The following is a 72089-nucleotide window of genomic DNA, read 5'->3' as shown; positions in this document are numbered from 1 at the left end:
AAAGTTCTTGTTCATGCGCTGCGTTCAGTGAATGAGTTTTTTGACTTTGAAAAGAGCTTCTGAGAGATTGGTGCATATAGATGAGTTTTTAGCCGTGTTTTGTCAATTTGGCCCTATTTTTTATTGTAACTTGGTTTTTTGTAGAAGTAAATCTTGATCGATGCTGCATGAATATGCAACCATCTGTAATTAATACCACAATGGTTTTTAGAGCACAATAATGCGTTTTTTGACTTTTTTCCATTAATTTCTTCATTTTTGGCTCTTTGAGTGGACTTTTCAAACCAGAATAGTAAATATGTCAGCGTCCTTTTGATAATTCCTGAATTGGATGCCTCTTTTTGACGTGGAGTGTTACTATTTTATAAATTTCTTAACCTACTAATCCGATTTTGGTGGTTTTGTCAGAGTTTTCTGTTTGTACTTTGAGGTTATTTACCATACAAAGTCTTTTTTGCACCATCGGTGAGGTTAAAATTTTTTTTTAAAATGGTTTTGCTGTTTCGCAATTGAGCTGTTTTCACTTCTTACTGAGACAAGACAATGGCTATCTAATGTTCTTAAACCTCTTTTGATTAATAGCAAAAAATCCATGTTTTTAACCTCATTTTTGTATTTTTAATTAGAGTATCTAATTAAGTTTTTTGATTTTTCAGAAATTGCGAATTATTTTTAATCTTTTTCATATTGTATGTGTTCTCCGCATTCTAGCATTTTTCTTTCTAACATTCTGCTGAGACCTATAAAATTTATTAGTGCTGATTATATTAAATTGAAAATCATCGATTTAAACTAATAATTTTTGTCTTTTTCCTTTGAATTTTTCAAATGTTTTTTTCTTGTTTACAATTGATTTTATTTAACATAATATGGCACTTTTAATAGCTTCACTTTTTCAAATTTTGAACAAATCTTTTTGAACAACCATTTTTATGCCTTGTTTTTGGTAACATACGAGTTTTTGCGTTTAAATATTGTTCTGTCTCGTTAGTCTTTTTCACAATCAATTTCGATTCGATTTGATTAGTTTTTTGTCATTGTTTAGTTGTATTGCGTGCATTGTTATTTAATGCGACTACTAATTTTTGTAAATAAAGCGACCAAGTTTATTCGGTTACCAATTGATTACTGTTTTTATTTTGTAAAATAGTGTTTCGATTGAGAGAACTTGATGTGCAACACTTTTTGGCAATTTCTTGCACTGTCCAAGTTTTTCTTTCAAAATAGTTTTTAAGTTCAGTTAATTTTTAAGTTCAGTTGGTTTTATGGGCGATCTTCATGTTTTGACTGATGTTTTTTTTAGTTCAGTGGGAACCGGTTACTAAAGTTGATTGAAGAAGTAAATTTTCCACGAAGACGACTCTTCGAGTCGTTTCCAGACTTCAACGTCTATTTTTTTTGTAGGAAGTAGTTTTATTCATGCGGCCTTTTGACCTAAAAGCGAAAGTGAGAAAGGCTGTCATGTTGAGCTGTTTTTTGCTAAGCTAGAAAGAAAATTCTGACCATGCGCTGCGTTCAGTGAATGACTTTTTGAATTTCAACAAATGTTTTTGATAGAACGGCGTATATAGATGACCGTTTTGAGACGTTTTCGTCCATTTGGCCCAATTGTCGTAGAAATGGTTTTGGATCGACGCTGCTTTAGTATGTAGTTTTTTGAAATTGATTCCAGAAAATTTTGCAGAGCCTTTAATTCTTTTTAAGCAAAAAAAAAATTGGCACAAATTTCTCAATTTTACAGTTGGTTTTTGGATTTTTTTTTCATTATTTTCATTTTTGGATCTTTGAGTGACTTTTTTCTGAAAAATCAAAATATATGGCAATGTTCGTTTGGCAGTGAGTGCTTTGAACAGGTCTTTTGAACGTGAGGTTTTTTGTTTCGCAAAATTGTAGACATACTAATCCGTTGTTTACAATTTTTGTCCAACTTTTCTTTGTTTTGATTTGTTTTTGGTTGCGATTAGTAGGAAAAGTCCTTCTCTGCACCGCAAGTGGTTTATTTTTATGTTGTTATGAGCTCATTTGTTTTTTGACTTTAATTTATTTATTAAATAGAATTCTAATAAATTTTTGGAATAATTTTTTTTGTTTTGAAGTTTTTTTGCAAAGTGTTTTATTTCCTCGGATCTATGTAGACTTTTTCGTTTTTAATTTAGAAAATAGGATGACTCTTTTAAGTTTTTCAGCCATGATTACTATTATATGCACTTATTTTTTTGATCGATAGTTTTTTGGAGTGTATTTAAATCAGGATGTTGAAAGTCAACGCCGCATGTGAAAAATAAAATAAGTCTAAGAATTTAACTATATTAAATTGAAAATCATCGATTTGAACTAATAATTTTTGTCTTTTTCCTTTGAATTTTTCAAATGTTTTTTTGTTTACAATTGATTTTATTTAACATAATATGGCACTTTTAATAGCTTCACTTTCAAATTTTGAACAACTCTTTTTGAGCAAACATTTTTATGGCTTGTTTTTGGTAACATACGAGTTTTTGCGTTTAAATTTTGGTTCTGTCTCGTTAGTCTTTTTCACAATCAATTTCGATTCGATTTGATTAGTTTTTGTCATTGTTTAGTTGTATTGCGTGCATTGTTATTTAATGCGACTACTGTTTTTTATAAGTAAAGCGACAAAGTTTATTCGGTTACCAATTGATTTCTGTTTTTATTTTGTAAAATAGTGTTTCGATTGAGAGAACTTATGGGAATTGGTGTTGCAACACTTTTTGGCAATTTCTTGCACTGTCCAAGTTTTTCTTCCCAAAATAGTTTTTTAGTTCAGTTAATTTTTAAGTTCAGTTGGTTTTATGGGCGATCTTCATAATTTGACTGATGTTTTTTTTAGTTCAGTGAGAACCGGTTACTAAAGTTGATTTAAAAAGTAAGTTTTCCACGAAGACGACTCTTCGAGTCGTTTCCGGAATTCAACGTCTATTTTTTTGTTTTTGTAGGAAGTAGTTTTATTCATGCGGCCTTTTGACCTAAAAGTGAAAGTGAGAGAAAGGCTGTCATGTTGAGCAGATTTTTGCTAAGCGAGAAAAAAAATTCTGACCATGCGCTGCGTTCAGTGAATGACCTTTTGAATTTCAACAAATGTTTTTGATAGAACGGCGTATATAGATGACCGTTTTGAGACGTTTTCGTCCATTTGGCCCAATTGTCGCAGAAATGGTTTTGGATCGACGCTGCTTTAGTATGTAATTTTTTGAAAATGATTCCAGAAATTTTTGCAGAGCCTATTATTCTTTTTAAGCAAAAAAAATTGGCACAAATTTCTCAATTTTACAGTTGGTTTTAGGATTTTTTTCATTATTTTTTTCATTTTTGGTTCTTTGGGTGACTTTTTCTGAAAAATCAAAATATATGGCAATGTTCGTTTGGCAGTGCGTGCTTTGAACAAGTCTTTTGAATGTGAGGTTTTTTTGTTTCGCAAAATTGTAGACATACTAATCCGTTGTTTACAATTTTTGTCCAACTTTCCTTTGTTTTGATTGGTTTTTGGTTGCAATTAGTAGGAAAAGTCTTTCTCTTCACCGCAAGTGGTTTATTTTTATGTTGTTATGAGCTCATTTGTTTTTTGACTTTAATTGTTTGAAATTCAATGAAAATTTATTTCTTAAATAGAATTCTAATACGTTTTTGGAATTATTTTTATTGTTTTGAAATTTTTTTTGCAAAGTATTTTATTTTCTCGGATCTATGTAAACTTTTTCTTTTTTAATTTAGAAAATAGGATGACTGTGTAAAATTTTTCAGCCATGATTACTATTATATGCACTTATTTTTTTGATCGATAGTTTTTTGGAGTGTATTTAAATCAGGATGTTGAAAGTCATTGCCGCATGTGAAAAATAAAATAAGTCTAAGAATTTAACTATATTAAATTGAAAATCATCGATTTGAACTAATAATTTTTGTCTTTTTCCTTTGAATTTTTCAAATGTTTTTTTGTTTACAATTGATTTTATTTAACATAATATGGCACTTTTAATAGCTTAACTTTTTCAAATTTTGAACAAATTTTTTGAGCAAACATTTTTATGGCTTGTTTTTGGTAACATACGAGTTTTCGCGTTTAAATATTGTTCTGTCTCGTTAGTCTTTTTCACAATCAATTTGGATTCGATTTGATTAGTTTTTTGTCATTGTTTAGTTGTATTGCGTGCATTGTTATTTAATGCGACTACTAATTTTTGTAAATAAAGCGACCAAGTTTATTCGGTTACCAATTGATTACTGTTTTTATTTTGTAAAATAGTGTTTCGATTGAGAGAACTTGATGTGCAACACTTTTTGGCAATTTCTTGCACTGTCCAAGTTTTTCTTTCAAAATAGTTTTTGTTCAGTTAATTTTTAAGTTCAGTTGGTTTTATGGGCGATCTTCATATTTTGACTGATGTTTTTTTAGTTCAGTGGGAACCGGTTACTAAAGTTGATTAAAAAAGTAAATTTTCCACGAAGACGACCATTCGAGTCTTTTCCAGAGTTCAACGTCTATTTTTTTGTTTTTTGTAGGAAGTAGTTTTATTCATGCGGCCTTTTGACCTGAAAGCGAAAGTGAGAAAGGCTGTCATGTTGAGCAGATTTTTGCTAAGCGAGGAATAAAATTTTTGACCATGCGCTGCGTTCAGTGAATACTTTTTGAATTTCAACAATTGTTTTTGATAGAACGGCGTATATAGATGACCGTTTTGAGACGTTTTCGTCCATTTGGCCCAATTGTCGTAGAAATGGTTTTGGATCGACGCTGCTTTAGTATGTAATTTTTTGAAATTGATTGCAGAAATTTTTGCAGAGCCTATTATTCTTAAGCGAAAAAAATTGGCACAAATTTCTCAATTTTACAGTTGGTTTTTGGATTTTTTTTCATTATTTTTTTCATTTTTGGATCTTTGAGTGACTTTTTTCTGAAAAATCAAAATATATGGCGATGTTCGTTTGGCAGTGCGTGCTTTGAACAAGTCTTTTGAACGTGAGTTTTTTTTTGTTTCGCAAAAATGTAGACATACTAATCCGTTAATTACAATTTTTGTCCAACTTTTCTTTGTTTTGATTTGTTTTTGGTTGCAATTAGTAGGAAAAGTCCTTCTCTGCACCGCAAGTGGTTTATTTTTATGTTGTTATGGGCTCATTTGTTTTTTGACTTTAAGTTTTTGAAATTCAATGAAAATTTATTTCTTGAATAGAATTCTAATAAATTTTGAATAAATTTTTTTATTGTTTTGAAATTTTTTTGCTAAGTATTTTATTTTCTCGGATCTATGTGAACTTTTTCTTTTTTAATTTAGAAAATAGGATGACTGTGTAAAATTTTCAGCCATGATTACTATTATATGCACTTATTTTTTTGATCGATAGTTTTTTGGAGTGTTTTTAAATCAGGATGTTGAAAGTCAACGCCGCATGTGAAAAATAAAATAAGTCTAAGAATTTAACTATATTAAATTGAAAATCATCGATTTGAACTAATAAATTTTGTCTTTTTCCTTGGAATTTTTCAAATGTTTTTTTGTTTACAATTGATTTTATTTAACATACTATGGCACTTTTAATAGCTTAACTTTTTCAAATTTTGAACAAGTTTTTTGAGCAAACATTTTTATGGTTTGTTTTTGGTAACATACGAGTTTTTGCGTTTAAATATTGTTCTGTCTCGTTAGTCTTTTTCACAATCAATTTGGATTCGATTTGATTAGTTTTTTGTCATTGTTTAGTTGTATTGCGTGCATTGTTATTTAATGCGACTACTAATTTTTATAAGTAAAGCGACAAAGTTTATTCGATTACCAATTGATTACTGTTTTTATTTTGTAAAATAGTGTTTCGATTGAGAGAACTTATGGGAATTTGTGTTGCAACACTTTTTGGCAATTTCTTGCACTGTCCAAGTTTTTCTTCCCAAGATAGTTTTTTAGTTCAGTTAATTTTTAAGTTCAATTGGTTTTATGGGCGATCTTTATATTTTGATTGATGTTTTTTTTAGTTCAGTGAGAACCGGTTACTAAAGTTGAATAAAAAAGTAAATTTTCCACGAAGACGACCTTTCGAGTCTTTTCCAGAATTCAACGTCTATTTTTTTGTTTTTTGTTGGAAGTAGTTTTATTCATGCGGCCTTTTGACCTGAAAGCGAAAGTGAGAAAGGTTGTTATGTTGAGCAGATTTTTGCTAATCGAGAAAAAAAATTGACCATGCGCTGCGTTCACTGAATACTTTTTGAATTTCAACAATTGTTTTTGATAGAACGGCGTATATAGATGACCGTTTTGAGACGTTTTCGTCCATTTGGCCCAATTGTCGTAGAAATGGTTTTGGATCGACGCTGCTTTAGTATGTAATTTTTTGAAATTGATTCCAGAAATTTTTGCAGAGCCTATTATTCTTTTTAAGCGAAAAAAATTGGCACAAATTTCTCAATTTTACAGTTGGTTTTTGGATTTTTTTTCATTATTTTTTTCATTTTTGGATCTTTGAGTGACTTTTTTCTGAAAAATCAAAATATATGGCGATGTTCGTTTGGCAGTGCGTGCTTTGAACAAGTCTTTTGAACGTGAGTTTTTTCTGTTTCGCAAAAATGTAGACATACTAATCCGTTGTTTACAATTTTTGTCCAACTTTTCTTTGTTTTGATTTGTTTTTGGTTGCAATTAGTAGGAAAAGTCCTTCTCTGCACCGCAAGTGGTTTATTTTTATGTTGTTATGAGCTCCTTTGTTTTTTGACTTTAATTTTTTGAAATTCAATGAAAATTTATTTCTTAAATAGAATTCTAATAATTTTTTGGAATAAATTTTTTTATTGTTTTGAATTTTTTTTGCTAAGTATTTTATTTTCTCGGATCTATGTAAACTTTTTCTTTTTTAATTTAGAAAATAGGATGACTGTGTAAAGTTTTTCAGTTATGATTACTATTATATGCACTTATTTTTTTGATCGATAGTTTTTTGGAGTGTTTAAATCAGGATGTTGAAAGTCAACGCCGCAGGTGAAAAATTAGATAAGTCTAAGAATTTAACTATATTAAATTGAAAATCATCGATTTGAACTAATAATTTTTGTCTTTTTGCTTTGAGTTTTTCAAATGTTTTTTTTGTTTACAATTGATTTTATTTAACATAATATGGCACTTTTAATAGCTTAACTTTTTCAAATTTTGAACAAATTTTTTGAGCAAACATTTTTATGGCTTGTTTTTGGTAACATACGAGTTTTTGCGTTTAAATATTGTTCTGTCTCGTTAGTCTTTTTCACAATCAATTTGGATTCGATTTGATTAGTTTTTTTTGTCATTGTTTAGTTATATTGCGTGCATTGTTATTTAATGCGACTACTAATTTTAAGTAAAGCGACAAAGTTTATTCGGTTACCAATTGATTACTGTTTTTATTTTGTAAAATAGTGTTTCGATTGAGAGAACTTGATGTGCAACACTTTTTGGCAATTTCTTGCACTGTCCAAGTTTTTCTTCCCAAAATAGTTTTTTTAGTTCAGTTAATTTTTAAATTCAGTTGGTTTTATGGGCGATCTTCATATTTTGACTGATGTTTTTTTTAGTTCAGTGAGAACCGGTTACTAAAGTTGATTAAAAAAATTAAATTTTCCACGAAGACGACCTTTCGAGTATTTTCCAGAATTCAACGTCTATTTTTTTGTTTTTTGTAGGAAGTAGTTTTATTCATGCGGCCTTTTGACCTGAAAGCGAAAGTGAGAAAGGCTGTCATGTTGAGCAGATTTTTGCTAAGCGAGAAAAAAATTTCACCGTGCGCTGCGTTCAGTGAATACTTTTTGAATTTCAACAATTGTTTTTGATAGAACGGCGTATATAGATGACGGTTTTGAGACGTTTTCGTCCATTTGGCCCAATTGTCGTAGAAATGGTTTTGGATCGACGCTGCTTTAGTATGTAATTTTTTGAAATTGATTCCAGAAATTTTTGCAGAGCCTATTATTCTTTTTAAGCGAAAAAAATTGGCACAAATTTCTCAATTTTACAGTTGGTTTTTGGATTTTTTTCATTTTTTTTTCTGAAAAATCAAAATATATGGCGATGTTCGTTTGGCAGTGCGTGCTTTGAACAAGTCTTTTGAACGTGAGTTTTTTTTGTTTCGCAAAAATGTAGACATACTAATCCGTTGTTTACAATTTTTGTCCAACTTTTCTTTGTTTTGATTTGTTTTTGGTTGCAATTAGTAGGAAAAGTCCTTCTCTGCACCGCAAGTGGTTTATTTTTGTGTTGTTATGAGCTCCTTTGTTTTTTGACTTTAATTTTTTGAAATTCAATGAAAATTTATTTCTTAAATAGAATTCTAATAAATTTTTGGAATAAATTTTTTTATTGTTTTGAAATTTTTTTGCTAAGTTTTTTTTTTCTCGGATCTATGTAAACTTTTTCTTTTTTAATTTAGAAAATAGGATGACTGTGTAAAGTTTTTCAGTTATGATTACTATTATATGCACTTATTTTTTTGATCGATAGTTTTTTGGAGTGTTTAAATCAGGATGTTGAAAGTCAACGCCGCATGTGAAAAATAAAATAAGTCTAAGAATTTAACTATATTAAATTGAAAATCATCGATTTGAACTAATAATTTTTGTCTTTTTGCTTTGAGTTTTTCAAATGTTTTTTGTTTACAATTGATTTTATTTAACATAATATGGCACTTTTAATAGCTTAACTTTTTCAAATTTTGAACAAATTTTTTGAACAAACATTTTTATGGCTTGTTTTTGGTAACATACGAGTTTTTGCGTTTAAATATTGTTCTGTCTCGTTAGTCTTTTTCACAATCAATTTGGATTCGATTTGATTAGTTTTTTTGTCATTGTTTAGTTGTATTGCGTGCATTGTTATTTAATGCGACTACTAATTTTTATAAGTAAAGCGACAAAGTTTATTCGGTTACCAATTGATTACTGTTTTTATTTTGTAAAATAGTGTTTCGATTGAGAGAACTTGATGTGCAACACTTTTTGGCAATTTCTTGCACTGTCCAAGTTTTTCTTCCCAAAATAGTTTTTTAGTTCAGTTAATTTTTAAATTCAGTTGGTTTTATGGGCGATCTTCATATTTTGACTGATCTTTTTTTTAGTTCAGTGAGAACCGGTTACTAAAGTTGATTAAAAAAGTAAATTTTCCACGAAGACGACCTTTCGAGTCTTTTCCAGAATTCAACGTCTATTTTTTTGTTTTTTGTAGGAAGTAGTTTTATTCATGCGGCCTTTTGACCTGAAAGCGAAAGTGAGAAAGGCTGTCATGTTGAGCAGATTTTTGCTAAGCGAGAAAAAAAAATTCACCATGCGTTGCGTTCAGTGAATACTTTTTGAATTTCAACAATTGTTTTTGATAGAACGGCGTATATAGATGACCGTTTTGAGACGTTTTCGTCCATTTGGCCCAATTGTCGTAGAAATGGTTTTGGATCGACGCTGCTTTAGTATGTAATTTTTTGAAATTGATTCCAGAAATTTTTGCAGAGCCTATTATTCTTTTTAAGCGAAAAAAATTGGCACAAATTTCTCAATTTTACAGTTGGTTTTTGGATTTTTTTTCATTTTTTTTTTCATTTTTGGATCTTTGAGTGACTTTTTTCTGAAAAATCAAAATATATGGCGATGTTCGTTTGGCATTGCGTGCTTTGAACAAGTCTTTTGAACGTGAGTTTTTTTTGTTTCGCAAAAATGTAGACATACTAATCCGTTGTTTACAATTTTTGTCCAACTTTTCTTTTTGATTTGTTTTTGGTTGCAATTAGTAGGAAAAGTCCTTCTCTGCACCGCAAGTGGTTTATTTTTATGTTGTTATGAGCTCCTTTTTTTAACTTTAATTTATTTCTTAAATAGATTTCTAATAAATTTTTGGAATAATTTTTTTTGTTTTGAAGTTTTTTTGCAAAGTATTTTTTTTCTCGGATCTATGTAGACTTTTTCTTTTTTAATTTAGAAAAAAGGATGACTGTGTAATGTTTTTCAGTTATGATTACTATTATATGCACTTATTTTTTTGATCGATAGTTTTTTGGAGTGTATTTAAATCAGGATGTTGAAAGTCAACGCCGCATGTGAAAAATAAAATAAGTTTTTACGTCAAACGGTGAATGAATCGAAGAGCACAAAGTGAGAGGATTTTATTATTATCATTTTTTTGAGAGAAAGCAGAAAAATAGGTGTAAAAAAACTTTCTCGAAGCGAGCTTATTTTTTGATCAAGTGCGGTCTTTTCCAAGCAGTTTCTTTCATTTTAGCAGACTTTAATTTTTTAATCAATAGTCTTTCTCATAATTATCTAAGCAAGCAGTAGTGTGATAGGAAGTCTTTTTGAACATATGAAGCAAATATTACACTTATAGATTAAATTTCCAGCTATTTTAACCATTTCGCCGTTTTAAGCTTTTCGTGTAAATTTTGTATTGTTCATTTTTACAGCATTTGGGAATTTGCTTGATATAAGTTGTTTTGGCATTTTCGATTTTGATTGATTTTTTCAAATATTTTCGGTGGTTAAAATTTGCTAATTGGTTAAAATCGAGAACCTTTTTGCCGATTTTTGTAGGATGTTTATGGGTTTTACCTATTTCTTCTGATCTTACGCTTCTCGCTGTCATTTTTCTCCATCAGTTCCTATTTAAGAGTTGTTTTTTTTATAGGTTTTGCTATTATGAGGTGGCTCCTCAAGTCTAGACGTGGCTTTACTAAATTAAATTATACAAATTTGTACTTTCAGGTTTTGTTCTTGGCAGTATCCAATAGTCTTCGAAGTTTCTTTCCTGCGTTTTGAATGAGTGACTGATTTAACAAACAAAGTTTGCGCCGACTAATTGTTTTCTCTGATTCGTTATTGCAGGTTGTTTAACAATCGTTCTTATTTTGAAGTCGCGTCTGAAATCAGATTTTATCAGAGTGTGTATCAGTTTTTGCCGGTTAGTTTTCTCATGATATTTTTCCTGTTGTTTTTTTAAAGTCCTTAGTTTAATTACGTAGAATGTGCTTAAGGTAAGTGAGGAGGGTAACTTTTCTTCTTCGAGTTGTTTCTGGAATTCTTCCGGCTATGTTTTTTTAATTAGTCGTCTCCATCGATGATTCTTACGACCTGACGTCTTAGAATTGACTTTTTCTATGACTTCATTGACTTCTACTGCTTTGCAGTTAAATTTTGTGTAAAATTCTTGAGTATTAGTCTTGACTGTTTGATTTCAAATATCAATTTTGAGAAAGCCTTTTTAGGGCCTTTTCCTTATAGCCTGTATGTGGCATAAAATTGACAGATTGAATCCAACCCCAAAAAATCTACTGGTTTATTAAAGGACTTGTGGTCGATCTGTCGATCTTATTTCTGTAGTTGTTGCAATTCATGGAAGGCCACAATTTGTATGGAGGCTATTTTCTGGCAATCAGCCGGCTATGTTTTTCTTGCTCATGTTTGAAGTGTTTTTGTCTGAATGCTTGTGCGTGTGCAAGTGTTTGAGTGCTTGTGGGTTTTTGTCTGGATGCTATATAATAATTAAGTAAATCCTGATTTTCATTTGCGTTGAAAACATTTTTTGAGATTTACAAAATGCACTTTTATAAAATGTTATTGCAAAAATGTACTTTTAAAAAATAATATTACTTTTCATCGGAAGTTTGTTCTGCTTTCTTGATGTATTGTTTTTTTATCATATGGTAGTCATTTGGTGAATTTAAACAAACTATATCGGAAAGTATGATAAACAATGGTTCGGAGACGCAGAATGTTGAAAATTTCCAAGAATTTAAAATCATAGTTCCGAAGCTGTAAGCTGACCGTAGCTATATTGCTGGGATCTTGATTATTGTTAATGTTTCGTCGTCCGACGCCCTTTTTTGTTTTACTTTTTTGGCACCCATCAAACTTCAAAAGCAATTTTGTTGATCGTTTCAGATCGATATATCACTGCTTGTTTGCTCCTCCTTCTATGTGCGTGAGGTCATTTCTTAAGCTAACTGGTGGTGAGTTTGAAGCTGTGTAACAAGTATTTTGCTCATAACTTTTGCACTATAAAAATTTTCTCTGAAATAGTTTGAGTTCAAAGGAACTCCTATGTGTAATAAAAGTACCTAATGAAAAACTTATTTTAAAAACCATAAATTTAATTATTGCTAAATGTTTTTCGTTTATTTTTTGAACGGCGTAAATAGTTTTTTTTTCAACTTGTATCTGATCTCTGTTTTATATCTGAACTCTTTTCTCTGTTTTATTAGGCATTCAAATCTGTTTTGCAGCTATTCCGGCAAACAGCTGGCTATTTGCTAAGACTTTTTCCTACTTTTTTGTCAATTGGAGGTCAAATTAGAGTTGTAACTGCAGTCTTGCTGGAGTAGTAAAAGAAGCGAGAAAACGATTAAATCTGAAACTCTGTTTTTTTTCAACTACCTTTAAAGCGGAGAGAAACAGGTAACTGAACAAATTTTCAGTTTTTGGGAGGGCGTTTTTTTCAAGTCGTCAATTTGACTTTTGTTTGTTGTAAACCGTATATGCGATACTAATTTGATTCACAATTGTTATGAATACGTCCATTTGCAACTGATTGATTTTATTTCTTTGCGGCTAATGCTCTTTCTGACTTTGACCTTTTTATGTCATGAAATATTTGTGATTTTTTTGTTTTTGCGGGTTTTTTATACTGGTTTTGTCTTTTCACTTAAAATTGTCAATGACAGGACTCATTATTTGCCAATGAGGCGTAAAGTAATATCATTAACCTTTCTAGTTCGTAGCTAGTAGTTTTCTTGACTTTGACATTTTCCGTTTTCAAAACCTATTGGTGAATTTTCAAATTTTCCGAGTGTTTATTTTACTTTGTCTGTTTATCAATTAATCTGATGACGGGTCCCAAAAGTTGTCAATGATGATTAATTTAACTGTTTTAATAGTTCCTGTTCATAGCTAGTGCTTTCTATGAAAGATATTAGATAAATTCATCGCAAGTATGGTTTGTATTTTTTTTGTCTTATCAGTTTGTCTCCTTAATGACGTTTTATTGTATGCTTTTAAGGTACAGGTGTATCCAGGTAGATGATTGAGTTGATAACAATTGATAGAGTCTTGCCTTTTTTAGCTTGCGACTCAGTTTCAAAAATAACTGTTCTTAATTGCCTTGTATTGTTTTTTTATGCTATTTTTTCGGATTTTTCCTCTTTTTTTTTGTCTACCAATGATTTGCCCAAAGCTTTACAGAAGCTTGTTGTAAGTTTCGTAATTTCAATACTTTCATGTTATTATTGATGAATTTTGAAACACTAATTTTTGGAAAAAAAATTCCTAATTGTTTTTATTTGTTGGGTCATTTGCGTTGTTGACTGTCTTACTTTGATGCTGCTATAATATTGTTAATTGTCAAGTTTTTAGTCAATTCAGTTCTTGGGATAGTTTTTCAGCACTTGTAACGGTGCAAAATTTGGCAAAATAACTGAAATTTTGTGTCGAAAGTTAAATGATATGGTTTTCAAATTGGCCCAACTCAGTAACGAACAAACTTGTCTATATGTAAGGCTCTTATTCCACTCAGTTTTTTCGCCAAAGTTGGCAATTGTTTGAATTTGCTCGTTACCTTATGTACAGAGCTGCTTTTTTAGTGCACAGGACTGCCCTTTCAAGCATAACTTTGGATCTGTTTTGAAACAAAAATTAGTGATAACTTAGACAGACGGCTGAAATCGATTATTTTGTAATACTTGTCTTAAAAAGTTCTGTTTAGCGTTTATTTCAGCTGTGAACACACTTTTTGTTTTGTTTTCAAGCCATTTGTATTTAAATAAATCATAAAAACATGATAATGATGGAAAATTTGAAATATTTTCTCTGAACAGATGCGTTTAATTTTCTTCAGAAGCGGGTACTCCTATTCAAGTTGTAAATTCTTGTGCTCATGAGAAGAATTTTTAAGCATCTAGGCGTCATTAAAAATACGGTTTTCCAACACCAGATTGACATTGGCATATGGTGTTCGGTTTATAATAGAAAGTTAAGTAGAGCAGGTGAAGCCAGATATGCATGACAAGTTAAGAAAGAGGTGAAAGAATTTTGTGACCTCCGTCTTTAGTTCATCTCGAATAAGTTTTGATTTAGTCATTGATAAAGAATGCCATGTAAACATTCAATTGATCTAATTAATTTTGACAGTGGAGTAAAAAGTACCTCAAGACTAGAACCGAAGCTTTGGCTTTCAAACTTTTTCATATTTCGCCATTTTCCGAAAAAAATATGGGAATATATACCAGCAAACAGCTCTGTACGACATCAAGATGTATATTTTCTTGTTTCAGAGGATGTCTTAAAAGCAGTAAGATGATAAAATTTAAGCGTAAGTACCCAAAATGTTAAATTACTAAAAAAAAAAAAACAGTTTTGAAAGTGGTTCAAAATTTTTTAATGGAAAAGATTATAACAGCAGTTCAAAACAGAAGTTTACCAACTGCTGATTGATGCAGATATCAACAAAATTTTGAGAATTGATATGAGTGGGAAAAGTGGGTTTATAATTGGTCTCCCAAACTTTGGAATGATTGAGTTCTTCTTTTTTTTTTCAAAAAAATTGGGTTTTTAAGGCATAGTTAGTTATGACAAAACATGCCTGTAATGTCGACTGCTAATTGGTGGGTTGAAATAATAGAGCGGTTAAATGACAGAGCTGAATTGAAAAGGGGTTAAGATTAGTGGGCTTAAAAGAAGTAGAGACATGTAAAATGGTGCCCTATATGTTAGTCTCGGATGCTGCAAACAGAGCCCGTACCGAACTCGAAGTCTATATCAGTACTAGGCAAGTCTAAATTGAAGTCTTATTTCGTTTTTCAGTTCTAGGCAAATCTTAAGACAAGTCTGAACAAAAAAAGGAGCTGAAAAAGGAATTTCGAACAAATATTCTCATTTGTTAATTTTTATCGCTCAATCCTCCACATAAGGCTGCTTACATAACTTGAGTTTATGTTTTTTTATCGTAGTTCGTTGTATTTTTGCATTCCACGTCCCAAAATAACTAATATTGTTTTGTTTGAAAGCATATGTTGCTGTTCGAGGATTTTACATCAGAGCTATATACGATCTTGTCGACATAAATGTCGACATTTTAAAGCACGTTAACCATTGTATCGGTTGAACCGCATTAAACAGTGGTACCGTTTGCTTGCTTTTTATTTAGTTCGAATTTTATGTGGTACATTTGCTTGCTCTTAGGTATGGCGACAGAGTGAATGGTATTATATAGAAGCTGTGAGCTATAATAATTGTTTGCAAAACGTGCACAAATACGTATACAGAATCTTACCCCTGTTATGTAATGGACTACCAATCAGGCGAGTTCGCGTTCCAAACAGCAGTCTCCTGGCTGTAATTTTTTTGACAACAATTTACTAGCTCACTTGTGAAAACTTTACTAGCTTACTGTTTTTACCGAAGATATCAAACTTGACAGAATTCTTGAATGCTTTAGTATGTTCAGTTTATGTAATATTTTGCCTATTATGTTTATTGCTGTTAAATTTATATAGTATTATTATTGGATTTTACGGGAATTGTTGCCGTTTGTTAATTGTTAAGGACTTTTGGATGCTTTTAGGAGCAGCCAGTTTTTTTTAACTTGATTATATTTATGTTTGTTTTTTAACGCTCTTCAGATCAGTGAATTACTGTTTATCGACACCGAATTTTGAGCTGCACACTTATTGCGCCTAATTTTGTAACCTTGAAATTGTTTATTTCGATTACTTAGTCTCTTCTGTTTGTTCTGATTGAATCACGGTTATTCTTTGGATCTCTTTTTAATGCTTTACTGATCAGTCTTTTTGTGGATATTGTAATTGAAAGTTAGTCCTTCGTTACCGTTGACGTTGTTTTGGTTTCATAGGAAAAAACTACTGCATATGAAGTGATTCAGACGAAATTGATGTCTGGTCGGTCTTCCAGACTTTTCGAAGGCTGTACGTATTTAGCTTGAGATGACATTCTTGCCTTGAATTGGAAAGACCAGACCTTTTTATTTTTGCCAATTAAAACAACAAGGAGGTTCGGTAACGTACGCTTGCATATTAAGTTCCGACCGTGCTCATCCACGTTCTTGACTTAATTGTCAACCAGATGAAGAAGAGATGAGAAAATTTCACATAGTTTTCGAAAATAAATGAGTAAAAGAATTGTTATAAACTCAAACAACTAATTAAGTATTGAGGCGTTGTAGGACCGATGAGACCTGGGATAAACGTGGGTCCTTTTTTAAATAAATACATTTAAGTAGCAAAGTCAAAATAGCTTCTGATAACACCTAAAACAATCAAATTAACTTGCACTTCACTGGAAAGCAGATGGGATATGTCTTTAACAAGACTAGGTAATAAGTCGACAAAAAGATGAGTTCAAAATTGCGTCGATAGATGAGTTATTGACACCATAATTTTTAAAAGTCGTGGATGTCATTAGCTTTCAACTGAAAATTTACTAGATAGACTAACCTATAGCTCTTTTTAAAAGCCAATAAAACTCGAAAATTTTCGGATCATTTACGAATAACTGTGTTATACCCTATTAAAACCATAAACCCACAACTGCAAGGTTTTGCATGTTTACTTGAGCCTCATTTGAGTATCAGTGCAACCTTTTAAGGCTACTTCGCGGAAACAGAACTATAAGAATCACAAATATTGACCAGTTTCAAAAAATTCTAATCAAAAACGGTTTTGAAATCATAAATTCTCCAGCTAAAACGAATGGAAGTCAATGGTACTTCTCATTCTTCAGAATAGATTATACGACTACAACAAGAAACTTAAAAATGGGCAAAAATTTACCTAAAATGTGTCAGTAATCATTGTTTGAAGCCATTAATTTCAAAAGGTTTTACTGAACATTTGGTGTTTATTCTGGCTTCCTTGCAACGCCACTAGGGATTGTTCGTATTGTGATAATATGACAGGACACCAAAAAATTGTTAATAGGTTAACTATCCAAAAATCACCAAGTTTTTGTAAAATTGGAGTTTCAAGTCATTGAAACATTAAAAACATAAAATTGCTCAGCAGACTTTTTTGTTTAGCTAGAAAGAGGATGGGACCTGTCATGTATACAGAGCAAAGTTTACAATTTCACTTCTATTTTTCAAAACAAATATATTCAAGAGCCATTTGATATCAACTGAAAGTTTTAGATAGGTTCACTTGTACCCTTTTATGAAGCCAATTGGACTTGTGATTATTAGGACTAAATCATAAGACTTCAAAAAGAATGCATGCTAGACTCAAGAGATCACATTGTTGAGCTTCAAAAAACGATGACTTATTCTCTGAAAACTTATTTTAATTGAGCCACATTTGAACGTAAGTGAGATCTGTGTTGAATGAAACGTTCACTTGAAAACTGCTGTCTGTCTGTAATAGACATTAAAAAAGACCACAAAAGTGTGAAAAAAACAATCTGAATCTCAAAGAGACAGCACAATCCGATTCCTTTTAAAACTTCACGATGGGACGAAAATTGCCGTGCTATCTTGGTACGTCTATAAAGTTCCAACTCTTTGTACAATACATACTTTGGCAAAAAAAATCTTTGTTTCCACGAAATTGATTTTAAAAGTGAAAAAAAATTACAAATGTAAAATGTTAAAATTCTTTGAAACCTCCATAACTCCGTGGAAGAAACTCAAAAGGTTTTTAATTAAATATGTTAAGCTTAACGGGTTTTTGATGACAGCATTCACAACTCTCTGCGATGATTAAATCGATCGGCCAAAATTGACTGAGCAGAAAACCAGAAGGTCATATAGTTCCACTCTTCGTCCACTTAGTTGGGATCAAAACAATTAATACCTGGCGAGGGCATATTTTCTCAGAACACCGCTACTTTTTTGACTTCAAGACGCTTTTGTTCCTTGACCCATCGCAATGTGGTTTCCACCTTCTTTAGGCATTTCAAAATTAGTTACACGTTGTCTTTACGTTTGCGGTTGTTGATGATTGGATTCAGTAGAATTAAAAGCCTCCATTCGACAATATTTTGCCAGTTTGCTGAAGACTAAGTGGCCGCCGAGATGATCCCTTCAGTAGCGTTTTGGTAGCCCTTTCAAAAATCGATTTAAAAATTATGTTCATTCTTGGTGTTTTTTGTGTCCGTTTATCTTTTTATTTCTAACCTAATGCTGTGGCATTGGTTGGAGTTGGAGAGAAAACTGATTCGGTTAAATATGAACGGTTTTTAACCTCTTTGATATTTCAGGTAACCATGGTCGAGTTGGTTTGCCCTACGCTGTTCTATTCAGTCAACTGTTTGCAGCTTTATGCCTGTCTTACGACTGCTCAGCAATTTTGCAGCAACTGTTCCAACTGTGAAAAAATTATCGGCAACATTTTGAGCCCTAAAACTTACAGTTAAGTACAATTGAACGCATTTTCGGAATTAAATACACTATTGTAGTAAAAGGCTACGTACAGCTTAAGGTTTTTTAATAAGCATTATGAAGATTTAAAAAATTGAGTTTTAAATAAAGACGAGCTAGCTGGCATTTTACAGGATGACAAACAAGCAAGCTGCTAGGCGTGAAATAAAGCAATGTTATGTAATGGTGTCAGGACAATTTACCCAATTCCATTTTAACCAATACCAAATTACCCAATTTAACCCTATTGCTAAATTTACCAGAACGACTATTTAGCCGATTATATAATTAAATGGCCTGTGGGACTTAATATGAAACTGTCACAACCGAACATGGGATTATATTGTCCACATAAATATTTTAAATCAGCCTTGTAATAGCGACTGCTAATTTGCAATCGGTTATGTGCACGAAAAGATCAAAGAGTATTGGGTAAGTTCGCATTGGGTAAAATGGCATTGAGTAAAGTGGCATTGGGTAAAATGGCAGGTTGGGTAAAATGGAATTGGATAAAATGTCATGTAATCTTATGAGATAATGATTTAATCGTTGCAGATTATACGGTGAAATATAGTAATATAGTCACGACAGTGGATAGTAGTGACAATTTAAATCGTATGAAATTGGATCACAGAAACAAAATGGGCTCAAAAAACGGGCACCATTGGCAACTTCTCATAGTCATGATTCTGATGCACGGTTATTATCATTACAAGGTGACCTTTATAATAATTCTATCTGGAAATTTTATCATTTTTTGGCGCGTTCATGTGCTCGTTCGAAAGTTCATATGAAGAAGAAGAATTAGTTTATCCTTCATATAAAAAATCCTGCTTCAAGCAAAAATAAATTGATACTCGGAAAGGACAGGAAACGGGGCCTTGCGACCCTCATCAGGCCTGAGTTATTTACTCTTGAACTCCTTGAAAACTTTAACAGGATTTTCAACTTACTCGTTTAGATTAAAGTTTTTCAAGGATTTCAGGAGTAAATTACTCAGGCCTAAGGAGGATCGCAGGGCCCCGTTCCCTGTCTTTTCCGAGTATCAATTTCTTTTTTGCCTAAAGCAGGATTTTTTTGTTATATGAAGGATAAACTAATTCGTCTTCTTCATATGAACTTTTGAACGAGCACATGATTGCACCAAAAATATGATAGAAATTCCAGATAGAATTATTATAAAATTCTAATCAAGCAGAATGCAGAATTCAAGCAGAAATGCAGTAATGAGTTATAACTCTTGGACTGAGCAACAAAATGCTATTGAAAACGATGAGTAGTAGCGCCAAAATTTAGCAGCAGATAATGGTAGTTTTCTAGAGGTTCAGGAAGCTGGCATTGACATGATAAGAGTAAAGGGGGTTTACAATTTTAAGCAGAAAAATCGAAATATTAATACTTTTTTCACGTGTTAATTGATATAATTGTAGCGTCATCTGCGGCAACTGTGCGGCAGCATGCATCTCATAAGCCCCACCAGAACCATAAGTAAGCGTTTGAGACTCAAAACGTTTGGAGATCAACCGAGTATAAGTCTTTCTACACATTAGCAGAATCGCAAATAGCTACCTTTGAAATAAGGTGCAAAATTTCGTACCTGCTTCGACCCGCTGCACAAAAAAGTCGAAGTTAGGAATAAAATTAAGAGCCAAATATGTGATAAACTAAAGTGTTAGTTAAAATATTTAAAACGGATACGACCTCTTGAATTTGCCTATGTTAAAAGTTTTTTGTTTTCGGTTATGATACTATTTTTGCTCAATGTTATGAAGCTTAGCTGCACGATCTTTTTTGAAATTACATTTATTTTGCATCTTACAAATGGCTTCACAGAACAAACTTTGTTTCTAGCAGACGTATTTCCTTTGTGTGAAAAAAAAAACCAACTTATTTACATAATCTTGCTTATTGGTTCTTGTAACTTGAGCAATTCGTAATTGTCGTAACTCATATTGATTATCATTGAATATGACAAAACCAGTATCCTGCTTTTTACTGCATTCATTTTTAGATTTTTCCTCCAAAATGTGTAATATGTATATCTAAACAAACCGTTTTCAAGCAGCACAGTAGTTAGAAATGGGGTGGTCTACCGCACAGAAAAAGGATCCCTTCACTTATTGGTCCCAAACCCAAGCTATATCTGTGCGGTAGACCACCCCATTTTTCACTACTCAGCACATAGTTGATAATCGTTTTAATATTACCTAAGTAATACGTAAGAGGCTGTTTTTCTGGACATAGTGTCGTAATTTCGATTCTAAACTGAGTTGTTTTCCGGGTCTGATTTTGAGAGAATCATTTTGATCCTGATCAGAAAATTTTTTGTCTGTCAGGTTACTAATATGCTTTCACAATGTTTAAATTTAAACGTCGCTATCGTTTTACTTAAAGTGGAAGTTAGAATTGCTTTTTCCTATATTCATGCTAGTTGTTTTTCTTCATGTTAGGAACAAGTTTTTTTGGCATGAAGCCAATTTTTGCTGATATTTTGGACGTCGTTGACTCTAAATTTTTTAAATTTTTTTTATCAGCTGAAAGAAAACCGTCCAAGGTTCTGCAGACACGAGGCAAGTCATATTAGGTATAGCTATAAAAAAATTAGTATAGAGTTTTGAGGGACACCAAAATAAATATCTTTTCTGTGAAAAGGAAAACCAAAACGCTGCAGTCTTTTAAATATTTGATAACCACTTATAACAATTTCTATAACGCCAATCCATATTTCTGATTTTCAAAATAAAATTTTAATGTTTCCAATAATTTTTATTGCATCAAGGAAAAATTGGTCGTTATCTCGCTGAAACTCCTTACCTTTTCTGTCGATCAAAGCGACCGTTGTTATGTTTTTAGAACTGAAAACGAACTGTTTTTTGTATAACAATTAGAACATCAAGATATTTGTAGATCCTATTGTAAGTCACTCGTTCAAATTTTGTACTCTTTGCTTTTAGGAGCGAGATAGTTCTCTAATTCCTGACATCAACCTTTGTTCCCTCTTTATAAATTCTAATGGCTTTCGCCCTCTTTATTCGTTCGAGAAAAGCGGCATTACATTGCTATATTTATGCTGTATATCAGACAAAATGCTAATTTTTACTGACGGAATGGATTAACCGGTTTCGTAATGGTTGAAAAATAATCATTGAATGCTTCGTCTGTTTCAGTACTTGACTAAGAACAATTTTGCTGAAATGGTTTATCTATATAGTGGTATATCTTAGATTTACTCCCACCACAAATATCCTTATGAACTTTATAAAATTGTTAATAGTCACCGATAAAACATTGGAATTTATTCCAATAGAAATGTTTCTTTAGCCCCGTTTATCTGTCCTCTCCGAGATACCTTTGATATGTAAATAATTTTAATTGATATATATATTATGAATTATTTAATGTATTATTTAATTTATTAAATTGTTGATAATTTTCATGATAAAGGAGAAACTTATTCTTTCTTTCTTTCTTTCTTCGATTTGTTAACCTGAACTTAAAAGAAAGGAGTGCTAGATTTCTAGGAACAAGTTACGTTTTTCATCGTGATTTTGATCACGTTTGCTTTCCCGGGGATCCTTATGTCTTTTCACCTTTAGTTAGATGATTCGAAAATACCCATCCCTACCGAAATGTAACATGATCCAATATTCCAAGTTCAAGAAAGACAACATCTACAGAATATATTGATCTACATTTTAAGATCTCACTTGAAATCTCCGGATTTGCAACAATTTCATTGTTTCGCATTAAAATATACCTCGGAATTTGACTATTTTGCATTGGTAATCTGTAAAATTTGATTTAAATTCAAAATCAATGAAGTTTATTGATTTTCTTGTCGCTTCGTTTGAGTTATTACTATTAATTATTTTATGTTAAATATACTACCATTCCTACTGCTTGTTAATATCTTAGCTAGGAATTAAGTATTTTTAAACATGGGAACAGCTGCTCGTGGACAGATCCGCTAGAATAGAAAATAAATTGGATTTGAATAAAACAAATTTGAGGTTGAAGTGTAATAATGAGTGAACCATCCTCTGATGAACAAATGCTCGGAGAAGACCTCACCGATTCAAGTGACAACATTATTAGCAATCCAGTTCTTTCTGGCGCACAGCCGCGCGTGAGTGGATATCTCGAACATGTACAACCTCAATCGTCATTCCATATACCAAACTCAGCTGGTGGCGCCACCCAGGCCGCAGACGGCTCTCATGGACTGGACCACGTATGAAATTTTAAACCCAATTTTTAGAGGGTAGGAATGAATGGTAGTAAACAAATTGTGGCTATATTTGCCCCGGTCTTCCCTTCCTTGAAATATAGTGTTTCATTACTGCAAATCTATACGAGTATGATTTCAATTTGTTGTTCAAGTCTTCGACATTGAGGAAATGCTCAGCGAAGAACGCTCAGTATAAAATTATCTGTTCCCTGGAGTTAATGAGGTCGAAAGCTATCATCTTTTTCCGCGCTAAAATTGGTGCACTGTTTTTCACAATACCCAAAATGGTAAATTGTAAATCAAAAAGATGAACATTGATTATCAAAAGGTTGTAATAAAAATTGTAAGTCAAAAAATTGCAAATAAAAATCAGTTTTGGGGACGCCCGATTTTTGAGCTCTTACCTGATTAGGGAGTCGTCGAAAATATTGTTTAATTTTAGTTGTTTCTGTGGCTCGAACTCCAATTAACTGGCTTTTTTTAATCGTGTACTCAAAATTTTTTGACAATAATTTTAGCTTGAATTTTAGTGCAAATATATGATCAAATATTGCACACCATCCTTATTTTTCAACTATGACCAATTATGGGCGGAAATTAACCACCAGTGTTGTCCACGCAAGTAGAAAATTGAAATTGTGGTCTTGAATGACAAAATTTGGTCACTATTGTCCTGTTTCGCAATTTAATGCAGCCATTGCTGGTAATTGTCATCCACAAAAAGCCTAATTTAAATTCGAATATATAAAATATAATTTTTTGAGCGAAAATCTAGTCCACAAGGAAGCTACTTAACAACAAAGTCAAATTGGAATCAGATGAAACCAGACAAGTCTGAATAGCATGAAATATAGAACTTGATAAAAGTCTTAGTAACATTAGAAGAAAATAAATTATATTTCTCTACAAGATAGATGTGACCGGTCTTTAATATGACTTTTAGAAAAGAAGAATCTTTTAGGTAAGAAGAACAAAAGAAAAACAAAGCTCGGTTAGAAGAACAGAAGGGTGAAGTTTGAAAATACGTCTGAAAATGCTATTCAAACGTTTCGAAATAAAAAAAACGTACGCTTTCAACCGAATTTATTAAACGGGTTCTTATTAAACGGGTACCATCATACGAAAACGTAGAGACCTGTCATTATCCAGAATATACGATGACTGCCAAACTGCGGCAATACATCCCAAAAACAAAAATTCAATTGAACCATGGGAGAAAACGGTGTCGAAGCCGTCGAAACCATGAGCAATTCAATGAAAAAGTTACATTAAGCAATTTTGTCCATGAGACACGTAATTAAAGTTGTAATGTGACAAGAAAACGAAAAATTACTAAACGGGCCTATTTTCAGTAATCAGAAAATGTTTAGGAAAACTTGAAGTGTCAGAGCCACAACTATTGATTAAACTGTCAACGAAAAATTTCTCTTAAAATAAAGAAGATACAACCTGTCTTTTCTCAGACTATGCTACAAAATGACAAAAATACGATACAGAATGGAAAAGTCTGTAATTTCACTGATTTTATAAAACCAATAATTTGAAAAAGTCATCATAACTATAAGGGTTCTACTAACAAAAACCAGATAGATCAGCTGCCAAATTCTTAGGAAGCCTATTTTAGCTCTCATTAGCAAAGACTCAGTCTGAAATTTAAAATTTGACAGCAAATACAGAGATGGGACTCCAAATTCCTGAAACATTTTTAATTAAATAGCTTTGAAGCCAATAGCACCCTGAGCTATCAATTGAAAAGAATGTGAGTTCAATTGGGTCAGATTTGAACATCAATCGATGCTCAATTTAGAACGACAAATACAAAAAATCAAGTATTGAGCATTTTAAACAAAATGAAGAATAATTTACGAAAACACATTGTTTCAGTGTCATAAAACAGTGTCAAAGTCAAAATGTCAACAACTTAGAAGCCACATAAATCCGTAACTTAAAAACCATAAAGGCGTTTTTTTTCTTCACTAGAAACTGGATGAGAATTGTCATTAATCAGACTATGTTACAAATTGTCAAAATGAAGAACAAAAATGGGCAGAGTAAGGAAAGTTGTTTATAATATAGAAAACAGTTTTTTGAATGTCATTATTGCCATTAATTGTCAACTTATGTCCTTAAATCCGTTCATTTCATTTAAACACCCAGAGGATTTCACTGAGATCTATGGTTATCCAGAATATGTGGGTAAAGGGTGTCGAAGCCGTTGAAACCTCACTAAATTCACTCCAAAGACTCATGCACTGAATCCATTGCCAGATTTACTAAAACGAAGGTGACACGCTCTTGTCTTCCGAATTTTGAGCACGCTGCTTAGCGATGTTTCCTAGTGATTTCGGAAAAAAGAGAATAAGTCCATTTTTGAGACGAAATTTTTACTCAGCAGAGTAAAACTTGAAGTGTTTAATTTCTCTCGAACGAAATTTGAAGCAATTATTGTAAAAATGGTGATCTTTTTAGGAAACATTTTTGATTGACCGTTTGGCTTTTTGAGTGACTTCCACGCCCTTGACTTTTTCGTTTCGTTTTTGATCTATTTTTCTCTGTCATTCAAATGTGTCAGCAGCTGAACTCAAGTGGCGGTAGGTTATAGTGGTATATAAGTAATGGTTAAGTGACTCTGCTTGAAGTCACGGAGAACTTCTGGCGTTTATCGAGAACCGCGAAACAGTTCGAGATATTAAGTCAGAATTTCGAAGTGACTTCTGCAGAGTCACTTAACCATGCTTAAAACACGAAACGCGCACGTTTTGAAATGACGAAGGTCAACGAAATTCAACTTCTGACTAAGTAGCAACTTCTGGCATTTTAACTTCTGGCACTGCAGACTTTCGGCATTTTAAAATGTGCATGTGAGTGTTTTAATAACCTCTAATGACTTCATTTGAAAAAAGCAATTTGTCGATACATGGGTATGTGATTAGTTATTTTGTGTTTGTTTAGAGTTTCAGTGGGTTGAGTTTGGAGGACACAATGTCAAGAGATGATCCTTCTCTAGTCCAATCTCTCTCACGTGTATTCGAGGGTCAGGACTTACGAACTATTCTGGATGTATACTATGAGGTAAACTCTACACAATTATCAAAGATGCTAATGTTCGTTTTTTTTAGTTTTTTTTTGCTAGAAATTGTCTTTTTTAGTAATAATCTCTTTCCAGAGAGTAATAATTGCGCGGATGTTAGGCTATCATCCACTCAATATTTGCAAGCATTGATATTTCATTAAATAGTTTTTAGCAATTTTGACCTCTAATTTAAGTTGTGTTTCGGTGTCAAAAAAAAAGAGTTTAGAAATGTAGTAATATGTAAGGAATTGACGTTTTGAATCATGCATCAAAATGACGTTTTTGTACTGCAATTTTATGTTCCGACAGCATGTTCATGTTCTTCAATGAACTGCAGTTTCACATGAATTATGCAGCCTTAATATTTTTGAATGGATTTTTCGCGCAATCAAACCTTTTCGTTTGTAAACATAAAATAGTAGGCAGAGTTTTAAAATTTTGTCGGGCTGAATTGTTTATACCTGTGAATCGATGGACTTCCTCGTAGAATATTTTTAAGTATATATTTCTGAATCTGCAAAGTCTTAAAACAATACTTAAAGATGTGAAGATAAAGTTTAGAATTATATACATTTAACAATGTTATGTCTGAATCATAAAATTTAACCTTCTCCTGGTTTTTATTTTTCATTTTGCAGCAGTCTTTTCATTCTTTCAGGCAATGTTTCGACTAAGTTTTATGTCATTTTTATGCAGTCGGTTTTTGCTCATTCGCTTTAGAAATTTATTGGTCTCGTTTGACTTCATGACTCTCGTAAAAAAAATTTGCTCAGTTTAATTTGTGGTATTAAGATCCGTTAAGGATATCGCACTCAAATTGATGGCAACCTACCGAAACTATTGGTAAGTTATACAAAGCCTTTTAGAACAATCGAAGACCTCACAGCTATTTTATAATGATCAAATATTTTTCTATACGTTTTCTGATATTATAGGTCTGCAAAGCAATCGCTGCTGTTTTCTGGCAACAGTAGACGATCTAAAATATCCCTAATTAGGTGATAGTTAAATACTGTTGATGATACTGGCGGTGACTTAAAATTATCGGTAATTTGATGTCTCTGCCATTGACGGAGATCAATATATTTGTTCAATTGGACGAATCAAATATTGAGTCTTTTCCATTTTAGTAATGAGATCATAAGGCTGCTTTATTAAGATTAGATTTTTTTCATGTCGCTGATGATGATTAGAAAGTTAATGGCTTGCATATCAGTATAACTAATACCACTATTCTAATCGGGTCTTTCCCATTATAGCCCCACAAACTAAAATATACCCCCCCCCCAATATGGTATAATACTCATGATGGGGGGCTGTAGGTTATTTGACCATTGGGCGCTGGGGGGGGGGGAGGGGCTATAATGGGGAAAGAACCTTCTGATCGCCGCATTTTTGACTGCAGGTTGAGGCCTTAACAGAGAAGACCAATTTGAACGAGATTATGATGCGACAAATTGCTTCAAAATTCAACGAACTCAACGCACGCGTGAAGCAAATGGAGCGTGAACAAAATGGCAACTCGGGTGCTTCATCCTCAGCAGGAAATTCTCAGCCACAACAGGTACAAATGGATAGGTCATCATCACCATCATCATCGAGAAGACAGCAGGAGAGTGAGGGAAACAGCAAAGTCAAGGTACACTTTATTGAGCTCTAGATCTATACTTGCGTTACAGTTCAGATGCCATACTGAATTTGTACGCACACTTTTGGTGACCGGACAAATGATCGAAAGACAACAGATCCAAAACACAAAAATTGGGACAATAGAGCGAAAATTAATCTCTATTCTTATTGGTTGAAATTAAGCATTATTTGCGAGCTGCAATATAATTACCACATTATGGCCATGCCTCGCGAGCCATGGCCATGCCTTAGCGGCCCGTGGGATTTGATATGAATCTATCACAACTGAACAAAATATCACAATAGAACATCTTATATGCTGTATAATAAATGAGCGCTCTAATCTGATTGGCCAATACGCAACTTGAATAATTTAATTTTCGATCTATAGTCCAAATTTTCGCTTTCGATCTGTTGTCTTTCGACCTATTGTCCTAGCACCCACACTTTGATTGAAAATTCGCACCAATTTGCAAGTGGATTTCATTTCCTATGTTTAAACATGCTCTTCATTACCCCGTGTGGATTACACTTACTTCACGATTTCACCGGAGTAGCTGCTCAATTAGCTATTGTGTTTGATAGTGAATGTGCTCTTTGTATCCTTGTTTAATGGCTCCCTAGCGATAGCGATGCTATTATTGGTCTCATTATTGGTTCGCTGCCTTTTTGATCTGTTCACACATTATTCGACTATTTGATGTCAATAAGAGGTCACATTTGGATAAGTGATTAATACCGCAAAGCGATAGCTATTGATGGCCTGCTCTTGTTTTTTACGACTCGAAGCGGAGTATTGTTTTTTTTAGTTTTCTTTTTACCGGAAGTACTATTTGTTCAGGCGGCGTTGTGATCTGAAACCGAAAGTGAGTGATTGCAGTGTGAACTAGTTTTTGCTGAGCGAGAGAAGTCCTTTGTTCATGCAATGCTTTGAGTGATTGACTTTTTGAGTTTGAACATTGTTTTGGAGGGAATGGGCCGCATAGACCGTCGTCAATTGACCGTTTTATGTCCATTTGACTCAGTTTTTCCTACTTAATTGTTTTTAATTTGGTTTCAAATTTTTAAGGATGCTTTTTTTTTACCTTTTTTAATGTGTCCGGTAAGCTTTTAATTCGAGCATTTGGCCTCCTTTTGCTTCTCACAGATAAGGAGGCTGAGTTGTTGCCATGATCTTTTGTTTCATTTGCTTTGCTTGAATGGGTTGTTAAATTTTTTTCGTTAACAAATGTTAACAATTCAGTTGCGTCTATGAATGCTAAATGGCTTAAGCTTTTCCGGACTTTTTTCGAGTCGAGAGTCAATTTCAGATTTATTGTTATAAAGACCCGCCATTTTAAGACAAATTTTTGAACATTCAGTTTTTGATCTCATCTTTCTGTCTATAAAGATATTGGCTATTCTTCAACGTTTTATGATGTTTTCATTTTGAAAAATCGCAATTTCAAGCGTTTCAAGTTTTTCAGTTTTCTGTTTCAATTTTTCCGTTTGATTTTGAATCTGTCCAGAATATTCGTATCGTTCCTGATTGACGTCGACATTGGTTGTTTGCTTGCTTCAATGTTGTCGAATGCTGTTTTTTCTCCTTATGACGTGCTTTGTTTTATTTATTTGCCATCTTTTAGTTAGATCTTGAGCCAATCTAATTGTTTTCAGATAGAAGTGAATCGATTCAGTTGCAGTTATGGTTTCCGACGTGGAAAGTACGACGTTTCGAGTTGGTCCAGGAAATCGTTCGGCTATAATTTTTATTTTGTCAAGATTTTAATTACGGCCATATGACGTCACTATCACTTGAAATCTGCTTTTTCGCTCGTTCATGCAATTTCAACCGAATTGAATGAGTGATGTCATTTTTGAATCGTAATGGAGCGTTTTGTTCATTCACGTGAATAAGTTTTTGGTCAGCTATGTTTTTAATTGCCCTTATGTAGTAAAGGGAGCAAAAAAACGAGTACTTTTATAGTCTTTAAATTTTTGCTAACTGCTTTAAAAGTGGTGTGAGAAATACGTAAAACTTTTACCTAAAACAATCTGACTCATGCTTCCCATAATATTTCTTTATGACTGCTACTAATGTTTAAAAATCTGTTCTAATGGTGTACAGATGCAATTTGACTTGATCCCCACTTCGCTCACCTCACATGCTATACGCTATTAGCATCCTTAAGCCAGAACTTAAACGCTCGCCGATCGTTTCGGAACAATTCGATCTACGTTAGTCCGTTACCTTTTTCTTTTCACTTTTAGTTTTAATGACTTCAACATTAATTGTTTTCAGTAATTAATAATAATTTTTTGCTATTTTTTGTTCTTTTGGTTTCATTGTCAATTAGTTTCATCGATTACAATGTTATTAGTGTCATTTTGAGACGTAATTGAAATTAATAAATGGTTTTAATTCATAGTATTGGTTTCATAACCTTTACCATTACTTGTTTTCAAGAATTGTAAATTTTCCGTGTTTAATGTTAATTTTTGTCTTGTAATTTGGTGTCATTAAATTTTAAAGATAACCCTCATTGGCTTTCTAAGTCCTTAAAAATGAGATGGTTGCTGCTGTGTATAACTATATCTTGTGTTTGTGAATTTTTAGTGTCTGATCACATAGTTTTATTGCAAACAAGTCCATTGAGGTACTATGACTGGCGAATTTTTTGGGTCCTAGATAGTTCTTTGTTGATAGCTATTGGTTTTTATGACTTGCAAACTGTGCTTTTTTTATTTTTACTTAGTTTAGTGTTTACCGTTCTTGTATTTTCGTTGTCTTGGCTTCTATTCTTCTAATGGCAGGTCCTAATGTTTTTCTAACGGAAATAGTTTACCCGTATTCATTATTTTGGTCAGTTAGTCTCACTGATGCCATTACTTGGTCGCACTGTTGAAAGATGTCATCGGCCTTCTTATACAGCAAAACGTACTATTTAGTCGTCCTCGTTTGTTGCTAATTTTTTTAAACTTTGATGCCAATTTTTGAATTATCTTGAACTTTTGAATACGGCCTTCGGTCTTAGTTTTTGTCTCAGCAGAATTATTAAAAAGATATTATGTGCTTCCTTAATCAGGCTGCAATCGATTCGCGCTCCACCATTTGTTCGAGGGCAGTTTTTTTGAAGTTAGTTGGTTATGTTTTAAGATCTGTTCTCACATTTTCCAGATTTTTGAAGTCACATTAAAGTAATATTTTGGTCACGCCGAAACAGGGAGTGGCGCGAAAAAGCGAGTGGCTGTGCGACGTGAAACATCTTTACTCTAATTTCAAAGTAGAGCGAGAAAACGGGGATATAGCAAAAAGTGGCTTTCTGGCTTGTGGCATTTTTTTCACATGCTTCAATTTGACTTTGTACCGAATTTTTTTCGATTGATTTGGTGGGATTTTTTTTTCAAAATGGTTTTTTTAATCCATCTGCAGTGCATTCGTAGTCTACTGTTTCGGTTTTGTCAACAGATTTTCTTTGATTTATTTCAGGATTTGTCCTGGTATGTTTTTTACAATTCAAAGATTTTGAATTGCATTGGAGCGTTGTCTTTTTTTAAGATCTGTTCAGACATTTTCATGATTTTTTAAGTCAAATGTGAGTAGTGATTTTGGTCACGCCGAAACAGAAAGTGAAGCGAAAAAGCAAGTGGTTTTGCGACGTGACTTTTTTTACTCTAATTTTAAAGTAGAGAGAAAACGGTGTTTGAACAGAAATCCGCTTTCTCGCTAGTGGTGTTTTGTTCACATGCGTCAATTTCACTCTGATTTTTACTTTTTTTCGGTTTTTTGGGTCGATTTTTTTTCTAAAGCGTTTTGCCTATCCATTGATAGTTCATTCCAGGCCTAGTTTTTTGTTAGAACCAAATTTCCATTTTTCGCTAGTGGTTTTTCTGTTCGCATGCGGTATTTTGACATTGATTGTTTTTTTTTAAATTTCTTATCTGTGTTTTAGAAATGGTTTTGCCAATTCAATCATAGTCCGTTTTAGGTCTAGTTTTTTGTTTAGTCAGTGAAAATTTGTTGAATTGTACGTCAGGACTTGTCCTGCTATGTTTTTTTAAAGATCTGTTCACTTATTTTCATTTTTGAAGTCAAATTGGAGTAAAGATTTTGGTCACGCCGAAACAGGAAGTGGAGCGAAAAAGCGAGTGGTTTTGCGGCGTGAAGTTTTTTCTCATATTTTAAAGTAGAGTGAGAAATCGGTGTTTGAACAAAAATTCGCTTTCTCGCTAGTGGTTTTTTGTTCACATGCGGCAATTTCACTGTGATTTTTACTGTGTTTTCTTCAATTTTTTGGATCGGATTTTCTAAATGGTTTTCCCAATCTATTCATAGTTTGTTTTAGGCCTAGTTTTTTGTTTGAACCAAATGTCCATTTCTCGCTAGTGTTTTTTGTTCGCATGCAGCATTTTTTTTTGTTTTTTTTGTCTGATTTTTTGGGAATTGGTTTTCCCAATTCACGCATAGTCCGATCTAGGTCTAGTTTTTGTTTAGTCAATAAAAATTTTTTGAATTGTGCCACAGGACTTGTCCTGCTATGTCATTTTTACTTCATCGAACAAAATTTTGTTCGCTTTGCCTTAGTTCACAGCTTGTGCAACCTTTTGCGTAAAATGTTTCTGACTTCTCTAGGCTAGTTTCACTCTTCGCTCATTATGCTCAAATTGCTTTTCAACAGCATTTACTCAGCAATGCAATCGGAAGTGAAAAGAATCAGTATCGAAACAGCCAATCGAAATTGAAACGAGATAAACCGATAATGGCCAATTTTAGATGCGCGGTACTTTAACTTTCTTCTTTTAAATCTTAGTTAACATCGCTAATGCGGTTTGGCATTGATGCTAGCCCCTGCATCCTCTCATTAAAATAGGAGTATACATAATGACGAATTGCAATCAAAATTTATCGCTCTTTCAAAATGTATTTGTACAAAAATCATTTTTTAAAATGATTTTCTGTTTCTTTAATCCCAATCGGTTTTATGGGAATCAATGGCGGCAATCTGCCAAGTATGTTATTAGTACTAATGAAAAATGAGAATGTTTAATTGCTCTTGAACGTAGTTCATAGCAATTATTGTAAACGTGTGTGTCGTTTTTTTATTCAAAATTTTCGCTTGACAATTTTGACTTTTCGAGTGACTTTTACGCCCTTGACTTTTTGCATTTCGCGTGATCTAAAATTCTCTCTCAATCACAATTTCAAGCAGCTGAACTCAATTGGCGGCAATTTAATACTAAAAGTCAAATGAAAAGTGCGCCGAAACTGGTGTCATCTTTTACTTTAAATCTTAATAGTGGTATATGTTAACCTCTAATGTGGTTATTTGAAACCCACTATAGAACTTCTCAGTCCCATTTAGGCTCCCCCTCCGCCTCCCCCCCCCCCCGACTGAAGCAGGCTGCAATTGATTAGAGCTCCCACTAGTCGTTCAAGGGCAATTCTTCCGACGTTTAGTCGTTTATGTTTTGTGAATGCAGGCTGGGATGTTGAAAGAAGTGGACGATGCTGTGACAGTACTGTGCAATGAGCTGTTACTTCTCCAGTCCACAATTGAAGCGCACAAGATGCAGAACTCAAGAGACAGAGACACATACGAGAAGAGAATACTGGGTACTACTCATCAATTTTAAATATTCCACAGCCGGAAAATTAGCTTTTAAAGTGAAATAATTCGTGGAAATAATTGGTAATGAAGGTCCGGATGAATTTTGAATATCTTACCTCTAAATATGCCCCAAAGATTGTAACGTTGCCTTTGTAGTATTTCATGGAAAAAAATACGTATTCTGTATTTGCAATTTCCACTCTCTGGCGTATTATGTTATTGAGGCCATGCACTTAAGCTTAATAAAATAACTCTTGTTTCAATTTTTGCGTATGTTAATATATTCCGAATTATGTCTAATTAAGACACTGTTCGAGTTATCGGGTGTTGTTTGAACAAGATTTGTATACCGTATTATGGGCACGATTATTACGTTCCTTTTTCTGCTCCACGGCTCATTGCAAAATGTCCAACTGAGCATCCAGAAATAATGATATTTATAATAATTTACAAAGTATTTAGGATTCAATATGTAAACTCAGTGCAATTTCAAACAATCATGTCTCATGAATAGAAAAAAAATCAATGATAATGAAGGTCCGGACGTATTTTGATTATGTCTAAAGGTGAAAAGGTTGACTTCGAAAGATGCGAAAAAGAAATTAAGTATTCTATGCGGTTCTAGATCCCAAATTTTTGAGTAACTCAAATTTGTGACAAAAAAACTATGGCCCGGATATGACGTAGCTCAACCCCAAGTTCAAACTTTGACCTTTTACTGTTATTTAACTAACTCTTATTATGTCATCATTTTGTTCACATTATTACATAATTGAACTTTACTACTGAATTCCAATCAACTTCGGAAAAATCTGTTTAATATTTGCCTATATTTGAATGTAAATAACAAGATATTAAAATTGTAGCAGACAAAATAGTTGCTCGCTAATAAACAGTTGTATTACTGAAATAAAGTTTTTACCAGAGGAGATCTTCAGTTGTCGAAAGTGATTGTCGACTCACCCATTCGAAGATCCAAACCGCTAAAGCTATCCAATAGTGAATAATAAAAAAAACCCAGCAAAATCGTTAAATTGTAATAGGTGCTCAGCACAATTTCGTTCGCTAAAATGTTGAAGCTGTAATGCTGTGAACAACCATCGTTAATTCAGCAACGTATTCGTTCTTGCTAGAAAAGTTGTTATTTGAAAGAGTTTACCCGAGTAAACAAATCAATTTGATCAATTAGAATTGCTTTCAACCAAAATGAACAACCACTAGCGAATACTTAATATTTGAGCACATGATATGGTGACAGAACGGACGACAATCGACCGGATAGTGAGGCAATACCTTCGAGAAGATCCTCACCACTGTCAACTTCGGAATTGAAGGGCTAAAACAGAACCACGAGCAGTATCCATCCAAATCAGTACAGTTTCAAATCAGTACAGTGAGAACTGCAGCTTGGTGGAATTGTGATTTCATTTGACCAATATCCCTGTGGCCAGAGCTAACGCTGATAGGCAGATGCAACAACTTAGTCACTACAAGGGTTCGTTAGATTTCACCTTTTGTGCAGTGAATTAATACAGTGCTTTTATGATAACGCCACACCACAATCTGTTCCTGATATCATTCTGTTGATTTGAATCATCAAAACTGATTTGAAACATTGATCACAGAAAGGAAATATAATTATCAGAAATAGTCAAGCTTGAAATTTTTACATTTACTCTAATCTTAAATCTAAATAAGTCGAAGGCCATCATGCCAAGAGACTACACTAAAAATTCTGAATTCCTCGGCAAGTTGAACCACTGTTCAACCAACTCAACTACACTACAAAGCTTAAACATTTAAACTTAGAGCACATAAAATGGCACAACCTAACATTGCCTTAAAACCGTTCAGTGGTACAGATAAAGAAAGTTTTCGAGAGTTTGAGCATCTTTTAAGAAGCATTATAGGAGTTGCAGCAGTAGCAGCAGCCCAACAGGCTAACTTTTTGCAATTGCATCTGAGAGATGCAGCTCTGAGATATTTCCAGACTTTACCAGAAGCGACACGCAATGATTTAGCCCTAAGTTTAACGGCGTTAAGAAACCATTTCTGCAACCCACAGTTGCAAGAGTTGCATGTAATCAAGTTAGAAAACGTTCGTTTTGACCCCAAAACTGATTCACCAGAAAACTTTCTTGTGTCCTTGCAAAATATGACTTTGAAAGCTTATCCTGATCCCATAACCGAGGCGTATCCACCCGGAGCGGATCAGCCGGCTCAAGATGCCGTAGATGCTAGAAATTATGAGAATTTACGTTTTGCACAACAAGAGAGACAAAATCAGACGAAGCGCGTTTTCAAAAAATGTATGCCTAGCTGGCTTAGAGCAAAATTGTTGGAACAACCAGACAACACAACAGTTGAGAATATATGCCTCTTGGCTAGAAAGCAATTGACTATACGCGACCTATGCAAAAAAGAGGACTATATTGACGGAGCATTTAACGAAGTGAATCCAACAATTTCAGATAATTTGATAAATGCTTTATCAAAACTTAGCCAAACGCAGGAATCTATGGAAAATAGAATGAGCGCTTTGAGTAAGCAAGTCGAGGAGCAAAATATACGTTTCGATGAGCAAAAATTTTCACAAAGTCAGATTTTCGGAAATCGGTTCCGGGGAAATGGTTTTAGAGGCTCAAACCGTGGACAAAGAGGTTCATATAACAACTCAAACTACCAAAGTCGAGGAAATTTTCGAGGCTATGGCAGATCGAGAGGATACAGAGGTTTCAATAACTTCAACAACCAGTTCTCATTCCCTGCTCAAAATAATTTCCAATATACTCCTAATGCTCCACAGTTTGCGCCGACAACGCCGCAAAACTTTCAACCGATCCAAGAACAACAAACAGCAAGTAATGAGCAACCAGTTGTTCAAGTTTTTCAACCAATTGAGGAAACACATGTTCCTGTTACTCAATATTCCCAAATCATTTGCCATATCTGCGGTTATCCAAATCATTTGGCAACTAATTGCTCAATGCGATCACATAGACGCAGAGGTGGAACAAATTTTCCGTTCCAACGGTCTTCAAAAAACTAGATAAGCCACAAGTTCCATCAGATACCAGCTCATCAAATCAATCTTTACAAGTAAATACTTCACTAGACCCAGACTTGCAGATTGAGGATAATATTTGCGCAGTAATCCCTCTAGAAGGAGAAACTCTCTCCTATGTTAGAATAAAATTTGATGATAGTCTTCGCCGAAGAGCTTTAATTGACTCAGGATCTTGCTCAAACGCTATCCCATTATCCTTATTAAATGAGTTCGAGGAAAAACAAATTTTTTTTGAGGTAGAAACTCCCAATTAAATGAGTTCGAGGAAAAACAAATTTGTTTTGAGGTAGAAACTCCAACTTATAACACTGTTAAGTTAGCTTCAAGTGCCCCAGTTATAGTAAAAACAGCAAGTCAAAGTAAAATTTACAATTGGCAATCATCATTTCAGTGATAGTTTTTTAGTACTTCCAACAATGAATACCGTCATTTTAGGAAACCCTTTCTTCAAGAAAAATTTTATCGACCTTAGTCCGGCTTATAATTTATTAAAACTACCTGAAATGACAATACAACTTAATGAAATAAAGCCAAAAGATAAAAAGAGGCAAACGTCTAAAAAACTGAAGAAAATTCCCCTATTACTGAGTAAAAAACACGAACTACAGCCCAATTCACATCAATTGCTTGAATGTTACCTCGATAAGAGCTTTCCTAATTTAGAAATTTGCAGTGGAGTAATAATACCTTGCACTCAGTTTGAAAACGAAACGGAAATAGCTCTAACATCATCCTTGAGCACATTAGATGAAAAAAGTAGAGTTTTCATTTCGGCACTTAATATCACTGACCACAAAATAACCCTATGTGTTGATTCAAAAGTCGCCTTTTTTGAAATTTTGAATGAAAAACAAACAGAAAGGCTAGTTAATGTAGACCCCGAGCTTATTGCTTTGGAAAAAATAAGAAGCCATGAAAACTTGGAAGCTGAAAGTAATCAATTTGTTCAAACAAAAACTTTCAGCCTCTGAACCAAACCAGACCAAAACCAGAATATGAAAAACTTTGGTTTCCGACCCCTGAAACCTGTGACAATCCCAGCAAATTGTGTCCTTTGCAGCGTGATATTTATGATCAAATTCTGCACTTTCAAAATCTTGAAAAAATTTACCCCAAGAATAACGCAAAAGATCGTGACCGTTTTCTTGAAAAGTTCGATTGGCAAAATTCTGTTTTAACCTTTGAGCAAAAATGTCAGGTAGAAAAGTTACTAGTGGAATTTTCTGATATATTTGCTAAACACCGTTTCGATGTAGGTTATAACACAGAGTTAAAGATCAAACTCACACCTGAGCATAACCTTTCTGTTTATGTTCAAAGTCCACAAACGCCAATACACCTGAGAGATGAGCTCACAGTAGAACTTGCATTGATGCACTACTATATTTTGATCACGACCTTATCACATTCAAAGTACAGTAGTCCAATTTTTGCGCAACGCAAAGATTCTGGCAAACTGAGAATTCTTATTGACTTAAGGCGTATCAATCATCTGTTAAGAAATGACTATATCAATAGTAATTTTCCAATCTCAAACATGAGCTATGCTTCAAATCACTCTGCAGGAAAATCCTTATTTACAAAACTTGATTGTTCGCAGGCATACCACTGTGTTCAAATGGCGGATGATCTTTCAGTCCAACTTAGGTAAAACTTATCAGTAAAAAATTTTGATGAGTTGATTCCAAGTCTCAGAAAAATATTTTAATGCATAAGAACATCAGGTCTTAAACTTTCACCAAATAAATGTACATTTGCCACGCAAAAAGTCAAGTTTCTTGGAAAACTTATAACACCAGAAGGTATACAACCAGAATCCAAAAGAATCGAAAAGTTTCTCAAAACAATCAAGTTACCCCGAACACCAAAACAGGTAAAGCGTTTAGTTGGTTTTGTCCAGTTTTGGCGTGATTTTATACCCAACTTGGGAGATAAACTCATGCCCCTCTACAAGCTACTGAGAAAGGATATTAAACCTGTCTTAACAGAGGAACACGAAAAACATCTTGAAATAGTCAAAACCGATCTTGTAAAACCAACTGATGTAACGTTAAGATAAGCTAAACCAGGATTGCAGTATGTTCTACTCTGCGATGCCAGTTATTTTGGCAACGGTTTTGTACTGATGATTGAGGATTATGTTAAAAACAACAAAAATGAGAACAGAAAAACTTATGCGCCAGTGGCGTTTGGTTCAAAACACGCTCAGCTTAAATTCTCAGTCTACTATAAGGAATTTCTTGCACTTTATTTTACCCTTGAGCATTTTTCTCATTATCTTTGGGGTACGGAAAAAGCTGTAATAGTCCTTACTGACAACAAAAGTTTAACCCAATTTTTCCAAGCAAAAAGTATTCCACCGTCGCTATGGAATTTTCTTGACCGTGTTTTGTCATACAACCTTGTTATCGCTCACATTCCTGGCAGAGCAAATTACGCTGCCGATTTCCTTTCGAGGTCGCAAACTGACCCATCGCAAACAATGAAACTAAAGTTGACGGATAGAATGCCAATTAGAGAGATAGAAATTGAGTCAACAGCCAAAACGCCTGACGTATCACTCAGTTCATTGGCAAATATCGAGTGTTTACTTGAACAAAAAGCAAACGGCAGCATTGAAATGCTTGATAAGTTGAAGCAATCTGGAATACCAGATGGAATTTCAAGACAAATTGAGGAGCAAAGTTCAAAAACCGACGACGAAATACAAACTTTCATTCGTTTGAAACCAAAAATTCCAGAACTCAATGCAGTTTTGATGCATGATCCTGCCGATTTTTTGCACGACTTGACTGAACGCTTGAATCCTATCGACCTTAAACATGAGCAGTCATTAGATGAAGTTATATACTCTGTTGAGGATATCAAGTACGCATCATTCGCACTCAAAAAATACGCTAAGCAATTCAATAGACTAACAATTGAAAATGATGTTCTGTATCGACAGTTTTTTTATGACACTGGCAAAGTTCTGTACAATGAGTACTGCCTGCCTAAACACCTTTGGAAAGATGTAATCTATAGATTGCATAATTCGAAAATTGCTGGACACATAGGAGTAGTTAGAACTGCCTTTGAGTTCAGAAAAAGATTTTATTTTCCTGGATTGACAGAATATCTTCTAAATGCTGTCAAAAATTGCTTAACATGTATACAGACAAAAGTCTTTTCCAATAAAGCGCTAAAAAATTTTTGCAACCCTTATCATCACTACAGTCCTTTCCCGGGGACATGCTTCAAATCGACCTAGTCGGTCCACTTCGTGGAACTGTTTATAAGTATGCTTTGACTGGTATTGATGTTTTTTCGAAATACCTTTTTGCTGTACCACTCACTAATGTAAGCGCACAAAGAGTAGCACAAGAGCTCACATCAATATTTTTCCAACACAGTTATATACCACATACAATTTTGTCAGACTTAGGCAGTAGTTTTGTATCCGATTAATGCACGAGTTAGCACAATTGCTTGAAGTAAAGCTTAAACACGCCACACTTAAGCACGCGCAATCTGTAGGTGTTGTTGAGAGAGCACACGGAGCGCTGAAAAGAATTCTTAAACTCAATACGAATGAACAATGGTCCAACTGGCACAAATATGTGCCTCTAGCAACCTACATTCATAATACCTCATATTATTCGTCAATAGGTTGCACACCCACATCAATTTTTCACGGTCGTGAACCGATTAAACCCTTTGAAAATTTGAAAAATCTTGATCCAAAATCTGACTTTGTTATCCAATTGCAAGATGCTATGCAGCAAAAATTCTCCGAGAATAAGTCAAATTTAATACACGCTCATCACAAGTATCGAACATACTATGACGAAAAAGCACTTTCAAGCCCTCTAGCACTTAATTCGTTTTGCCTGCTACGTAACCCAAAGCTCATGAATCAATCTGACTTTGGATATAAATCAATGACTGTTTGGCTGCCGTTGTATCGAATTGAGAGAGTACTCACAAATTCAAACTACCTGATTCGGAAGGTTGGCACTTTGTTCACACAATGTGTACACCGTATAAGACTTAGACCCTATACACCAAACGTGAAGCCATCAGATCTTGATGACATTGATCCGGACAAATTCGTTCCTGATCCTCTTTTGGGAAAAAACAGACAAGAACCAGAAGTGTTCGATGAACAAATTCCAAAATTGCTTGAACACCACTTTATTGACGACGTGCCACAAGAAAATCAAGAAGATCAAACAGAGCAACAACCTGCAACAGTCGCACTCTTTCCCAATAGCCGCAGCAGGAGCACTGCCTGCACCTGTTGTAGCTCCAATAGTTCCCCATGTCCCTGCTCAGCCTTTTCAACCGGCAGAAGACGCGGGCAACCTACAAGGAGAGCAGATGGCCAACATTCCAATAGAAGAAAATGACGAAGTCGTAGACAACTTTGCTGAACTTCCATTTTTCCCAGAACTAAATAATGAAAGTGAAACTGAACAATTTGAACAGTTCAACGGCCAAAATTTAGACAGATAGCCACAGCAAACCACGACAGAGCCCGCCAATACGCAAGAGGAGTCACAGTCCAATGAGTACGAGCAAACAGAAACACCAATAACAATTAAGCGTGAAGCAGGACGCAATTTATTTGAAGACAAGGAAAGACAATCAAAGACTCAATCACGAAAAGTACAATTCAAAAAAGGAACACGTTCTCCACCACCTGTTTCTAAAGATCACCCGCACATGATTCGTACAATAGACGGGAAGATGTTGATTCCACATTCGCATTTAAAAAAGTGGGAAAAACAAAGTAATATTAAGCAGTCGTATATAAAAAACATGGAACGTCTAATCAAAAATCCTGATGCAGCTGAATCAAGAGCGACAAAACTTGACATCAAAAGAAGCAAAGAAGTGAAAAATCAACAATTAGGTGAAACTGAAGCACCTGGACCCAGTACTTCAACTCCTAGAACAACGTCATCAAAGGATGTTTCACCAATAACAAAACTAGCTGTTGGTTGCAGATCTAGAATCAGAAAAGCCAAAGAACAAACCAATTCCAGTAATATACAAGCAAGTCATCTGAGAGTTTTTTTATCACAAATCAAGCATTGAACAATTTGATGACACTGTAGTCCAAACTAAATCTATAGATAATTTATTAGACAAGTTAAAGCAAATGAATATTAATTTAAACCACAGCAACCTATATCACCTAACAAGTCAGTGTTCAATAGGATCTGTTATTTCTGTTTTTGACAACATCAAAAACCGGACTGTGTTCAATTTGATAAACAAAAATTCAGCATTCGAACGAACAAGTTACCCATTTCTAGCAGCATGTTTATCTACATTGAAACATCAGATAAAAGAGAAAAACATTAAAAAACTTGCTGTACAGCAATCTGATTATTCTGCAGGACTGCATTGGCCTCATGTTTGCAAAATTATTTTTGCAAAAATTGGCTTCCTTACCAATTGAATTACACATTTTCATTTTTAAAAAAAAGGTTTTCCAGTAGAAAAAGAAAGTGCAAAACAGTGCAACACATTCGTTGCTTCGATTGGTGCACTTTTCATATGGACGTCTTGTTTTCTTACTTCAAGAAACTTCGAAAAAATTAAGGTCACCAAACTCGAAAAGAAAAATCAAAAATGTCAATTTTCTATTTCAAAAATTGGTTCCAGACCCCTAAAAGGGGGGACAAACATCCTTTCTGGTCATCTCTGACTTATTGACAATGCTCTTTTTGCAAACTTTTGGCCTTTTTTCCAAACCTACCCCAGACGGCGGATTTTGCATGAAAATGACAAAGATAACATTTTTTTTTCAAAAATGACAATATTTGAATTAATTAATATCAGATTTCATAACTACGGTCAAACACTACAGTAACCGCAAATTTCCAATGAGCTTCAAACATTTCTTTATTCAACTGCTTGGAAATAAATTAATGCCAACAATGAAATTTTTATGAGTTCTGAAAAGTTTAAACCAGTTTTTAGTCTTTTTCGGTCCGCAGCCTTTTTGCAGCTCGAGGACCTATTTCGCCGTTTACTAGGCGAGAATCGAACTCATTGTCAACGCTAAAAACAAAAAAAAGAGATGAAAAAAAGGTTGATTTTCAAAAAAAAGATGGAAAAAGATGATTTTTTTTTCTAACTCGGCATTTGGCACATCAATTCAAGGTTCGCAGTGATACCCTCTCCTTGGTATGTTCTTGTTCACTAGAAGCAAGGCTGAGTGGTTGTTCTGTGAATCTAGACTATGATGGTATCTGACCCAGACCGAATTATCGTTGCCATAGTCGAAGTAGACGCAGATGTCTACATCCATCAGATATGCCAACGCCAAATACTAAATGAGACCAAGATAAAAAATTAGACCAAGCAATTTTGTGAAAGTTTGCGTTTAACAATCACCCAGTGGTCTCCCATAGGTCCCGTGCCGTTCATTGAATCGTGAATTTCGAACGGATTGATCTGATAAGCCAATGAAGGCACAATTCTTCGAAAGCCTTGAAATTTTGCATGACTTGGCGCAAGCGAAAGCACTTCGCTTTCTTCATTTCTTTACCGTTCGTTTCTAAGAACAAAAAACAAAAGGGATCGATAGGAACACACAACGATGTCAGACAATACCTGAGAGACTGTTCTTACCTGATATCTCGCCAGTTAGCAAATAGTAAACACTGGCAAACATACAAAGGCCGTACTCATCGGCCAGTTTTGTTGTCTTTACACCTAGATCTGGCGTTCCCAGTACAACGGGATCCGTTGTGTGCCCGCTAAGATTTGCCGTCCATTCTAAATCTAGCGCTGTACAAAGGTCTTGTCGCCGACGTGTACTCAAACTCGTCACAAGGAACTTATCGTATCGATGATTATCCTTGTAACAAGTTGGACAAGATCGTTTATATCTACAAACATTAGACACCGCATTTTAGTAATCGCCTAACCTAGTTGTCACTAAAAAGCAAGGGAGCACAACAAACTTACTCTTTTACTGCTTGTTCAAGGCCTCCGGTGTAAGGTGGAAGAAATAGGCCTGCCGCTGTTAAGGCCGTCACCATTGGTTTCATCTGGTCATGGTGAATGCCGTTCTTAACATGTGCAACATCGAGCACTTCCGCAACGCTCTTAACGGTTGCAACTTTTTTCCCACCACTCTCTAACGCGCCTTCACTGTTTAAATAAGAGCGCTTGAACCGCTTCGCCCAACAATCGCGGTCCACTTGCGAAGTCAAGGCAGCCTCCTTTCCTAACTTCTTGCCATTTTTGATAAAATTTATACTCCTCAACATAAGGGTTCTATCCATTTCGTCTCTGAAATAGATTTTCACGTTTTTGACACTTTGGAAACAGTAACCTTGGCAAAAAACTACGAGCCATTGAGGCTCACACATAATTTTGCAACAATTGAGCATAAGAAGCAAGTTATTGTACTATTACCTGATAAAAAGCACAATAGAAAACAATTACACTATCACAATTAAAAGTAACGTCCCTCCACCACTCACAACCGAGCACCGAGGTGTGAACTGTCAAAATTAAGGAGCAAACTAACAAAATAATTTTTTACACCTAACGCCACAGTCGGCGATACAGATTTAAACTGAATTTGTTATACTACAAATATACATGACTCTCACCTAAAAGCTCCTACACCTAATGCCACAGGCGGTACTGTTTACTGAAAATAATGTTTTACAAACATGCGTATATTTGTTCTCATACTAAAACCTGTAACAGTTGCCATAAAACTCCATTCCTTAAACACAAGCTCATAATTGTTCACATGTTTAGAAAGATGAAGTTTGCCACGTTAATGCTTAATTTCATCTTATTCTGTATTCGTACCGCTCAAACAGCAGAAGAGCGCAACTTTGATGATGTACTCGAAAAAGGAATAATTTTCAACGAAGAAACGAAAATTCTTCTGGCCGAAAAGTTCGTACCAGTTCAATTCATGGTTCCATTTCCATCGTACAACTTTTCCTTAAAACCAGAGTTGAATACATTACTCAGACGCCTAAATGACATGTGGAAATTACCATCTATCCACTGCCCACTTGATTTCTCATCTAGTTTTAATGGAAATGCCTCATCTTTCAATGTTAATTGGATCATGTCAAAGATAGAGAAAGAAGTCAATAAGTCGCGTCTGGATGTTCAACTCATTCGAAACGAAACTTCAACCTTTCTCCAAAACAGTGATGAAATCAGAGGAACAAACAACCGAGTTAAACGAGGAGCACATGTCGCAGTCGCTGCTATGGCTGGAATAGGGCTCTTTGGTTCTGGTGTCCTCATGGGAAATGGAGGCGGATGCGGTCTCTCTGGCATTTTTGGATCATGCCAGGACAGAGCTAAAGAGAATGCAGCTAATATTGATCGACTATACGGTTTCACTTCATCACTGACGGACTACGTAATGCAGATAAACTGCAACTGATGAAAAGTTTTTCTTAGTTGGGAATGAATTGAAAGAGATTAGAGAGACACAAAAGCAGATGACAGAGACACAGAACAAAAATTGGTCTATTATAGAGGAACAATTTAACGTTTTCGAGGGCAACTTTCACGTTCTACGAGACTGCACCCAAATGCTGTTCTCGAACCAACAGCTCAATTTCAACTTCGACACAGCAGCTTCTCTTCTCTCAGTGCTATATGCGGACGTCAAAAGCTATAGAACAGCTCTCTATACGGATCGGATGAATGTCCTAAATGCCATCCCAACGTTACTACAACAACATTTACCAATGTCCTTGGTACCCAAGGAGTCTCTACTTGCTATACTGAAATCTGTCGCTGCTGACCAGTCTTTAGGTGGTAGCAGATTGCCCTTAGCCATACCGCCAACAGATTTATCACATTATGACGCAAAATTTCTTCGAGATGTCGTGACTTTGGATGAAGGACTAGTTCTTACACTTGCCATTCCGTTGGCCTCGCGACAAAATGTTTTTTCTACGTACCAGGCGCAAATAGTTCCGATGCCCAGCCAGAACCTCGTATGGCAACCCGATGGGTCATAGAAGCGCCCTATCTTGCCATATCAGAGGATCAAATGGAATCGGTAACACTTTCAAAAGATCAGTTTGAGGCATGTCTAGGTCAGCTAGATACCGAATATGCCATGAGACTATCGCTACCCAAACGAATCATCCTTCTTGCCTGGCAACCCTCTTGGTTAGTTCGACCCTAAAAGCAGCGGAGACTTGCGACACGGAAGTATTTTACCTTCCTACGCAAGTGAATGCTGCCAATTTAGGATACGGCATTTGGCTAATCTATTCGGCTTCAGATTCTTATGAAATGCGTGAGTACAGTCTTGATTCTGTACATAAGTCATGGAACAGAATAATTCCGGGATAAAAGATATGGATTATAACAGTCGAATGCAACTATCAAATAATTGTTCTGAGAAAAGTGAGAGCAGAGCTGATTCGAAGCCCAAAAATAAAGTCAAGTGATGACTTAATTCAGATTGCGAGACCAATCACTGCTGATATGAGAACGTTAAAGCCTACACTGGTGTCTGAATTCAAAGAATAAGTCCCATTAAAGATGTCTTTGTCGCTTACAGTTATTGTTTTCATTGGGAACATCATTTTACACATTTTGTTTCTCTATCTTTATCACAGATTTAAGATCATTCGTAAATTTGTTCCTTCATTCCTCAAATCACAAAATGATGACATTGCTGTCAAACCAGTCATAAGTGTGAAGGACAACATTACTGCTGATGCCATTCCACAAAAATGGAAAGAGAACTATCACATCCTGACTGAAGCCACTAGACCGAGAAGTAAATCTCGCTCATGCACATCATTATCTACGTTGAACAAAACCGTAGAATCAAATTCAGACCCATGTCTCTCACAAACTTGTTCTCAACGCATTGAAACTGATCTCTGAATTAGTGCAGTTGTATTGTAATTTATAATGTGCACTACCAAACTCCTATACTGCGACAGATCACTTCATTAACTATTATTCGGTTGGAGTGGAGCAATTTCTTCTGATCTTATCATATGCTACTATTGTTGGACGATCATTTATTCTTTTATACTCGCATGTATTCTTTCTAACTGGTATGGAACTGTGGCAAACTTCTACTCTTTTACGGATTTGAGCTTCGTCGCTGAATGGTGGATACCGAAATTTTTCGAGCCCGGAAGTCTCCCTGAGGAGGGGAGTATGACGTAGCTCAAACCCAAGTTCAAACTTTGACCTTTTACTGTTATTTATCTAACTCTTATTATGTCATCATTTTGTTCACATTATTACATAATTGAACTTTACTACTGAATTCCAATCAACTTTGGAAAAATCTGTTTAATATTTGCCTATATTTGAATGTAAATAACAAGATATTAAAATTGTAACAGACAAAATAGTTGCTCGCTAATAAACAGTTGTATTACTGAAATAAAGTTTTTACCAGAGGAGATCTTCAGTTGTCGAAAGTGATTGTCGACTCACCCATTCGAAGATCCAAACCGCTAAAGCTATCCAATAGTGAATAATAAAAAAAACCAGCAAAATCGTTAAATTGTAATAGGTGCTCAGCACAATTTCGTTCGCTAAAATGTTGAAGCTGTAATGCTGTGAACAACCATCGTTAATTCAGCAACGTATTCGTTCTTGCTAGAAAAGTTGTTATTTGAAAGAGTTTACCCGAGTAAACAAATCAATTTGATCAATTAGAATTGCTGTCAACCAAAATGAACAACCACTAGCGAATACATAATATTTGAGCACATGATACCGGATGCATATTGAATATGGTTCTTCAAAATTTTCCAAAAGTCGAAACGTTGACTGCGGTGACTTTTTGGGGAAAAAACGGATTTCTGTTTCTGCCCTGCCTGTGAAAAATTCCAATTTTCTTAAGGGAAATCCAAGTTTAGGGAAAATCAAAATTAATGAATGAAAAGGGTTTCCGTAGGTCGAATGAGAAGTTAAGGTCCTTTTTACATGTTTGTCGAAATGTTGCATCAATGTGCTTTGCTATTAGCAAGAAAACGGTTGATAAATGAACTGCAATTGTGTCGAGTATAGTTTGTAGCGAACGTTCGATTAATCTCTCTTAAATCTTAAGTTTGTTCCAGACCTGCAGCTGAAGATTACTGAAAAGAAGCACAGAATGCGTACAGATGGCAAGTTCACTTGGCGTATCAACGATTACGCGAGAACCCTCAGAGCCCAAAAGGGTACTGAAGACGTGGAGAAGATGTCCATGGTATCCCAGCACTTCCAGACTCCGAGTGGGCACGAGTTCCGGCTCAGGGTTTTCCTGAATGGAACTGGAAAAGGGAAAAACAACTTTCTCAGCATGTTCATACAGTGCTACAGGTTATCTGATTGCATCATAGATTTATTTGGTCACCCTAGTCATTTTCATTTAAAAATTGAATTGCATTGGGCGCTGTCTTTTTTACGACTCGTAGAGGCATTATGGTTTTCTGTTTAATTGCTCTTGAACGAAGTTCATAGCAATCATTGTAAACGTTTGTGCCTTTTTTTTGCAAAATTTTTTCGCTTGAGTTTTGACCTTTCGAGTGACTTTTACGCCCTTGACTTTTAGCGTTTCGCGTGATCTAAAATACTCTCTCAATCACAATTTCAAGCAGCTGAAATCAATTGGCGGCAATGTAATACTAAAAGTCAAATGAAAAGTGCGCCGAATCTGGTGCTATTTTTCACATTGGAAGCCCACTATTGAACTTCTCAGTTCCATTTAGGCTCCCCCCTCCGACTGAAGCAGGCTGCAATTGATTAGAGCTCTCACGAGTCGTTTGAGAGCAATTCTTACGTTTAGTCGGTTACGTTTTTACTTGAAGAGAGATTTCTTTTCGTATATACTGCTGTTTTTGACGGAGCGAGAAATTGATGTGATACAATTTTCTGCAAGCGTGCAAAATTATGTGTTGAAATGCGGCTTTTTCCAGAAGTTTTTTTAAACTATTTTTTAGCATAGATTCGAATAGGCTATGTCAACATTTCCATTCGCAACTTTTTATTGTCTTTCATGATTTTGATTATTGATGTGTTTTATGAAAATTTAAATTTTTTCAGCCATTTTGGGATTTTTAGGCTGTAGGGTTATTGGGAGAAAGAGTTCTTTGATTCGTTTTCAGAATTCTTCATTATCTTTTTGTTTTGATTTCTGCTGTTTTTCAAGGTCTGTTCGCGCAATTTCATGTTTTTCAAAGTCAAACTGAAGTTATGATTTTGGTCACACCGAAACAGGAAGTGGAGTGAAAATTCAACTGTGTCTGCTGCGTGAATGTTCTGCACGCTACTTTTAAAGTAGAGGGAGAAAACGGTATTTATCGAAAATTCGTTTTCTTGCTGGTGATTTTTTGTTTTCGTTTTCTTGCAATTTGACTTCGTTTTACTCTTTGTTAAATTTTTGATTGGGTTGTTTTTAAATTGTCTTCCAAATCCATCCATAGTCCATTATAAGTGATGAAAATTTAATTCAATGAAAATTCTATCAGTTGTAGGCCGGGACTTGTCTTGCTATGTTTTTAATTGCTCTCAAACGAAGATTGTAGCAATTATATGAGTCCTGTCGGTCTTTTTGCGATTTTTCGCTTGACCAGCTTTTCGGCTGACGCATTTGACTTTTTGTCCTCAAAAAGGGGATAACCAGGTAGCGCTCAGCGGTCCTTAAGTTCTCTTAGAGTTTTTCTGCTCACTAGTCTTCAGGTATGCTATTCACAGAATCTGTTTATATTTATGAGACTTATATTTATTTGAGACTTATATTTATGGTGCGAAGGGTGGTTCTGAGAGATTGACCCCACTGTTGCCCCTCGCCCCACTGTTGCCACCCCATCAGCCCCCCGGTGCACCCCCACCCCCCGCCTGCTGCGCTCACTTAACGCCCCTTCCACTAAGCTAAAGCTAGCCTCACGAAACCGTGCCGAGCTACTGACGAAGCCAATTGCTCGCCGTCGTTTGAGAGCAATTCGCCCGACGTTAGTCGATTATGTTTTGTATCGTTCTTTTGTTACGATCATATGACGTCGTCGTCATTTGAAATCTCTTTGTGCTCTTGATGATGTAATTAATAACCGCCGTCAGCCTCAATGCCTATTATTTAGGCGCTCTCTTCTTTTTAATTCGCTTTGTCTTTTGATCACGTTTTTCGTACGTCACGGTTTTCATGCTTGACTTCTGACTTACTTTACTCACTGTTTCAACGGAATGGATTTTAAATTCGTTCACGTATTGAATTACGTAATGTAGTGAATACGGTCAGAGTCAACAGCAAAGTCAGAAGAAATGCGATTAACATATAAAGCCCGGTCATTAAGTCATGGTGCATTAGGTTCTCAAAGTTCATTAAAGCTATGGCTACCTAGAACTAATTATGCCTAATAGAATTCATTTCAGAAGCTGAAATAAGTTTTATTTTAGAAACTATTTGAAACTCAACGCCAAATAAGAACGCTTTGACGATTAGAAAATTCTCAGTTTCTACGTCTTAATTTTTTCTGTTTTAATCACAAAGTGTGTCAAATGGGTCAACGGTGGCTATTTTCCGTCAATTTGCCGACTGTGTTTCGATTGAATTGAGTGAGTGACATCGCTTTAACTCTTGAATGAGCGGATTTTCTTGATTCGCATGATTGTTTTTGGTAACGCGTGACTGACCTCACATTAAAAAAAATGTTTTTCCTCACTATGAAAATGGCTTTTCTTTAATTAAAGAAGATAAAGTTAATCGAGTGTTAACTGGATATTTGAGAAGAGCTAATAGAAACAGCAATAAGTTATACAGATTTTTGATCAAATTTAACATCGCAGCAAATACTAAAAAGCAATTTCTCCTTTTCGGTATTTTTTGGCAGATCTACGAAGCTATCACGGCTGTTTTTCGGCATTCTAACAGCTGTGTTTTATATTTTTCATTGATAAAATATATCTTTTTTGTTAAGAACCTAACTTTGTGGCTCTTAATTGTAACATATAGAGAGCGTTTGTTTGCAAGATCTTTGATTGGCTTGTCTTATGCAGCCATTGCTTAATTTGTGCACGAATGTCATAACTCCGTTCTTTCTTATCGCATTTTTAAAAGTTGTAATTTTGACAAATTTACATTTTTTCACTGTTGGCTTTATATTTTCGCATGTGTACATGTTTATAACATCTGAAATGATTGATTTCAGGTCAGAATACGACGACATTCTTGAGTACCCTTTCCATGCAGTCATTGTATTCAGAGTTTTTGACCAGAGCGCGAGGCCAGAAAAGAAACACCATAAACTGATGTTCAGAACCAACAATTCGCCCTGCTTTCAACGCCCTGGTAGAACGCAAGAGTACACCCCGGAGAATGGTCTTGCCCAGTTACTATCTCATGAACTGATAAACAAAATTCCCGATAGCCCCACCGATGGACCTCGGTACCTTGACAACGATACCATTTTTGTTGGTTGCGAGATCCTGCAGAACGCTTAGAAAATAGTTTTTGTGCGTTTAGTTTTCCTTGTTTCCTTGTTTATAGAAAAAAATTATCTTCTGACTTTTTATAATTTGTTGTCTTTTTGTATCTCTGGTTGTTATTCATTCAACGCGCTATTTTGCCTGATAATACATATTACATATCTCGAGTTTTGCGTTAATTACTGTTTTCAATTTCTAAAACAACGTTTGTAGCTATTTTGGCAGAAGATTAATGTTTTGTTCATTTTTGTCTGAGTAGCAAAAAAGATGCTTTGATAAATCCCGAAGTGTGAAAATGTTAGAATAAATTGAGTACTTAATTAAGCATAATGTATCGCCGTGAAAGGGTTCCAAATGATAGATAACGAAATGTTTAAAACTTCTTACAGTAGTGGAGTATGGTTTCTGAGACAGTTCAAAATTTTTTAGCTCTGACAATTATGTTGAATTTGTTTTCTAATAGAATCCATCCTTTGTTTGGGTTGATTTTTATTCTGAGCAAAAAAATTACTGGTTAATTGGAATTATAGTTAATTGCCCTCAAACGAAGTTTGTAGCAATTATATTAATCCTGTTTTTTATAGCTGCGAAGCTGTAAGCTGAGCGAAGCTATATTGCGGTGCTCTTGGTTCTTTTTTGTTTTGTCGTCTGACGCTCTTTTTTTGTTTTACATTTGTTCACACAGCTAAGCTGAAAAGTCAAATTTTCTGAATGACTTCTTCCTCTCATTAACGGCATTTGCGCGCGTGACGTCATTTCTCACTCGCTTTAGCAAAAGTTTTTAGGTTATTTGCGTGATTAGATTTTGATCATACGTGACTTACCTCACTCAATAAAATGACTTTTGCACTTTAAAACTTAAGTTTAATTTGAATTTGTTTAAGGTCAAAGGAACTCATTTGTGCAGTAAAGGTCCCTAATAAGAGGCTTCTGCGGAATGAATTTTAACAAGCTTTATTAATCTATCGCTGAATGTTTTTTACCTAGTTTTTTTGAGCGGAGTCGATTTTTCAATTTAGATCTGTATCTGTTTCTATCTCTATTATATGGCACGCAGGTCTATTCTTTCGCAGCTATTCCGGCAATCTGCCGTCTATGTTTATGCGGTTTGTTGCTTGACCGATTTTTCGTCAGGTAGCGCCCAGTGAGCTTTAAATGCTCTCATAGCCTTTCAGCTCACTAGTCGCCAATTATGCGATTCGCAGCAACTGTTTGGGAGACTTTTGCTTATGGTGTGAAGGGTGATTCTTAGGGGTTGACCCCTCACAACACCACCTTCAACATTAATCCACTCACTTTACCCCCCTAATCCCCACCGCGGTACAGCGTTTAGGACGTAAGAGCCCCGTGCATGAGTTGTGCTTGAACAAACCAAAGTTGTGCTTGAACAAACATTTTTGCGTTTTTGTTCTCGAACATTGCTCTTTTTCTCGGTCCACTTCTTACGGTGTCTGTGATCCAAGTTTCGCTCTTTATTTTGAAATCAGGTATGCTGTTAACATAAAGTCAATCGTATGCAAAGCCAGTAAAGCTTCGTGGTTAAGATGTTAGAATGTGATCCGGGATCCTTCGGGTTTTTTCTTGCAAGTTAAAATGTTAGAATGTCTCAGGTCCATTTGCTTGCGCATCCTTCTTAGTTAAACCGCCCCGCATGTTGTGTGACAGCGATTTGTCTGACGTCAATCGATTTTAGCTCGTAGTTGAGCACAATAATAAATTTGATTAAAATCAACAGTACGAGAAAATAATTCGCAAATATAATTAAATAGGGGAACTTGGTTAATTATAATAAGCTATAAGGGACAGTGGGTTCGTAAAAACGAGTCAAGGTAAAGAAAAAAATGTATTCGAAAATGAAGTAAGATAATGTGGCTCAAGTAACTCGTGAAGTTATCTTAACTGGATCGTAATAACAGGCCAATCACAGTTGTCTGTTTTACACTAATAACTACATTTTTTTGGATTGTTAGTTTGTAGGAACGAGCTGATCCAAAATTTCTTTCCATGTGTTAATCATAACTGAAGCGTGCGAGAATATCAATTCGCACAAAGGTTTTACGGAAATTAGTGGTCAAAGATATTTTACTTGAAATAAGCGTAAAGATTGTCGGTTGATGAAAAGTTGACTAAAATCCAGAGGCAAACAGATGAGTAAAAGTCGTCTGTAAAATGTTGAATGGAAAGTCGTCAGTTTGTATACAACAATCTGTCTAGACAAAAAACATAGTTCTGTAATTGTGAGCGAGGGATTCCATCAGAGGAAATCATTACAATTTCATAAAGTTTTCTATGATTTTTCCATGCCCAGCGTTAAATGGTAATGGGACATTCAATGATCCATCGATGGATTTCTCTGAAATTCCCATGATCCATCGATGGGATTCTATGGGACTCCAACCCGGGCAGTTACTAAAACAAGATGTTTCAATTGGAATATCAATGTTTATAGACAGTAAAGGTAAAGTTTAGCAGGTCGCGCGCAAAAAGTTTCCGTACGCCATACGGTTTTCCCTTGGAAAAGGAAAGTGGCACGAAATATCCAACGCGAAATGCTGGCCATCTGCTGAACACTGCATCCTTTGGTGCCGTCGGCTGCGGGATATTCTGCAGGTTAATTTTTGTTCCAATTTCTAGGGATGAAAAAACCGCCGAGAATTGGGGCTGAAAAACCGTGGAAAACTTAGAAAGCGATGTGGTAGCTCAGGTTTTCTTTACCAACAGAGAACTGATGTAATTTTTACCAGGAGACTGACTACCTTTTTCGCCACTCTTTTCTGGCAAATCGAGCCAGATGAACCTCATGCAAATTGGGGTGTAGTTTAAGGTTTGTCCTTGTACTTATTTTTTGTTGCCATCCTATGGCTTAAGGGAACCAACCCTTACCCATTCAGAACCTCCGATTCTGAGCTGATGTTAACTAAATATGTACATGTTCAGAACTTATTCAAAGAAGAGTCAACTTTGAATTGCACGCGATCACCGATGCCTCTGAATCTGTGCTATTAGCGGTCTGGTTTGTAAGTATAGAATACTCTTGTTTTTCTGTCTGGTTTTTTAAAAGGTTCGTTATTGAAAAGGCAAAAATTTTAAGCCGCACGTTTTTGTGACTCTTTTTTTGGTTACTTGCGTTTTGTTTAGTTGTTTTTTTCATCAGAACAGGGAGTCAACCATCAAATTGCCAATGCTGTTACTTAGTAGTTGCGTCAATAATTGGGATATTCTTGTGCTGACCGTTAGACAATTTGTTATGTTTTCTCAATTCAGTGAAATAGTCTGAGCGAATTTGGCACTATGGTCTGAGCTATCATCTGGGTGAGAGCCGTAATCGACAATTTTTCGCCTTTGTCAATAGCCGCCGTCAGCCATTGGTTGTTGTTTACATGTGATCTTTTTTTGCACCTTAATGGATTTGGATTGTTTTGGAACTTTTTTTTTCAAAATTATGTTCACGGGTTTTTCGACGTAGTCTTATTAGACGCGCAAAGTTTTATTAATAGCCGCGTCAGCAATTCCAGGCGGCTATTATTGCACTCCTAATTTTTTTAATCGTCTAACAGATTTTTGTTTCGTCTTACCCTGACTTCTTGGAATTGAATTTGTCAGTGACTTCATTGACTTCTACTGCTTTGCAGTTAAAATGTGTGCGTGACGTCATTTCTGCTTTTAGTTCAGTTGCGTGACTTACCTCACTCAAAAAATGACTTCTAACTCACTCATCGAACTTTAAATTTTATAAACGTTAACTAGTTAAAGATCAATGAAGCGCATCTTAATAGTGCCAAACTTATATGCCCTAATTCTTGAGTATTAGTCTTGAGTGTTTGATTTCAAATATCTATTTTGAAAAAGCTTTTCTAGGGCTTTTTCCTTATAGACCGTATGTGTCATAAAATTGACAGCCCAAATCGAGTTGTTCTAGGCCTTGAATTTTTTCTAACTGCTTTAAATGTTGATTGAGAAACCAATGTTTGAAGAATTTTTACAGAGTCTTTTTCGACAATTTTACTTCTCTTTTCTATGATTTGTCATCACGAATGCCACTATTGGTTAAGAATGTGGTCTAAGAATGTATTCCAGTATTTGTGGTGTTGTTGTCTTGCAATCTATTCTCCTTAATAAAGAGCCTTTTCCGCTTTCCAGTTAAGAGTTAGTCACTCTGTATATGTAGTCAGTCGATAGTGTCTGGTTTTTTACACTTGACTTTGGCACTTTGTTTTTTCCTTATTTATTTTTTGTTACCTAATCTCGCTGATGACAGGTCTGACCGGCGTTATGTGACCAATTTTTGTTTTTGTTAGTTCAGTTTGTAGCTAATGGTTTTCGGAGACTTGGATACCATTTGTTTTTGGATTAAGCTTAAAGACTTAGTGAACAAGGCGGCTCGGTAATGTGCGATGGCACATAAGGTTCCGACCCCGCCCATCCACAATTTTGGCATAATTGTCTACCAAATGAGGAACAGATAGAAGAACCCAAAAATTATTTTTTGCGATTCCCAAAAAAGCCCAAGTCTTTTTCAAAAAATTCTGTATGAACGATAAGATAGACTCCAAAGCAAATAACTCATTGGAGTAAAAATTGATGCATTAGATTGCTGTTATATGTCAATATTAAGAAAGCGAGTCAAGACGAACAGCAAAATCAAACAACAACAAACATTAGTTACATCAAAAAATTTATGTCCCTCTTAAAAACTAAATTTAATAGAAAGTCAACATACCGTCAGATAAAATTAAAACTAAACAAAAATTACATATAAATCACCAGAAGACATATGCGACCAGTCCATAAAAAGGTTTGGTAACAATTATACAAAAAAGAACAAAAACAGTAAAGTAAAAAAATTAACTTATTTTTTTGAAACAGTTAACTTCAAAGTAATAAATACCATCAGGAATCAATTAGTATTACCACAAATTTACGATTAACACTGCTCCTATAGAAGGGCATTAGGACCTGTCCTTGTTCATTTTTTAAAGCGGCTAAAAAGAACAACAAAGAAAAACAAAATTTCAATTGAAACTTGCCAGAAAACGCTGTCAAAACCGTGAAGCCAGATTTTGGCACTCAAAATATATTTGATTGTGCCTTCTTCAAACAGCTATAATGTAGTACGTGGCCATTCAATTGTAAGACTAGGTAACAAGTAGACAAAAAAGCGAAGTGCTAAAGTAATACTTTTAATTTCTTTTTCGAAACAAAATTACATTCAATGTCATGAAAGGCATTAATTACAAAAACAGCTATTTAATTAGGGTCGTTTATTCATGAAAAGGAAGCCCTCAAGACCTGTAATTATCCAGAATATTTCTTGAATCTACAAAAAGAACGTCAATTATGACAAAATCAAATTAATTTACTTTTTTTTGTGAAAAACCGGTGTCGAAGCCAGTAAGGTCATAAATTCTTTAAAAAAAGATTTTGGGACACCAATCCGTTTTGTTCCCTTGACACCCATAATGTCATTTTTGACCAGTAATTAACTAACGAGATTGGGTAACAAAAAGAAACATAAAAAGAACAAAATTGCTAAGTTAAAAAGTTTTTTTTTTAATTTTGGAAAACGATTGTTTTCAAAGTCATGAAAGCCATCAGCTATCAACTAATATCAGAATATCGGTTCTTCTATTTTTCCATAAAAAGCCAATGAAAGCTATCACTCTACAGGAAATTTCATACGACCGAAACGACAAAGTATAAATGACAGTTAGAGACAAAATTAAAAAATTCAATTGATTTCTTCAAGAAAGAGGCGTCGAGGCCGTTAAAACGATGATGTATATCTTTCAAGATTTTAATATCTTCAATTGTGTCTTATTCTCAATGCTAATAAGGTGACATGGAACTGTCAATAATGTGATAATGTGACAAAATTAGAAAACGTGAAAAACTGGCAAATATGAAAACAAACAAAAATCTGAAATCTTGTAGTATCAAAGCCAGAAAACAATAACTTCAGGCTTAAAACTGCAACCGAGAATAAATGTTAACTCAGTAGAAAGAAGAAGCAGTCTTTCTTTGCTGACACTAAGCTGGAAGTTGAGCAAATTAGGAAAAAATTAGAGGAAAATTTAATTAAGCCATTACTTATTGAAAAGTCAATTATTTTTAAAAAAGAAACGACCATAAACTTTCAATTAAAAAACTAAATGCATTAGCTTGGAGGTGCGTAGCAAGCGAAATGGTTGGACCTATCACTCCTGAGCTTTGATTTGATATGTTCTGTTCTTTATTATTAAAAAAAAAGTCTTTTTTAAAAAAAAAAGACCGACTGATTACAACCCGATTTCTTTTGGATTGTAACAGTCTAAGAATGGCCCAAAACTAGCCCTGCTAATATTTATTGTCCGTTAGGAACAATTGATTCTTCGAATGTTGTAGATATAGATAATTTGTTAGTTGAAAACTCAAAATAAATTCTGCATTTTTGATAATCAGTGAGTAAAGTTAGCAAAAAACGGCAAAGTTTTAACTACAGTGCACTCTCAGCGGACTCTGAAGTAGAAATAGCCCCCCTCTGAGTCTACAAAGATTGTATGAGTGTTGTTTGGGGGTGTACTGTCGGCAAATTTAATCAAAGTGGACTAAAGTAGCTTATTTCGTGCTGTTTTTGATGAAAAAGGCTAAATTTTGAAATGTTTATCCAGATTTTTTGACCAAAAAAATTAAATCAAAACAATCAACAATGCTTGTTCGTCTTCAAAAATGAAATCAACGACACTATTCTTGAAAATTATAACAAATTTTACCAAAATTGACGAAAATTTAGGCAAAAATTCCGGAAAATGTGAATAAAAACAACGTGAATTCACTCTTCTTTTCTCAGAAGTTTAAACCTCGATAACTCCCTGTAGAAAACGAAAATTAAAAAAATTTTTTTAATTCCATATTCTACGCTGGACGAGCTTTCTAATGATACCCGTCTCAACTCTCTACGATGAATATATCGAGCGGCGAAAATTCACGGAACAAAAAAAAACCCAGTTGAGTATATAGTTCCCCCCCTCAAGAGGGTCGGAACAATTAAGTTATCCAAGTTCCTTAGAGTATACTGCTGATTGCTAATAGTATATTGTATATTGAATATATTCACAGTGTATATTGAATCCAATGAACTGCGGAAGAAATTAGAAAACTTTTTGACCCTTAAAGAATTTCGTTTCGACTCTCGTATTTTTCTCATGCATTAAGATACCAGATTTTCTTTAGTGTATTCCTAATTTGTTAATTGCTCTCAAACAAATTTGTGTAGCAATTATATTAGTCATGTTGTCTTTTTCTATTTTTCGCTTGACTATTTTTTCGTCGGACCCTTTTAACTTTTTTAGGGCATTAACTGGCCGAGCAGCTCTCTTGGAGCCTTAGGCCTTACTAGTCTCTAAGTATGCAATTCACCAAAACTGTTTTGAGGAGACATTTTCAGGGTGTCAAAGGCGGTTCTTAGTCTTAAAAGTTTGACCCCTGTGGTCAAGCTAGAACATTTTTGACGCTCGGCAATCGTCAATTTTTTTACTCTATCTGTTTTAACCCCCCAACGTCGGTCCTTGTGATCAACTGCGGCTATTTTCGGCAATCTGCCGGGTTTGACCCGTTGCTCGGTCATTTTATCTCGGCCGATTTTGATTCCTATTCACTTGCAGTTTTCACTGTGTCGTCAAAATACCACAAAAGGGAATCTTTTTCAGTGAAAGTTCGAGCCTGAAATATTGTCTTTTCACTTTTGTTCTATTTATACACAGTTGCGTGGCTTTGTAAATTTTGCAAGCCAGACGACCACTTGCCCTGAATCGAGTTACCAAAAGAAGTTTTGGTAAAAATATCAGTGCTTGGTTCAGTAACCGTTAAGGTGTATGTATGAGGCCTTGAAAATTTGGATCGCCAAATTCTATCGTTTCTGCATGTTATATTTTCCTGTTTTTATGTCCAGCTTGAGAGAGAGAGAGAGAGAATTGTTTAAGAAGATTGTATTCTGTGTAGTGGTACCGTTAAGGTCAGAGCGAATATTTTACAAAGGTGTGGTATATTTCCGCAAATTTGAGAATAAATGAGAGTAGCTGATTAATTTACAGGTGAAAGAACGAATGGAGAGGTTCGGCATTTAAAGTCAAGAAAAATCAAACAGAGAGATTATTTTTGCCGATAATATAAAGGTCATGTTTATATAAAATGGAACTTAATTTGTTTGGGGGGGGGGTTATTGGGGGGTTATGTACCTACCGTTTACACTGCATATCAATTGATGCGTTGAATCCAGAAACGTCTGACGTCATCAGAGCTAGTTTTTTTTTAGATTAAAAATGCTCTGTCGAAGACTTGTCTCCGTAGTGAGTAAAAAAGCAAACCCACAAAATCGTACTTTCAATCAGCTGTATCAATATGTACGGTACCTGAGCTCTGATGTGATTGACCCGAATCCTGAAGTGTCTGCAAAATACAACTCAGAACTAATACCAACAACTCAAACCGAGTTGAGACCTGAGGGTGAGGCATCGTTTGCGACTCTTCTGCGAGAGAGCGCGTTCGTGCAAATGGGTGACCCGGTTGGTAAAGTGGTCACTGGAGAGGTCAGAGTTTTTGCATCGCTCCTTTCTCGGATATTTCTCCCAAATCTGTGAACAATTTTTGTTTTCATAAAAGGCACTCATTGTTGCTCTTATTAAGTGCTGTATGGCATAATAAGAGGCGGGCTTAGACATATCAAATATCATAAGAAATATCAAATAAAAATTCAAATCTTTAAAATTTCAAATAAAATATTTGGAATCTTTTCCGTTTGTGCCCCCCCCCCCAGTACGTTATGCCCCCCCCCCAGTACGTTATGCCCCCCCCCCGTTACAGAGCACATGCCATTACATAGTAAATCATCATGTAAAAATATGGCACTTGCGTCTGAGGGGTGCAAACAAAATGCGCGCACTAAGCTGGGGGGGGGGGGGGTGTTGTGCCCAACCCCCCTCCCCCCAGCTTATTGGGCGCATACTATTTGCCCCCCCCCCAGACGCACGTGCCATATTTTTACATGATGATTTACTATGTAATGACATGTGCTCTGTAACTTGGGGCGCATAACGTACTGGGGGGGGGGGGGGAGAGGGGCACAGACGGAAAAGATCCGGAAGTTGAAATATTATCTGCAGTTTAAATCGTCTCTGATGTTAGCTTCCAAAATGCCAAAAGCGGCAGTTATCAGTCAGGTGTAGGTGCTTTTTATAAATTATACCACCTCTATCCTCTTAATACATATCTCTACCTATTAGCAATTAACTGAAAACTATTGGGCACATGAGTTTGAATTATTATGTTCTTTGTCTTATGATCATGTCAGAATTTCGTGTCGTGGTTCTGTAACGTAGAACTTTTTCGTCGTTTTCTTACCCATGAATTGCTTTGACGCTTTAAAATTAGCATGCACAGCCAGTATCTTGCTTTATACTGACTATGTAAAGAAGAAATTGGTAAAGATTTGAAATCTGAATTGATAAAACTTAGAAAAAAGTTTTATGAATCAAGATTTCTTAACCTGTTTAGTATTTTTCTTAAATTGAGATGGAGTGCAAGGGCAAGTATCATTTAAAAAATGGCTGTATCTTCGATTTGTATTCGATAAGTTAGTCTATCCAATTATATATAACGCTTGTTGCTGGATAAAAATAAATAAATGTAATAATAAAAATGAGAAATTTTAATTTGCGATGCAACAATTCTGCGTGTGAAGGTGTTTCGGGTGGTTGGATCTGATCTTTACATTGACTTTGGACACAAATTTCACTGTGTGTGCACGCGGCCGGCTAGCTATAGAAAATCAGTTTACCCAGGAGACAATGTGAAATTGCGAATAATTGGTGAGCACCTCTCTCTCTCTCTATCTCATTTTGCATTATGTTAGCTAACAGTGACAGTTTCAATTGCTCTTTAAAATTTCCAATTGGGTCAGGAAGCTTCTTCGATCCTTAAAATTTGACGCTTTAAAATTAGCATGCACAGCACCTCTTAAAATTTCCAATTGGGTCAGGAAGCTTCTTCGATCCTTTTGAATCAGAATCAGAAGTTGCCCGCCGTTTCCTAGGCTTTAAAATGCGCTTCTGTCGCTTCCAAGCTCTATAAGCCTCCGAAAGTCCATCAGGTAACAGCCCCTCAAACAGAGGAAGCTTCTTTCGGGCAATCTGCCGGGGATCCCTGGCTCCGTCGCCGAAGCTTTCGAGAGGAATCACCCGAACCATGCCGTGAGGAAACTTCTCCTCTGGAGGAGGACTCTCGGGAGTAGTGCGTACAGACATTTTGTTACTCCCCTCAAGCCTGAATGCTCAGTATTTGTAAAAATACGATACAATTCGAAACCGGCAAACTTTGCACCAATGGTTCTAAAGTATCTCAATTATGTATAACGAATTCAATTCAAAAATCGAGAGAAACTCATCAGCCAAGGTAAATGAACCGAACCATAAAGACAATTCTCAAGCAGAGACGTGTGTATATTGGCGCAACACATAAGTATACTAAAAGAAAAACACAGCGGGAGTTCGATCCCCCAACGCGCCGCAGCTGTCTCGAGCAACAAACAAAGCTGATTAATTCTCATCCCTTCCTCTAGTTTTAGTTTAATTCAATCTATTTTTTCTGTCCTTTTTTTACCTACTTATTCTTTCTTTTTTTTCCCGATCCCTGACAAAACTTACCTTTATGCCTAACAATGTTCAATAACAACTGCAAACACGGCTAGCCAGAAGTAATCAACGACAAGTAATCGCAATCAGGAAAAGCCAGTAAAAACCCTCCACGGTGTTTAAAATGGCTTCGTACCCCAGTAACAGTGTACAGTTTAGAACCAATGTCCCAAACTCAAACTCAAAACTCTTCAAGCTGCTGCTGTAATAAACTTGATTGTTAATGGTTGTACATGAATTTCCTTTCGGCTCAAGTGACAGTTTCAATTGCTCTGATTACCCTAATTTATCCGGGGAGGGGGGATTCGAACCTCATACCATCTTGTCTGTTTGTTCAGTCATATTTGCCCGACCACTATCAATATCTTTAGCGGATACGTACAAAAGTGGTTCTAAACTGGATCTACACTTCAAGAGATTTTTTTGCTTCTCGAAGAAATAACACAGCTTGAAAGTAGAAGGTATCTAGAACATGTAACTGAAACTTCATATGTAACGTCAATGTAACAAGAAACAACTGTAGAAAATTGGGATCTTTTCAACAATCGCCTCCCCTTTGGTGCCCTGCAGAGAATTGACTACCCTTTTGCAATAGGGGTGTCATTTGTTGAAAATATTTAAAAAATGCATTAACCAGTTCTTCTGTGGTAGCATAAAACAGATTTTGAGCAAAAAATGGTAAAGGATTTTCTTTAAGTGCTCTCGCACGAGGTTTGGAACAATTATTGTAAACGCGTGTGTCTTTGTACATAATCGTTTGGACGTTTGTTGCTAGAACATTCTTCCGATTTCACTTACCGAGTTTTCTTTACTCTCGACTGCTTGATTTTTTGATTGATTTCAGTTGTGAGAATTCTGATATTAAGTCTGTTGTTAAACTAATACCCGTTACTGTACATTGTTCTCATCCTTTGAGCCCCTATTCGGAAGTTTTTACATTTATAAATTGGTTGCCTCGGAGAGCGATTCGTACAACGTTACTGTTCATCTTTCCTTTTTGTCATCCCAAACAAATTGAACAAGTAACTTAAGTACTTGCGGATAATGTATCTAATGTTGCAAATGTGTTGCAAATGCGACCCATGTTTGAAATGAGGATATGTTGTTTATTCGAATTAAATTTTGGAAAAACTCAGTTTTAAGTTTATTAATAGCCGCCTCTGCTTCTCAGCCGGCTATTATAGCACTCCTATTTTTTTACAATTCAAAGAATTTAAATTGTATTGGGGTGCTGTCTTTTTTACGACTCGAAGAGGAGTATTGGAGAAGTCCTTTTTTTAATCAATTTTTGGAGTGAATTTTGAAGCGGGAAATGAAACGCGTGAAAAAATTTGGAGTGATTTTGGTGCTGAACAAAAGTGAAGAGCGGAGTGAAAAGAGAGTAGTTTTTGTTCATACCGCTGTTTTTGAGAGAGCGAGAAATTGATGTGTGAAAAAATTTTTTCTAAGCGAGCGAAAAATTTTGTTCACGTGCGGCTTTTAAAAGCAGTTTTTTTTGCAACTTTTGATGGTTATGAGGTTTGATTATGATATTGTATTGGTTTTAGGTTCGTTTTGATAGGAATTGAAGGTTTCAAGTAGTTAATTTGATTTTTGATGCTAATTTGGAGGTTTTTGATCAGTTTTGCTGATTTTTAGACGAAATTTAATGTTTTTTATCTGTTTTTTTTTTGTTTTACTGCTTTAAGTGGGATTTGAATAGAAGCTTTTTACTTAAGGAATTGTCAGATACCAATTGACTATAGTTTTGTTGGTATAAATCATTTTTTTTTTCAGGAGAAATTTTTAACAATTTTTCTCATTTTTTGCAGTTTTTCTTTTTTTAATCTTACACAAGTGTCTTAGCCACCCTATTATAACTTGCTCATTGTTTTGCGAGTTTGTCATTGCTCTAATTGCAAAGGAACCTTATTCGGTTTTATGTTTCCTTGTACTATTAAAAAAAAACTCATTTAGTTTTTTTTATTTTGTTGAATTTGTTTTTGAATGCCGTTTCTATTCCTTTATTTTTTATGGAATTTGTGGAGGTTTAGGGTTCATAATAGTTGTTCTAGTTCTTTAGTAATAAGTTTGGACAATTTTGGATATGAATCTCTTTTTTTAATGAGAAATATGACAAAAAATGGCGAACATAGGAACTATTTTTCTTAATTTTTTTTGCAGTTTTTCGGGTTTTTTTTTCTGTTTTTTGAGACAAGTTTCATAGACTATTTTGACTTGTCTATTGTTTTGCGAGCATCTGAATGCCCTATTAGCTGAAAAGAATTTTTCTATGGATATATATGCTTTTGTGATATTAAGAAATTTACTAACTTTTTCCAGTTTTTTAGTGCAAGTTGTTTTTTTAAGAGCTTTTTTCATAATTTGGCCTCGTCTTTTTATAACATTCACTTAAGTGGTTTTAGTGAGTACTAGCTGTTTTGATGAAGTAGTTTTGGCAGAGATAGTTATTTCGGGATCTCAAGTTATGACAAAATTTGATCAGATTTATCATAATTTAACAGATTTGATTTTTTTTGTTTTTACTTTTTTGTTTTATGGTTTGGTTTCGAGAAAATCATCAATTAGTTGAGGCAAGTTTTTTCTAATGAGTAGTTGGATGGCGGTTAAATAGATTTTCACTTCGAGTCGTTTCCGGAACTCTTCCGGCTATGTTTTTTTAAGATGTGTTCACACATTTTTCAATGATTCTGATCTTTCAAAACGGGATAAACAGGTAAAACCCAGAGGGCACAAAGTTTCATTAGAGACACAACGAGGCCTTTACTAGTCCTTCAAGTGCTTAGAGTGGTGCAGCTGCTGGCATGGCCTTAATTTAAGGTTAAAAGGCCATTTTTAGGAGTTTTTGGATTCAAAGTGGTGCAATGTTTCATGTTTTTTGTGATTTTTGTTTGATTAGTCGTAGGTTGAAGTTTTTTCAAAGTTGATGAAGGCATTTTTCGAGAAAAAATTACTTGTTATGACCATTTAATGAGCTATATGTTTTGGTACTGCAAACACAAACTCGCAAAATGATACTAATTTTTGCAATTTTTTTCAAGTTTTATGAAAATGTTTGTCATTTTTTGAGTTTTTCCTGCTTCAGGGACCAGATAATCTTCTTAAAGGTTTAATAATAGGGCACTGCAAAGTTTCTAGTAGCAATGAATTGGTTTTCAGCATTTTAATGTCTCGAATTTAAGCGTTTTTTTAATAAAATGTGCAATTTTTTTAAGTTCTTTTAATTTTTTTGTCATTTTTTGATATTTTTCCATTCTCAAGTGCCAGAAAACCTATTCCACGGTCTGATAAAAAGTTACTGCATGGTTGCTAGTTTCAATGGATTTGTTAGTTTCAATGGAATAGTTTCAACAATTTAGCCTTTCGAATTTTAAAAATTTTTTGATAAAATTTGAATTTTTTTCAAGTTTTTTCAAAGCATTTGTCTTTCACTCAATTTTTCTTCCCTCAGTAGCCAGATAACATCGTGCAAAGTTTGGTAGTATTTTACTGAATAGTTGCTGGGGGAAATTGAATAGTTTTAGCATTTTAATAGCTCGAATTTCCATTTTTTTTGAAATCTGAAATTTTTTCTAAAAATTATTGCCTATCGATCTTTGAGCCAATTAATTTCTTAAGGCTGTGACTTGGGTTGCTGGATAGCCTCTAGAGACACAGGAATGATTCTGAAGTTATTAATATCGCAATTTTGAGCTACATTTCTTTAAATTTTTCAATAAATTTAAAAAAAAAATTCGGCCATTATCGAATTAATCGATCAAGGGCCAATGAATTTTTTTCAGGTCTTGCAGAGATAATACTGGACCGATTTCAGAAACAAAAATTGACTTTAAACATATTTTGAAATAGGTAAAAGGCATCAATTTTTGCCTTAGTGTTAAAAGCTTCAAGAGTCTTAGCACTGAGAATATTTTTGTTTAGTTTGTTTGATTATTTTAGTTTCTCAATTTTTTAGATGAGTTCGTTTGTGTTTCGGTTGGCAATGTTCAATTGATCTGCTAGTCAGGCAACGTTTTTCTATGTTTTTGATTCAATTCTTTGAATTGTGTTTCAGGACTTGTTCTGCTATGTTTTTTTTGCTTCGTCGAACTCAATTTTTTTCGCCATACCTTAGTTCACAGCTTGTTCAACATTTTGCGTGCAATCATTTTTACTTCTCTAGGCTAGTTTCACTCTTCGCTTCGCTCATTCTGCTGATATTGCTTTTAGACAGCAGTTGCGCAGCAAAGCATTTCAAAATGATCAGAGTCAGTATCAAAAAACGAAATCAGAAATAGAAACGGGATAAAACCGTAAAGCTCGGTTTCAGATGCCCGTTACTCGAACTTTGTTCTTAAAAGTCATCGCTAATGCTTATCGGTATTGATACTAGCTCCTGTATCACCTCACTATGAAACAGGAGTATATTCAACTACAAAATGACATCAAAATAGTTCGCACTTTAAAATTGTTTGCCTACAAAAATCATTTTTTCTCTTCTTTCAATCCCAATCGTGGTTATGGGAATCAACAGGGGCTATTTTTCGTCAATATGCCGGGTATGTTTATCCTTGCTGTTTTCAAACATCAGAACATGCATCTATTCAGATACGAGTTTGATTAAGGTAACGACCTGTTTCTCGCTGTTAATTAAGAATTCTCTAAATATGTAAAAATAGGTTTGGTTGGCTACTGATTTGAAAGGATACATATCTGCTCGTATATAGGGGAAGTGCTTGGCCATCTGCCAATACTGATATTACAAGATGGACAACCAGGCAGATTTCTGCGAATTTATGAGGATTCATGTCAAATTTTAATCAGATAATTTATGCTGCAAGTAGGGCAGAAATCCAGATCCGAGTTGCTTTGATTTGTTCAAAGTAATGCTAAAAAGACGATACTGAGTATGATCGGCACCTAATCAATAAAAAAACAAGCATATAAGCATTAAGTCTATATAATATACACTTGAATTATTTCATCTGAGCTCTTAATGGCCTGATATTATCGGCGCTTTTTGGTTCAGTCGGTTACCACCCAGCGTATTTCAGTACTGAATCAGTGTAAATGCAGGAATGTTTAATATGCATTTTTACACTTGTCCGTTCTCTGAGCATGTCAAAAAATAGACTGGCCAATATAATTTTTAGAGTAGTTTTACTCTGATTTTATGGTGATCATAATTTAAGTACATCCAGTTTATATTACCACTCTGCGCGAGGAGTTAGTTGATCCAACCATTAAAAACGAACAGCGTTTGGGTTAAAGTTATTCTTTATTGCATAAATTAAAGAAAAAGAGAAAATTGGCGAAGTAAATTTAACTGTCCTGTGATCTACATCTGGGTTCTCGAGTCACATTTGAGAAGGTTTCTGGGAAGCCTAAATGTGGCTCATAGCATACTTCATTTTTTGCTAACAGAGCAAAAAAGGAACTTCTGTTCCACGGAGCACACAAGAGCCTTAGTGAAACAAAAGATCAACTATATAATGACCTAGCTTTATTATTGGTCATATAACCTGAAGTTTTGGAATACACGTGAAAAATGAAAAAAAAAACAAAAGAAAACTATGTCTGTGTAAATTATTACGAGGGCGTAGATTAATACAGCGACGAAGGTATAAATTTTCCTAAAATTTTGCATAAACAAAATGAAATGACTACGTTTTCATTGAGTTTTTTCGCATCTATATGGTTTAAAAATTGTCAGTTAATTTGGGAAGGCTCTGGTTTTTCTCTGAATTTAGACTGGGTAGATTGAATTTTTTGAAATAATAATATGGTTTTTGATTCAACTGTTCATGAAAATACTGAAACTGTATTATACTTCAAGTTAACTGATTCAGTACTGTTTTTTATATTGGTAAAATTTTATATTGGTTTCGTACGGAAAAAAACTTACCACAGCACCAAGTAAATGAGTTTGTCAACTAGTGACAACACACGAAATTATTTCAAATTCTTCATAACTTCAAATATCGTTCACTAATGTATTACGCAGTTATGGTTTAGTTTCCGTAGTTCCATTGTAGTTCCGATCAGTTTGTTTAATACAGAAGTCGATAATGTTCAGACGATGGGATCTAACATCTTAAAAAGCGAGCAGTAAAAAATTGTCGGCCGGATCTCCTGAAAGGAGTCAGCCATTGATCTACAGCGCATGTAATAGTTCAGAAGTGAAACAGTGGTTGGTTGCTCCGGGTTACTGGAATGTAGAAAGTAGATGTGATTCTCAAAGAGGGTGTATCTATAATTTTATTATATTTTTTAGCCAAGTTTGTTCAAAGAAGCGGAAGTTCTCGGTTGGGATAGTTTATGCTCTCGAACAGTTTGAAGCAAATATTGTATACGTTTTTTATGCAACGTTTTTGCTTGACTGTTTTCGGGCTTTTGTTCGAGAACATTCCTTGACTTCTTTAGTGACTTTTTCACGCTTTTGTTGTTCATTTTTTGTGATCCAAGTTGCTCGCGTTCTTAAATAAAGTTCGTTGTTAAAAATTAAGCTTTCTATTTCTAAGCTACACTGCCTCTAAATTAAATTTACCCCGTCTGTCGTTCGAGAGCAGTTCATCAGTCGTTCGTGGGTTTATGTTTATTTTAGATACGGAGCTTGCAAAGACATTTTATGGCGAGTACAAAGCAGCTTCACTCCTCGAAGCGGACTGCACTCTTTTATCAATCGATGGAATCCCAGTTAACAGTCCAGTAGACTCAATTAGACAGACGCTGACCAGTAGGAGTAGTCGGCAACAGAGGGCTCTGGACAGCTCAATGAGGTCATCAGATTTAGAACAAGACGAAGAAGAAGAATTATGAATGATGATCTTTCATCTGAGTATGAAGCTTGAAATTCCAGCAACGTGGGATTCCTCCAAAGCGCGCGGTGATGCTTTGATGATAAACTGGGGCTTCAAACCATCTGACTGTTGAATTGATTTAGTTTTCCAATGTTGTTTGCCTTTGAAATTTTCAGTTGATTTGTGTCAGATGTTGCACTTTAGTACGATAAAAAGTAGCTGATATTGAATTTACTGAGCAATTTTATTTTTTGTAGGATATATTCAAGCCTCGTACCATTTTAGCCTAGCGTTCAATAATAGATGAATATCGGTCTGTTTCTGACCGTTTGAATTAATCGCTTTGAAGTGCTAATAAATGCTTTTAAAAAGTTTCCGGCTATTTTTTTTGGGTCCTGTTGCTCTTTTGTATGCGCTTTTTGGCTTGATCGATTCGATTACCGTGTCTGATTTATTTGAACTGTCGTCTAGACAAAAGGGATAAGGTGGTAAAGCCTGAGGGCATTAAGTTTTTTAGTTTCCAAGTTTTTTTCAATACTGCTGTTCAGAAATATTTCATATGATTTAAAGGGCAATATTTGTAGTTTCACATCCCTTCGACAACTAAGTATGGAATGCCAGCGTTTGAGCTAGCAATGCCAAAACAGCTCAATGACAGTCACTGAAGAGGAATCCGTCGGACGTTAATCGTTGATGGGCTAGAACATGTATGTGTAACCGCTGCAAAATAACTTTATTCAATGAGTGATTTAGTGGCTTTAGTGAGCCGAAAATACACTTCCAAGCAACTTTACCAAGCAAGCGCTATAAAATTTTCTCTGAAATTTAAATTTGCTTGAACACCTCTTGCACATCAACACTTCAAATTGTTCATCACGCAATATAACCACTGAAAATATTTGTTTTAATACTTCAAGATGAATGAACGAAACCCCCTTTCATTCATCTTGCAGCATTGAACCAATTTTTGTCGTGATCTTGACTGATGTATAACTTGATGTGTTGAGGTGTAAGCGGTGTTAGAGCTATAAGGCAGTTTCCGCTAAATTTGGTGTTCTACGATTGGTTGGGATTTTTTCTGGTTTCTTATTAATGCTTGCTCTAAATTTTCCGTTTTAAACATAAAAGGCTAGAGCAAAAATCTTGTTTTTGCTGTCTTGTCACTGAGTATCATGAATGACAGCTCTCGTTGGCTTCTTAATGAGGCATATGAATGTATATTTTTTCTGAATTATTTTTATTGTTATAGTTTAGAGTTGTTTTTGTGACTGTAACATTACTTGTTTTGAAAAATATCAATGAATTTGAGTTTTGCCTTTATTTGCTGCTGTTTCGTTGTTTTATGATTTATTCTCCTTGCTGACAAGTTTCCTCCGATTTCAAATCATGCTCAACTGATTTCATTTTTTTCTCCAGTTTACATCTAATGATATTTGCCGCTTTAACACTACTTGTTTTCAAAAATTGTTAGTTAACTTTTGAGTTTTGTCTGTATTTTTTGTACTATTGCCGTTTTCCATTGAAGACATCCCACTGATCATATAACGAAATCAATTTTTCTGAAGTGTTTTGTTGATATTAAGTATTATTTTAACTTGCACACTCTCTGCTTTCATAAAGTATTAGTGATTTTTTGTGTTTTGATGAATTTGTTGTTCTTTTTGTTGTCCTGGCATTTCGACATTTCAGTAACTACAGTTACTATTGATTTTTATTGCAGAGTAAGTGATTCCATTAAATCTAGAACTTTTATATCTTTTGGTTTTAACTCTAATTGTTTCCACAAAATTTGGTTATTGGATTTCCTTAGTTTTGCCCTAATTAGTTGTTTTTTTGTCACTTAGTCTGATGCGGGTCTTATCTTCGGGTCTTGTCCATATATGGTCATGCTTACTTCTATTCAGTGTTTGTGTATTCTTTCAAGCATTTTTTCAGTTGTGATCCGTGCGGGACGTTTTGGACTCTTATTGGAGCGAATTTTTGTTCATGTGAAGTCATTCACAAATGACTTCACTGAAATTTGAACTGACCTTCCCGCTCTTTCAAATTGATTCTTGCTAGCTTCCATTAGATGGGTTGAGTTCAAACAAGGAGGCTCGGTAATGTGCGTTTGCACATTAAGTTCCGACCCCGCTCATCTACATTTTTCACTTAATTGTCTACCAAATGAGGAAGAGATAAAAAAATTAGCATATCAACATATCAGTCAACAAACTACTAAAAGAATAAAACAATCCACTCTAGAGGGCCCATGAGACCTGTGGCTACCATAAAATGACTACCAGAAAGGACGGCAATAAAAATCAAATAGTTACAAATAATAATTACGACCAAAACTCCTTGTCCATTTTTTGAAAACACCAATAACCAAATCAAAATGGCATCAGATAAATTTTATACTCAGAAGATTAACCGGTATTTTTTTGAACAAAATATGGGACCTTTGCTCAATAAGACTTGGCACTTGGCAACAAGTTGACTAGAAATGAGCAAAAGGGGCAAAGTTTATTAAAACTTTGCTTTTTTTAACAAAAAAGAATTGAATTCGAACTGATTAAAAACATTACGCATCAAATGAAATCATTGGGAGAGTCTTTTACGCCTCAAGAGAGAGTGACCGAGGCCTTTCATTATCCAGGATATGTCACATGACTACAATAAAACGATGAGTACAGGCAAAAACAAAAAATTTGCACGAAAAATTGTGCACGAAAACGATGTCCGCCCAATCAATTAAACATTAAGCTGATCACTAAATACAGTAATCTTCGTTTGCATTTTTCAAAGGTAACAAAATTTGTAAATCAAATGACGCCCATTATTGTGATGCTGTGAAAAGAGAACCGAAACCTACAAAAAAGGGGCAAAAACAAAAATTCACGAAAATTGGTTTTATGAAAACGGTTTGTTCCAAGAAGAAAGACCATTTGAGGAAAATAAAACCGTTATGAAGAGCAAATTGTGTTTCAATAGATAAATGATGTGAATTGTATATAGAGATGCTTAGTTACAATTTAACCGAAATAAAATTGGCAGATCTCAAAAATCTATCTCTTTTTAATTAAAAACAAATCTTTTCAAAATTCATAGCCAACAAAAGCTTTCGACTAAAAGAGTAAACAGTTTGTCTTGCAACTACTCTGAAAAATATTTGCGAATAATATTGATGAGACTAAATCATAAGGCTATAAAATAACATTAAATACAAGCTGAACTAATAAATTTCACAAACAACCTTACGAAACCACAGTTTTGAAGCCATTAAATTTGTAAGATATTAAACGCGAGAACTTAACATCTTAATTTGCGTCTCCTTTGACCATCATAACGCCTTTTTTCTGAAACGACTAACACAAAATGACAACAAAAAGAACCACAAAAACTGAAAAGTATCTAAACTTCACTAACTTCTTCTGAAACAAATTGTCTAAGCCCTGAAGACATCATTTCAAACGTTTAAACAACAAAAAAAATCTTTGTTTGATTCAAACAACTTTAAAAATAGCTCTAAATAATGAGGCTACATTACCAAAATGATACAACATTGTATAATACGAAAAAAAGCAAACCAAAACAAAAAGGAATAAGTTGAAGAATACTAATACTCTTTTTTTTCTAGAATTTGAATTCGAAAGTCAAAACAATCATTAGCTGTTTACCGATATCAGTTATTAAGCTCATTTAATTATCTATGGTTGGCCACTGAGACCCTTAATTACACAATATTTGGCATGTGAAAACAAAGATTAACAACAAATAAAGGGCAAAAATAAAAAAACTCTACCAATTTCTGCAAGAGAACGGTGTCGCAGCCCCTCAAACCATATGTTATGAAAACAAAAAATATGTTCAATTTCAAATGTTGTAAAACTTTTTTTCAGTTAGTTTGTTAAATAATGTCACAATTTACAAAAGAAACAAAAACAACAGCAAAAATCGGAAATTATGCACAAAAATCAGAAAATTTTGTATGAAAACTCGTAGTACCAAAAGCAAGAAATCTTTCGGTTAAAACAATCGGCCACAAAATCAGTTTGTTTTTTATACGGAGGTAAGATTGACCTGTATTTACTGAGAATAAACAGAATGTTGACTAAAATAATATAAAAAATTGACAAGTTCAAAGATCACAGAGATTTCCTTTAAACAAATAGATTCAATAACATAAGAGACATTAGGTAACAACCGAATGAATAGAAAAGGTTCACTTGCAGCTCTTGAGGAAGAAATGTAGATCTTTGAGTGGTTAAACTTAAA

The 72089-nt window shown here is 34.6% G+C and overlaps 2 protein-coding genes across 10 annotated transcripts; both read left to right on the top strand.

Annotated features, from left to right (window-relative positions):
- Positions 1-15337: 15337 nt before the first annotated feature.
- LOC142334791 (TNF receptor-associated factor 1-like) lies at positions 15338-50556 on the top strand. Of its 9 annotated transcripts, none has more exons than XM_075383092.1 (8): positions 15338-15816; positions 18215-18281; positions 22337-22605; positions 25555-25674; positions 27081-27314; positions 32765-32897; positions 47044-47287; positions 50113-50556. In XM_075383092.1, the coding sequence occupies exons 3-8, from the start codon at positions 22399-22401 to the stop codon at positions 50402-50404; spliced, it is 1230 nt and encodes a 409-aa protein (XP_075239207.1). In that variant the 5' UTR covers positions 15338-15816; positions 18215-18281; positions 22337-22398; the 3' UTR covers positions 50405-50556. The 9 variants fall into 9 exon arrangements, with proteins under 9 accessions (XP_075239207.1, XP_075239205.1, XP_075239200.1 ...); XM_075383090.1 differs by having other exon boundaries at positions 18215-18308; XM_075383085.1 differs by having other exon boundaries at positions 18215-18314.
- Positions 50557-58658: 8102 nt separating this feature from the next.
- Positions 58659-68079, top strand: LOC142335516 (small ribosomal subunit protein bS1m-like). The gene is made up of 3 exons (XM_075384057.1): positions 58659-58953; positions 60105-60231; positions 67637-68079. Exons 1-3 carry the CDS (start codon positions 58687-58689, stop codon positions 67849-67851), a joined length of 609 nt encoding a protein of 202 aa, XP_075240172.1. The 5' UTR covers positions 58659-58686; the 3' UTR covers positions 67852-68079.
- The last annotated feature ends 4010 nt before the right edge of the window (positions 68080-72089 follow it).

The sequence above is a fragment of the Convolutriloba macropyga genome, chromosome 2 (genome assembly GCF_964194025.1).
Source record: "Convolutriloba macropyga chromosome 2, txConMacr16.3, whole genome shotgun sequence".
NCBI classification, from domain to species: domain Eukaryota; kingdom Metazoa; phylum Xenacoelomorpha; order Acoela; family Convolutidae; genus Convolutriloba; species Convolutriloba macropyga.
The sequence above is the reverse complement of the archived record's forward strand: the minus strand, read 5'-3'. Positions and strand labels throughout refer to the sequence as shown.

Coding starts and splice junctions, on each gene's coding strand:
- LOC142334791 (XM_075383092.1), top strand. CDS start 22,399: ATGAGTGAACCATCCTCTGATGAACAAATGCTCGGAGAAGACCTCACC. Junction 22,606..25,554: donor GCTCTCATGGACTGGACCAC/GTATGAAATTTT, acceptor GTGTTTGTTTAG/AGTTTCAGTGGGTTGAGTTT. Junction 32,898..47,043: donor ATACGAGAAGAGAATACTGG/GTACTACTCATC, acceptor AGTTTGTTCCAG/ACCTGCAGCTGAAGATTACT.
- LOC142335516 (XM_075384057.1), top strand. CDS start 58,687: ATGCTCTGTCGAAGACTTGTCTCCGTAGTGAGTAAAAAAGCAAACCCA. Junction 58,954..60,104: donor GTAAAGTGGTCACTGGAGAG/GTCAGAGTTTTT, acceptor CTGCGTGTGAAG/GTGTTTCGGGTGGTTGGATC. Junction 60,232..67,636: donor TGTGAAATTGCGAATAATTG/GTGAGCACCTCT, acceptor TGTTTATTTTAG/ATACGGAGCTTGCAAAGACA.